Source organism: Zalophus californianus, chromosome 1 (genome assembly GCF_009762305.2).
Source record: "Zalophus californianus isolate mZalCal1 chromosome 1, mZalCal1.pri.v2, whole genome shotgun sequence".
Taxonomy (NCBI): domain Eukaryota; kingdom Metazoa; phylum Chordata; class Mammalia; order Carnivora; family Otariidae; genus Zalophus; species Zalophus californianus.
In genome coordinates this window covers 100,926,920-100,999,008 of record NC_045595.1, presented here as the reverse complement: position 1 = coordinate 100,999,008, position 72,089 = coordinate 100,926,920, and positions in this window count along the sequence as shown.

The window sequence follows — 72,089 nt, the reverse complement described above, 5'->3', positions numbered from 1 at the left end:
GGTCCTTCCTACCTTCCTGCCTCTCCTGCTTCTTCTTGCCCACCCACCTCTCTTCCCAGCCATCACATCTTCTTTGTCATCACATCAATTTCTCAGAGTCCGATCCTCCTGCTGCTGTCTTCCAAGGACTTTGGGATCACATTGAATTCACATGGATAATCTTCCTATTTCAAAATCCTTAATTTAGTCGCATCTGTAAAATTCTTTTTTTGCCTGAAAAGCAACATAGTCACAAGTTTTGGGAATTAGAATGTGGATCTTTTGGTGCTATTATTCTACCTACCACACATATATCAAAAGAAAGTTTATGTGAGGTAAATTAATTTTGGTCTCTCTAAATTTTCATATCCAGAGTCTACTTTTTAATTTTTATTTATAGTAATATAAAATACTTATAAAGAAGGTATAAAAATCAAATGTATAGAGTTCAATAAAATATTGCAGAATGAACACATGAAGCATCACAGATAAAAATAGAATATTGCTTATATTCAAGAAGCTCATGTCATCTCTGAATCTCTCCTGCCTCCCTCCATTCCAGAAGTAGCCACTCTTCCTGATTATAACACTGTTTTTAGTTTTGTCTACTCTGAACTTTCTACAAATTGAATGACAAAACAAGACTCTCTGTGTGTAGTTTGTTTTGCTTAATATGTACTCTAAAGTTAACACATTTTATTGTGTGAACTGTAGGTAATTCATTTTCATTGCTGTATAATATTCCATTGATAGACTAAAACCATAATTTTTTATCCATTCTGTAGTTTATCAACATCTTGGTTGTTTTCGGCTTGAGAATATTTTACATAATGCTTTTTTGGATAATCAGTTACCTGTCTCTTGGGAAATATGTGTATGTTTTTTCATTGGATATATGTACCTATGGTGAAATAGCACAGCCATGGGGTATGTGTATATTCAATTTTGGGTGATACCGCTATGCTAATTTCCAAAATGATTAAGCTATTTTTTACTCTCATGAGTAGTGTATGAAAGTTCCAGTTGCTTGCTCTACAACCTTGCCAGTTAGTTTAATTATTAGTCTTCACTTTAGGCATTCTGGTGTATGTGTCCTAGTATTTCACAGTGAACTAGTGTTGTATTTTAAATTGGCATTTTCTTGATTTCTAAGGAGATAGAGAACTTAAGCATATTTTCACATACACTGGGCTTTTGCATATCTTTTTTTTATAACATCTTACTTAAGCACTTTGCTCATTTTTCTATTCAATTATCTGTCTTATTCTTTATTATTTGTAGGAGTTCTGTATCCTAAGTCTTTATTAATTATGGGTTGCAAACATCATATCTTAGACTGTGCCTTGCCTTTGCATACTTTTAGGGGGAACTGTAGATTAATAAACATTTTTGACTTTTCTTGTCCAATTTATCGGTATTTTTCTTTTGCTAACTTTTCTGTAACAAGATTCTGTACTGGGCTTCTAGTATTTATGGAATTAATAAGCATTTAAAGAATGAATGAAAGAAGAAAAGGGTGATTGCTAGATGATGATCCTATCACCAATTCTTAATTATATATGTCGTTGAGTTACTTAAACCCATGTATAGGAACTTTTTCATGTAGCTTTTTTTCAAAACTTTTCTCTCATATATTTCTATGCTTCCCTCTAATAGAGAAAGGGAACTATGTTATCCATTTACTCAGGCTGCTACAAAATTAAGGATTATTTTTTCACCTTTCTCATCAGGGCTATACATATATACATACATACAATAAAGAATGTATATATTTTTTTCCTCTCTTTTTCCTCTCCTATAGCTTAACTGATTTGTCCTTCACACAATATTGATTACTACTAGATTTTTCCAGTCACACACTTGGTGTATGTCATCTCCTGGTCTACTTATCCCTCCAGGCAGTCTCCTCTGTGGCATGATGACAGCGAGTGGGAGAACTTCAGGCATCAAGCAGCCTGCTTTGCTGTAATCACGGTTCATTCACAGGTGACCCCAGGAGAGTGAGTCTCTACCTTTTCCCAGATGTGGTTTGTTGTAGGCAGGGATGTCAGCTTGTTAATAGCACATGTGAAGGACCACAGCTATTGCTAGGCGGTTATCAGACAATAGGACTGATTGCACCCACCGACCATGGTGGCATAGGCAGCGGCTGTGCTCTATTCCAAAGTTCTCAAATATGTATTTTTATATTTATGTATTTACACAGAATTTTTCCTCTGTTTTCATCCTAACAAGGTATCTTTCTGGAGTAATTTTACTCCCGGAGGAGCCCAATAATCCAGCTTACTGTTATTGTTATGTCCAAACTGGGCATGTCCATCCAGCTCCTTGCGTGACCAAATCATGTCGTGTGCGGTGTTGGCCTTTCCAGTCTACCTTGTTTGACATCGACATGGTCTTCCAGTGATAATCCTAGAGCTAGTTTGTTTTCTTCTGGGCATGTGCTATTCATATAATGTTTAGCGATCAAAACTAGACAAAGAAACATTCACTAATGGTTAAAATAGGCACCAGCTGGAGTTAATATCACATGTTTAAAAACTGCCTTTGTTCTTTGTTTCTGTGTTTTGGTACAAGTCATTTACTTCTTTTATGAAAGCACTCAGACTTATTTTTATAATTTATTTTATTTCTTGCATTGTAATTTCCCTCAAATCAGAGTTGCAAATGATTAGGTCGTGTAAAAACAAATAAACAAGAGGACTGAATTATCATCCTTCCCAAATAGCTACTGATTTTCATCTGCAATTAAATATGCCAAAATTTTTTGTTACCCAGATTTAAAAAAGCCATACCCACATTTAATTCTTTATCTGGCAAGCTGTCAAATCTTGTAGATTCCATTTCTGCTTTGTTTCCTCTTTTTCATTCCCTTTTCTGGGGCTCAAATTCAAGAACTTAGGGTTCTGACTGGAGCACTTTTCAAGTCAAACAACAGAGTGTTGTTAGATTATTCTTCCTAATGCATAAGTTTAATGATAACATTTTAGATATTAGAACCCTAATAACTCCCTATTGCTGACAATTTAATGACCGATGATTATGATTAAAAAAGCTTCCTACTGTATTATTTACTTTTTGAAGTATATCAGTCCCTATCTCCAATAGCTAACCTAGAACGCTTTATTTACCGTATCTCAGAATTACTCTGTATATTTTTAGCTCTACAGTTTTGTTCATCTTACTTTTATTCCTAGAATGTCCTATGACATATGGTCTTTTGAAAAAGCACATTCATCCTTCAAAGCCCTTTTCAAATGCTTCCTCTATAAAGTGACTTTTCTTGTCTTGTCTGTGCCTCATCTGGATATTGATGCTTCTTTGTTTGGCTTTTCCCTTTGTTTCCCTCTGACAGTTTGAGTCAATATACTCCTACGAATTGTAAACAAAGTAGTGTGATTATGCTGTACAACCATTCTTAAGGGATGGTCTCTGTAGGGAAAAATGTTGATGCTTGATTCAGATTTCCTTGGATCCCTTTTACCGTCTCTGCCCTCGCTTCCTCTACTACTCCCATCTCCTTGTGTTTTTTCTTCCAACAGCCAGAGCCTGAAACTCTTTACCAGAGGAGTGCTCTTGGGCTACTGGGGCCTGCTTGCCATAAGGTACAAGCTGTGAGAGCTCTAAGGGCCTGGGCTTTAGGGCCCCGGGGGGAAACTTTTAGCCAGTGACCGAACTGATGCTACAATGTGGAAGTCCTGCTCCCCTGCTCAGGACAACTCAGAAGTGGGCCACGTTGCCATTTCCCCTTGGGCTCAGGCTCATCTCTTGCCCGAGATGGCATCTTGCATGACTGTCACTTCTGTCCTTCCTCCCCTTCCTTCCAGTTTTTTCTGGTAGTATGTTTTTAATACCATTTACCCAAACACTTATTTCAGGTCTTCTTCTGGGTTAATCTGATCTAAGACTAACCCCATAAGTGCAGTCCAAATATATCCAGTTATTTCCCAGTTTATTCTAATTAGACATAACTAGATGAATAAGTCAAATTGCTTCAGTCCCCAAATATCAAGAGCAAGATACTACTTCCCTGGTATTCTGGACAGGTTTTAATAATTCTGGAAGCTTGCTTTTGGTTCAGCTTTGAAACCCCTGTGGGTGTTTAAAAGGAGCTGTTGAAGGAGAGAAGGTTGGCATTTATCATTTATGTTTGTAATAACTGGGGGCAGACATGCTTACCCGTATAAACATATTGTTATAATGACTCTGATGGAATTGGCTATAGTTTGTGTCCCTGGCCTGAAGAGTTTGAACTCCCTTGGGCTATTAGAGTCTAGAATTTGATTAGTGTTGGCTGCAGTCTAGTCCCTTATCAGCTATTTCTCTAACACATCAATTCTGTGTCATTCAGCAATGTCTTTGCTGGGAAATAATTCTGACAATCTGGTCTATTTTAAATTTATCAAATAATTGTATGCAGCCTAGTCTTAGTGGATTTTCCACTAAAATGCTCCATATTTTCGCCTTGACAAGCTTCATCTCACTTTCTGTTAAGTTGTGATAAGCAGCCAGTGTCTGGCTAAGAGGCCATGGATTGCTGTATTTTCAGTTCTGAGGGCTTTATCAAAACACCCAAAGTGAAGGATGGGATTTATAGAGGATGTTTAAACTCTATCATTCTCAGAGGTTGTGTAGATATTGCTAAGTCTGCCTCCATCATTTTTATGACCTTATTTCTTGAAATCAAGTATTTGTGCTACATTTTTCTTTATAATTCTTATTGTCTTTTATAAAATGTTTGGCTACAAGGTATTTGTACAACATAGGAGAGCCATAATTCCAGGCATATAATTTTATCAGTTCTTTGTGTTATATATACATTCACAGCACTGTATTTGTATGTCCCCAAATGTAATTTTATAGCATGCTTTGCAGAGAGAGAACTACTGTGGCTACTTTCTGTTTTGTTGGTTTTTACTTCCAAGTGACTTGAGTTCCTTTACAGTGTAGGAAATTATCTTTACTTCCAACAAAAATTCTACTTATGTTTAGAAACTGGCATTTTTAACTAGAAGAGTCAACTCTTTACTCTTTATACAAGTACAAAATATACTGAAATAGAAAATACCAATTTGTAAGATTTTTAACTTATAAAAATCATGTTTTCATGTACAAAAATACTCATCTTCCAGTTAAGAATGTTTTTGATTAAATATTTTGATATTCATTAAGAATAAATTTTGTAAATAGCAGTTAATCAAGTATAATAATAGTTCTTGCTGCTTTGTTTAGTCTTAGAAGGGTGTAACTCAAAGAGAAATACACTCTTGCTTCTGATATAATGGCCTTGGAAGAAGGGGAAAAGCTGGTATTGCTATAAAGGATTAAAGTTGGGACAACACTTTAAACACTTGAGCTCTGTCCATAGAGGTATGTAGATATACAGCCATGAGTAAACATTTCTGTTAGGCTGACACACTGAAATCCAATCACACTATTCTAGCTCCATCAATGGGAGAGTGATGAGAATGAGGAAGACTGATACAGTTCACCCATAAGCTACAAATTCTTCCAGGGCAGAAGGCACAGACTCCTCTAAGAGTCTTATGAATACCAAAGGTGCCGTTGTTATGGTTCTGTGCCTTACTCACCTCTTAGTCTTTTTACTCTGAGCTCTTGCAATATGTATTAACTCTGTTCACATCAAAACCTGAATGAAACTTAGCCCCTTTACTATTTTCTGTAAAAGACACAATCATACTCAGCAGTGCTTGGATACAGAAGCCTTACTCTTGACTCCCAGTGTATAGGTGTAGAATCATAGAGGCCCAGCACAGCTTTGGCCATACCAATACCATCAATCCTGATATCACCTGCCTTCTAATGCCTACCCACTCCCTTCTAGTTATTCACCAGTCACCCATATGGAACACCCTGGACAGTGTATCCCTGTTCTCAACTCTGCCTTCTTTTCTCATGAGGTCAGTCCTACTACACTACTTCCCCGTCTCCAATTCTCCAGACAGTTCTGCCTGTCTAAACCCCTCTGATATTTGGGTAAATGCCATTGTACCCACCTTATTTAATAACAATACACACCTTTTAATATATTATACCTGCTGGAAAACAACCATAAGCAGAGTGGTATGGTAACACAAAAGAAGCAACAATTCCTTCTCATGGACTGGGAAGACCCAAAGAGGTCTTCTAAGAGTATATTATTTTTGAACTGGTACTAAAATATTTAGTAGGATGCTTATATGTCTAGGAGATCTAACTGGTGAATAGAGGATAAAAGAGAGTGTTCTATAAATTTAAAAAAATAAAGCTTTCTAGATGTAAAGTGCTCTTGAAAAATAAGACATTATGGCTCATTGTCTTAGGTTGATTTCCATGATAAACAGATTCTGAGTTAGAGAGTCACTGCAGAAGTTTACTGGGGACAACTCTTGGAAACAACACATCACTAAAAGGGGGAAGCAGGTCTGGACAGAGGGAAAAGTTGAAATGTGATGTCTTTGGAGCAAACACCTCAGGAGATTTTCTGAAGCTCCAGAGTTGGAGAGTCCCAGATCTGGGTAGCACACCATAGCATGTACCACACTCATTGTGGAATTCATGTATTCTTTAGTTATCAAGTTTGAGAGTAGATACCAGCTGTTCTCTTTTCCGCACTGACTAGAGAAATTGTGACATTTAATGAAACTATGTACATCAGTAGAAGTGATGGTCAGTTTTACTAAGTACTAGAAAATTAATCATCCTCAAAAGAGTTTCTGCTAATTTTCCTGAGACATGTAGGCATAAACAATGTTTTAATATTTTCTTGAAAAATAGCAAGTAAGAGAAGATCTTTTCACTCTGAGGACCATCTTTATCATCATACCATCTTTGCCCTGGCTAACAGTTTTGGAAGCTTATTGTAGCTGGCTAAAAGATTTCAGACCCTCTGATTAGGCAGATTTGGGTTTATCCTTGCAAGGTAGAAAACACTGTTTAGATGGCTTATTTGGAACTAAGTCAATTTTAATTTAACATGTGGTTAAATCTTAAGATAATTGAGTTAGTCCTCCTGAGAAATAACAAATGCTAAATGTTTTTCCAATATGCATATTATATTTAACACAGTAAGGTCATAATTCTAAAATTATAAATAGACCTATAATGGATTTATTTATGATGTGACACTATTAAAAGTTAATATTTCTAAATATCTTGTAGCACTACTTATTTTTTTATATCACCAAGCAGTAGATTGCTTTACATTACGGATTTTATACTACAGTGATTGCAATAATTAAACCCATTGAAGTCTGACTAAGTATAAGGTGTAAAGATGTATGAATAAACATAGTCTTGTCATTTTTGCCAAATGAAGAATGCCATTCCCTTTATTTTTGAAGACTGGGACAGTTTATTAGGAATGTTTTCATTTTTAAATGTGTGTTTTTGATAAGCAGAAAAAGTAAAAGGGAGTCAACTGGTTGATTTGGAGTGGGAAAGTACTCATTATTCAAGAAAATTTGTACTACATATCTACATAAATTAAGTTGGCAAGAAAAACTAGATAACTAGATAATCTACATAATCATTTCATTAAATAGCGATTAAAAATTTTGACTAAATTCAGCACTCACATTCATGATTAGAAACTCTGTACAAACTAAGAACAGAACACAAGTTCCCCAATCTGATAAAAAATATCCAAAGAAATCCTACATCAAACATAATGCTCACCAGTTATATATTATATGTGTCATTTAAGATAAAAGACAAGACATGGATGATCATTCTCTGTACTTTTAGTTAACATTATACTGGAAGTCCTAGTCAGGGCAATAATGGAAGAAAACAAAATAAAGACATGGGTCCTAGAAAAGAAACTACTCAAATTAAAAAGCTGATTTAGTAAGGTAGGGTATATAGTCAATATATAAATATCAAGTGAATTGTTATATTCTAGCAGCAGATAATTAGAAAATAAAATTTTAAAAAATATTGTTCACAGTGTATCAACAAAGAAAAATGTAATGAAATGTGTAAAACCTCCCTACATTGAAAACGACAAAATGTTTCAGAGGGTAATTAAAGAAAACCTATGTAGGTAGAATGACAATTACAGGTTTATGAAGCAGAAGACTCAAAAATGGTAAGAGGTTCTTTCTCTTTGTGTTAGTTTTCTAGGGTTGCCATAACAAAGTACCACAAACTGGGTGGTTTAAACAGGATGATTAGCTGTAGGGAAAATATGTTCTATACCTCTCCCCTGGATTCTGCTGGCTTGCTGACAATTTTTTGTGTTCCTTGGCCGGTGCACATAGCACCCTCATCTCTATTTTCATATCCCATGGTATTCTCCTCATATGTGTATCTGTGTCTGAATTTCCCCTTTTTATAAGGACACCAATCATATTTGAATTGGAAGCCCACTCTACCCAATATGGCCTTATCTAAATTAATTACATCTGCAATGGCCCTATTTTCAAATAAAGCCACATATTGAGGGTTAGAATGTCAATACATGAATTTTGGAGGACATAATTAAAGACATCATGTTCTATAAGTTTATCTAGTTTTAATACAATCCCAACAAAAATTCCTGGCTGATTTTTTTTTTTTTGTAGAAATGAACAACTAATTTTAAAACTTTTATCAGTTTTCCAGTGTTTGGTATGTGACTAACTAGAATGCTCATACAACCTGCGTTGAAGACTTATTGTAAATATATAATACTCAAGAAATGTGGTATTGGCTTAATTTTGTAGGAATAGACCAATGGTACAAACTAGAAGATCCAGAACTAGCCCAAGTATATAAGGTCATTCTATTTTTTAAAATAAAGTTACTAGGGTAATTCACTGGCAGAAAGGATGATATTTTCAACACATGGTACTGAAACAACTAGCAATATACTTGTGAACAAAATTACTCTCAATCTTTTCCTTATACCATACATGAAAATTAATTTTTGGATAACAGGCTTAAAAAATTAGTTAAACTGGAAAATTTCCAGAAGAAAACAGAACACATCTCCACAACCATTGGGTAGGAAATATTTTGTTAGGACACATAATTCTAAGCATAAAGTAAACAAGTGCACACACACAAACACACATGCTACACAAAATGATGTAATTAGTATTATCAAAATTAAAAACTGCTTTTCAAGGGACACTGATAATACCATGGTTATGGGTGACCCTGGTGTGTGAAACTCCATTGCAGTTAGCAGCCCAACCTTGAAAAGCTTTGTCCTTGTGTACCTGAGAGTAAAATAAAGAGTGTGTGTGGAGGAAAGAGCAACAGATTTTCAAGGGCCCGTGAGAAAATAACAAAAGATTCAATATTCATATCATCAGAGCGCCAGGGATAGAGGAAAATGAGAGTAGGACAGAAACAGTATTTGAAGAAATAATGGCTAAAAACTTCACAAATGTGGTCAAAGCACAAGCCTATGGATTCAGGAAGCAGGACAAGCACCAAAAGAGGATAAGCTTGAGAAAATACACACCAATACAAAGGAAAACTAAAAGAACTTGTCATTAGCAGACCTACTACTAAAAACTGTCTAAAGGAAATTTTGGAGAGGAAATCACAGAAGAAATACTCGTGGAACATCAGGAAGGAAGAGAGAAGAACAAAGTAGAAATGTGGGTACGTACAATAGACTATACTTTTCCACATGCACTTTATAAATCATATTTGGTGATTTAAACAAAAATTATAACACCAGTATAATATTACAGAAAGTGTTCTCTGAATATAATGGAACCAAAGTAAAAATCAAAACAGAAAGACAAAAGGAAAATGTCTAAACATGTGGAAATTAAACAACACACTTCTTTTTTTTAAAGATTTATTTATTTATTAGAGAGAGGGAGAGAGCAAATAGAGGGGCAGAGGGGGAGGGAGAGAATCTCCTGCTAAGTGCGGAGCCCAACATAGGGCTTCATCTCAGGACTCTGAGATCATGACCCGGGCTGAAACCAAGAATCGGATGCTCAACCGATTGAGCCACGAAGGTATCCCTAAACAACACACTACTGGACAGTACATGTCAAAGAGTAAGTCTCAAAAGAAATGAAAATATACAGAAAACTTAAAAAAAATATCAAAATATGTTACATATTATGAAAGCAGTTCTGTGAGGGGAACTCATAGCATTAAGTGCTTACATTAGAAGATAGATAAGGTCTCAAATCAATTGATTTTCTGTATGTTGCAATTCATTCTATAAATCCACTATTATCCCGATAACCCCCAAAATACAATAAAAAAGAACTCAGATCAATTTGTCTCATGAACTTTGATGCAAAAATCCTCAACAAAATATTAGCATGCCAATCCAATAAGTATAAAAACAAATCATGAACGAGGTATGCAAGTCTGGTCCAACATTAAAAAATCAATCAATATAATCTACCAAAAAGCAAGAAAGGAAGAAAAATGATATGATCATATAACTTGATGCAGAAAAAGTATTCAACAAAATCTAGCACCCATTCATGATAAAACAAAACAAAAGCTATTAACAGTTTACGAATAGAGAGAAATTACCTAAGGTTGATAAGAAATATCAACAAATATGTACTTCCCACTCCCTACTGGAGCACGCTTTTTATCTCAATCCACTCTGTGTCTCCCAGATTACAATCCCTAAAACCCCAAATACACGCTTGTCTGCTTTACAGCATCTTCTTCTTGATCAGCAGTTTTCTTAGAAATCACAAAATATCAGGCATAAAAGCATAAAATTAAATAAAATAATATGTCACATTTAATTCAAATAATTACTTCAACATGATATAAAGTCCATTCCCTTTAATGACATTACTTGCAATAATTTAAAGCTTAGAAATCACTAGTGAATAACTATGACCACTTACCTTATTTGCTTAGCTGAATTTTGTTGTTTAAACAAGTCATCTGCCTTTTAAAAGACTATATTTAGAAAATGCTAATCTGAATTAACTGGACAAAGATTGTTTTTTCTAATATCTATTTTGTAAATTTAAATTTAAAACACAATAAAGAAGCTTGAGATATTTATTAAACACTAAAACTTCAGATGTTTCTATACCTACTCCTATCTTCACCATACAATAAGAATTTTCTGAGGTAAAATAAAGTAAGTTTAATTTGAAGATAGATGTTTTCAACCCTCACATTCATCAAAGTTCATAATATATTACTTCAAGAAATACTTAGTGAGTATGTGTTCTAAGAAAGAGTAACAGTGAAACTCTTAAGTAGCCTGGGGGATATAGGGAACAATCTCTGGATCCAGTCCGTATTAAATACACCACAAAAAAGAGTTGTAAAATCTTTTAAATTATAAATGCGCATTCTGGGTCACTATTGTCTGTTCTCAGTTTACACACTGGAAAAATTATCATTACATAAAGCATGCCAGGGTGAAGTGAAGGACAGAGTGAGGAACTAGAATGTCAAATCTTTATTGTGTCTTTATGGCTGTTATTATTTACCCTGTGAATTGTGTTCTCCTCTAGTAGCTTAAGCAAATGAATTGTGACACATCTGCAATTATCATAGCTAATTGGTTTGTTTAAATTTCTTCATTTCTGGGTACAAGCACAAATCTTGGCATATAATCACATTTGCCATATTATTTTTAGTAAAAAAAAGATAATAGTGAAAGCAGACCAATACTTGCTACTTTTTTGTTTTGACAAGATTGAGTTTGTTGTTCATATAGTTTAACAGGAGCATTTTTGGTATTTGTTATTTTGCACAGCAACCTGCTTGAGAGTACCAGTGTCTCCCTAGATAAAACATAAATAAAATATACTCTGAGATCATAATTTTTTTGGACCGGGGCTAACCCAGGTCTGCATCAGAGCACCAGACTACTTCCCAACACTTCACTATAAAGTCATTGTAGATTTGATTCCTTTTGCATGAATATTTTTATGCCTGCCATTTTGCCTTTTTGTCTCCTACACTTCTGAAACACACACACACACACACACACACACATTCAGTTGAATGAAATGAATGTCTTTGATACTGCCTGGGAAAGCATGTTCACAACCAGTTTTATATAGGTACTGATGGATGGGCTTTGGGAAAACACAGTCTCTATTTTGAATCATTTTTACCTGATTATTATGCATTTTTTAGGGGACACTCTCCAAATCCCAATAGCAAATGAGCAGAACTTTGCTCAGCAAAGTTTAACTCCCAAATTAAAAAAAAAAGTATATTTCCATATTTGGAAAAAGGAACTCTTAGTCTCAAAATGTTTCTGGAGGGCACTAATGGAAAATAAAATAGTTTAAATGCATAGTTAATCCCATTTTTGAGTCTGGACCTGCCTATTCTATTAAGTCACTAAATGGGATGCATTCCCTTTCACACTGAATTTACCAATCACACCCATCTCAGTATTTCAATGAAGATAAATTATAACTGTTGGTAATTAGTTAATTGGTGATTTGTTCATCTCCATAGTGTAAGCTTTTTTCTCCCATTTGTTTATTACATTATTCTTTCCTTTTTTTTATTTCTGAAGATGGAGAAACAAATTTAGAATAAATATCAGTCCCCAGATTCCCAGGTAACATAAAAGCCAAGCAGCTTTTACTGCTTCGGAAATTAGATTTAATTTAGAAGTGAGTGGGGAAAGGCAGGAGGACATGAAATAAGACCCATCTAAAGTAAAACATAAAACTGTAATCTTGAAATAGTGCAAGAGGAAGAGTGAAAGTCATCAGAGCAGAACACGTTTTGTAGTTAGAGGAATTATGCTCATTCTGACCCTTCCCTTTACAGTGGAGTGATCCTCCGCGAGTTAGTTTGCTTCTCCAGACTTCAGCTACATTATACTAGCCAGGATTCTTAAATTCACGCAATGAAATCCCTTTGATAAGTTACAGAAGAATAAAAACCCATTCATTAGAGGATATTACACAGTCAGTCTACACTCAGGAGGATTAGGGAATCAGATCTGGAGACTTTGGGGCAAGGACGAATGTCCGTATCACACTTCATCAGCTGCTGTAGGAAAGCCTACACTGCTGCTTCTGCAGGGCACAGACAACACGCTCACACCAGGGCTGCCCTGCATCACATACCAGAATCTCCACCGTGGAGGCAACTTAAAGTGTGGCACATCCTTTACCTCTTAATCAGGTAATAGTTCTTTCAGGACGCTACCTCCTCACACAACTTTTCCAAATCAAGGTCTTAAGCACTTGTCTCATTGTGCAGCCTCGGTTATGTACCTGTGCCCTGTGTTCAAGAAAGCTTAGGAAAGGAGTTCTAACTTCTTCCTTGACTTGTAGGACATAATATAAATAATATGGAATGGAGGAGGGTTCAAAAATTCTAGGTGGCCACAAAATTCTATACAGTATTGTCTCCTTGATGTCAATATATAATCTTTTTCATTCTTAAATTTTCAGACAGAAAGGTGATCCCAGGCATGATGTGACTCTCCTTAAAGCAAACAAACAAATAAAAACCATTAGGGGCACCAGGCTGGTTCAGTTGGTAGAGCCTTCGACTCTTGATCTCAGGGTTATAAGTTCGAGCCCACATTGGGTATAGAGATTACTTAAAAATAAAAAGTCTTTTAAACAACAACAACAACAACAACAAACCCAATACGCTCATCTCCTGAAAAGGTTGAAAACAGTAGTTCTAGTAGTCAGTGTGTACTGTACCTTGTCCAAGATATCCACCCCTACCTTCCCTCCGCAAAAGCCCATCTTGATACTCTGTAACCTATCATAAATTGCAAAGTAAATTTCCAGATTTTCACCTTAGGTAAATAGCACAGAAAATGTTAAAAGGATAAGAAGAATCAGTTAAAATATTATATATAGATATATACAGTTATATGTATAACTGTATGGATGATAGAATAAATGTATGTTTAGATGTTGGAGTCCTCATTATTGCAAATGGTCCTGAGATGATAGTCTCTATATGAACTTATTTCTCCACTGTTTACTCTCTGTTCCCTTTGCCTGCAGCCAGAACTTCAGCTTGTTCAGAACTTTTACCTGGCGCCATAGCCCAAACATTAATCCCATATTAAATTAATGCCTCAGTGATCTTGACTGTTGGAAGTTTGCTGTAGTCGTTTTTTAAAAGATTTTATTTATTTATTTGAGAGAGCAAGAGCGAGAGCAAGAGAGAGCATAAGCAAGGGGAGGGGCAGAGGGAGAAGCAGATGCCCCGCTGAGCAGGGAGCCTGATGCAGGACTCGATCCCAGGACCCTGAGATCATGACCTGAGCTAAAGGCAGCTGATTAACTGACTGAGCAACCCAGGCACCCCTGCTGTAGTCTTTTCTTAATATTTACATGGAAGTGCTCACAGATCCTGAAGAATACCCTAAATTCTGAACATACATCTCTCTGCAACCATTGGAAAACAATAACATTATTCCATAGGATTATCAGTTCAATCTGTCCTTTTAGAACAGTCAACATTATAACTTTTTTTTTTTTCTTTTTGGTCTATTCTTCTATACCACAGGAGTCCATGAATGGCAAGTTTTTAGCCATTTTGGCTTCCAACTTAATGGAATCAATGTTTTTTCACTATGTAGGGATATTCCTTTCTTGGGGTCTGTGACAGAAACCCTGCTATGTATTTACCTCATTGCTTTCTCTTTCAAGGCCCAGAGGAAAATTCTTCTCATCTTTTTTGTAGTTTGTTTGGGGCCATGTGACTGAAGTTCGGTTCATGTAACATTGTCATCGGGATTGGCATTAGCTGTTTCAGGTAGAGTCCTTAAAGGGATCCTATGGGACCTGTAGTCCTCTCTCCCCTTTTGCAAGGAGTTGGATGCCACATGTTCTAGTTTTAGTTAATAGATGGGAAACACTGCCTGATCTGCATCAGACTGTGATGAGTGTATATGAAAGAAATCATTTTTGTCATACTGAAGATTTATTATTATTATTATTATTTTTTTAACCACAGGATAACCTGTCTTATCCTTACTTTTGTGGTTCTAAGACTTCTCAAAAGCATAAGGATGAAACGGAGTTTCTGAACGGACCAAACAACTGACATTTCAGTTTCCACCCCTTTGTTCCGGGACCCACAAACTTCGCCTATAAGAAGAAAAAGAGTAATATGTTGTTCATTAGTTATTGTTCTCTCAGTAGGATGGGGAAGGGGGTATTCCTTTTGTTGTTTTCTTTTCATTGAGATAAAAAGTAATAATCTAACTCAACCTTGACAGCTCAATCACTGATACATTTTTAATGCTAAGAAAATTAAAGTTAATGCTGGAGCTAGAGAAGAAGAAAGTAACCTGAAAGGACTTATGTAAATGTTTAAACTTATATTCTAAGGTTGTAATAAATGTATTAGGGAAAGTGATGCCTTGATAGAGAACGAATTAAAGCATTTGAGTTCAGTCTAACACCATCCAATGCCAGTTGTATGATTGCCCCTGGATGTTATTTAAATTCTCCAGAATTCAACCATCTTATTTGTAAAATAGTCTTAATGCTAACAAATATTATAAACATTAAGTGGTTCACTTACTTAAAAATGATTATTTAATATACTAGATAAATGTTGAATCTTAACACAAATATTACCAATTTTGCTGCGTTTCTACATTAAATAATATATCTTGGACATATGATGAACTTTTCTTCTCTTCCTTGACCCTAATAGTCTTTGTGAGTAATATATTGACACATCCACGGATAGCCAAACATGCAACTCATGTTTCAGAAATTCAGAAATCCTGCTTCTTCATCTGTAATGCAAGGACAATAAATTGTGATATAAGTCAGAAAAAGAATCTGATTAAACAAATTATTATTTTCAACATGTTTTAGAGGCTAGTACTTAAATTAGCAGACACATGCAGTAAAGATGAACCAAAAGTATTTTGTAATTAAAGTTTAAAATACCTTTCTCCCAGTAGGTACAAAGGATAAGGAAGGAGGTGAAAGACTGTAAAGTGAACAGCCATCCTCCAGGTACATATACCTTGAAATCAGCATGCAGTCCTCTCTGTCCCAACTCTCTCCCTTTGAGCCACCTGAAGTTCCTGTCAGCTTCAACTTCATACTATATTTTTAATCTGACACTTCTCTTCATCTCAGACTGTTACCTGTGCAAAGTCCTCATAATTTCTTGCTTGGATCTGCAATTGATGATATTTCCCCCTCCCACTTGCATTAAGACATATTTGAAGTACAGTGAACTGCACATATTTAAAGTATATAATTTGATAAGCTTGGACATAAGTATATAACCATGGAACCATCACTTCAATCAAGATGATGAACATGTCCATCACCTTCCAAAATGTTTTCATGCACTTTATAATCATTCTTCCTTTTCACCATCCCCAAGCAAAGAGATCTGTTTTATGACACTGAAAGTTTGAGTTTTCTGTATATAAAATCATACCTTATCTATTCTTTTTTTTTCTGGCTTTCACTTGACATAATTATTTTGAAATTCATCATTTGTTGCCTACAAATATTCCATTATATGGATATACTTTAATTTGTTTCTCCATTCACTTGATGGATATTTGATTATTTCTTGTGTTTTGGCTATTACAATTAAAGCTGCCATGAATATTTGTATACGATGTTTACATGGATTTATGTTTTCTCTTCTCTTTGCTAAATGCCAACATTTGATAAAGTTAATTTTAGCCATTGTAAGGAGTTTAGACTGCGGACTAATGATGTTGAGCACCTTTTCATGAGATTGTCATTCACAGATCACCATTTGCTATATTTGGTCACACTTCTGCCCTTTTTTTAAAAAAAAAGATTATTTATTTATTATTTATTTATTTGAGAGAGAGAGGGGGAAAGGGCAAAGGGGAAGGGAGAGGGACAAGCAGACTTGGTGCTGAGCACGGAGCCTGATGCAGGGCTTGATCTCAAGACTCTTGAGATCATGACCTGAGCTGAAATCAAGAGTCAAATGCTTAACCAACTGAGCCACCCAGGTGCTCCCGTCTTCCCAGTTTTAAATGGGGTTTCATCTTGTGTTGAGTTGTGATATTTCTTGACTTCTTGACAGAGTCTTTCATCTGACATAACTGTGGCAAATATTTTCTACTAGTCTGTGGTACAGTAGACTCTTAACTGGTCTTCCTGGTTTTCTCTTTCATGTTCTCAAAATATTAATAATTTGAGATTCAGGTTGGTCTCTTGCTTAGTAGCCTCAAAAATTTTCACTTTGCCTTAGAATAACAGCCAGCCTCCTCACCATTATCTCAAGGCATTATGTAATCTTACTGCTGCCATTTTTCTGGTCTCTGATCCCCCGACTTTCTTCCTCACTCCTGCCTCCACCCACCCAATCTCCTTTCTGTACCTGGCACACCAGACTAGTTCCCACCACTGCTGTTCTCTCTGCTTGAAACCCTCGGCCCAAAACATTTTCTGACTATTCCTTTTTGTTGTTCAGGAATCTGTTTGAATGTGAGGTCTTCTCTAATTAGTTCTAAATTAAACCCAAACATCCAGTCACTCTGTTTTATTGGTTCATACAACTCATCAAACTCTGGTATTGCCTTATCCATTTTTAAACTTCTGTTTTCTGCCTGCCCCAAATAGAATGTAAACTTCATGTAAATCAGGACATTTCTGCAATGTTTACCACATATCTTTAACACCTTAAACAATACTCAGTGTAGAAGGAACTCAATAAACATCTTCTAAGTGAATGAAAATTAATGTCCCGCTGAGTACAAGTCAGCAGTGTGTTAGAGCTGGCTCAGCTTGACTCAGGGAGCCCATCGTGTGCATCTCTCCCACGCTGTCCTTCAGTGACTGACTTCACATTGTTAGCTTGAAGCGGTCATGGTAGAAATATTTACTCCATGGAAAATCAGTAAGTGCAACAAATCAGGATTTTCTTTCTTTCTTTTTCTTTCTTTCTTTCTTTCTTTCTTTCTTTTCTTTCTTTCTTTCTTTCTTTCTTTCTTTCTTTCTTTCTTTCTTTCTTTCTTTCTTTCTTTCTTTCTTTCTTTCTTTCTTTCTTCTTTCTTTCTTTCTTTCTTCTCTTTCTTTCTTTCTTTTTTCTTGTCAAGTTAGTTATTAAACATTTATCAGTATACCCCAGGTTATAGTTATTCTATTGCATAGTTGTTAACTGATCTTTGTTGAGTTCTATTTTGACTGGAAGGGGCTGCTGGTTTTGATACTCAGGGCTTAGAGTTTGCCACCAGTGATAGTAGGACGAGAGGGCTGCCTAGCTAGTGAATGTTCTTCATGTGTCAACCTTATTGTAGGCTTACTTTTAGTCCTCCAGAATTTCCTTGCTTTGTGGGGCAGAGCCTGTCTTTTCAGGTCTCAGTGCCCACACTCATTGCTTTAGCCTATGGGTAAATGCCACTGTTGACTGCTGCCTAACCGAGGCATGGTATGGGTTCCTTTGCTCAGGTTCCAGAATGCAATGTTCAGCTGATCACATGATGACTGCCCCCAGGGTCCCCCCTGCCTTTTGCTTTCCATTAATTCTTGGCTGAGAGAATAGCTTTCTTCTACCTCCCAAACAATTCTCTCCCTTGCATATTTTCACCTATGGCTTACTCTTATCTTTTCTTTCATCAGTCCTATTGTTTCTGAATCCTGTATCTTACAAATTCCTCATGATTTTTATTCAGTGCATCACATTGTTAATTTTATATACTTTTAAAATTAAAGTTGTTAATTTAAGGGATTGGGGCAGGATAGAAGGTACATATTTCTGTGTAGTGGGGATATGATCCCGTGGTATAACATGATAATTTAGATGTGAGAATGAATGGATTAGTCAATGACATGTAATACTTTATAGTATATAATACTGTTGTATTACTTAATGAGAAACTAATAATCTCTCAGTGGAAATAGCATAAGTTAGCTGAGCTGACTAGATTTTATGGTCTCTAATTTCTATGCTCTCTTTCCTACAACTAAAAAGTAGTTCATATAAGATATGAGAACAAAACAGTCAGCTTAAATTATTTAATATCTTTATTTCCTTAAAGTTGTTTTTTTAATAATAAAAGTGGTAGATATGTACTTAAATCTCTTGCTCTTTACCTGCCAATGACAAGGAGAAGCAAAGAAAAAATGCTAAATCCTAGCTTAGTGAACTCTGAGTGAAATGAAACCATTCAGTCGTTTAGCTTATATTACCAAGTGTAAACTATGGTCCCTTTATAATTATCAACCTATTTCATTTTAGTGTACATGATGAATGTGCCTAATCATTCACTTTGATAGCACTGTTGACAAGTGTTTTTTTATGAATAATGCATTAAGTTGAATGAGAAATGTATATATATATATTTAATTTAAGGTTTGTGGATCAAGATTATATACACAAGATTATATATGGACTGGTGGCTAGGGACATGAATAATAGCAGCTGAGATATTTTTGTGATTGGAAATATAGGAAAGTGTATATTATTTTAAATTGAAATAAAAGTAACTGTATATGTGCACGATCAATTATGAGGTAATAAACAAGAAATAGGGCAGGTTTGGTAAATATTTATGCCTATAATTAAGTACAATTTCAAATTATAAATTCTTTATAATTGTATAATATATTATGAATACATTCTTTTTATATATCCATTTTATATTTATCAACTAGTTTTATTAAAAAGTTATGCTCATTAAAGAGAATTTAGAAAAATAAATAAATATCCATAGTCCCTCAACAGAGTAAGAAAAAAGCAAAAATTCATGAATATTTTAACAAGTTCTCTTTTGTACTTCTTTCCTAAACACACATGGTGATTTTTATGTTTTTTTTTTTAATTTCTTTCAATAAAATTGGCATCAAATTAGAGCCCTAAATATCATGGTGAATTTTGTCCAGTGGAACAGCTTTTTCCAGAGGACTGCATGGGTTCTAATACACAGTTATTTCTCTAGTGAAAGATATCAAATTAAATGAAATAGTTTACTTTTATTATTCTTTAGGCAGTTGGATCTTCGGTCTCTCTTATGAGCGTACTGTGTGTCAAATTTCATCATGCATAATTTGGTTAAATGATGATTCTTCTCAAGACTCTTAATCAGTTAACTTTCCTGAATATCTATCTATCTGATAATATCTACCTCCTGTATATCTTCAAATAATTTTTCCCTTTTCTAAAATCATAAATTTATCACTGTGAATCTGAGATAAAATATCTAATGCTGTACTAATGAAAGACAAATTGTGCATAAAGAATTGTTGATCACAAACTAAAAGCAATGCAGTTTTAAAGGTTGTCATTGAAAACAGTGTTGATGATTGTTCATGTTCTTCTAAAATTCGGTTTTTGTATATAACTTTTTTGATTTGATTTTTGTCTTCATCCTTGACACTAAAAAAAAAAGATGAATTTCTTACATGTCAGAGTGTTTAAACAACTTCATAAAGATCATTCAGCCAGAAAGTAATAGAAACTTATATTCAAACTTGGATCAGCTGCTCTAACTTCCTTAAATAACTGAATTATTTAGTGAAAAAATATAAAAATATATCAGAATTGTTTTACTGCTCTTTTAAAAAGTTTGTATAAACTAAAGAATTCAAGGTCCTTTTGTTTGTTTGTTCGACCATGTGGACATTTAATTTTACCAAATTCTTCAAAATCTGTTAATTCTGTTACCAAAAAGAAGGTAGTGCTTGATTATAGATTCATATACAACTGATTCATCTTTCAGTGATTAATTTAGATTCAGTGTAGCAATGCTTTAATGATTTTTTTTATAAAATATAATTGGACTAAATAATAAAACATTAAATCTGGAGGCTCAGCTGTTGAATTTTTAACACTAGCATGCTCATTTAAAAATACTTTGAATAATAGTTTGAAGAAATATGAATATTTGAGTTGAGCCAGGTAATATTTTATTCTAATCCTATAAGCTTTACACCGGTTTCTAAAATTAAGAAGTTTTCCTTAGTGAAGATAGGTAGACTGATAGCATAAATGTGTCTGTTTGAGTCAGATACTCTCTAGGCTCATGTGAATTTCTGACTCAGTTGCCCCATCTTTGGTGATGCCATAAAATTTGGTCATTATATAAATAATGTTTCTTATATTTATTATTTGCCCTTCATTTGCCTACTTACGGTGATTAAAGTTATATATTAAATTCAAAAGGATATAACTGAAAAGGATGTAAGTCAGAGAAAATTTGAGTAACTAAACTTTTAAACTATTCTTTCATAAGCTTGTGCCACTATGCTTCTGAAGTTACTGAGACTCAAAACTGCAGGATGATTCTGGGACACCCTCTAGATATAATTGTGTTTTCTAATTAGGAGAACATTTTCTCCTATTTTGTCTTTTACTCCAGTTCATGATAACCAATGCCACCTGCTTATTCAATTCTCTTTCCTATCTTTTCTAGAACAAATTGTATTTATACCATGGAATCACTGAGTCATACAGCTGATCATAATACTTGCTTTGTGTGTGTAGCTATTAGGAAGCTCTGATCTTAATTTGCTCTTTATGAAATATATTATCTATAAGGTAATCTCTCTCCTCAACTTTTATGTTCCTCTCTGATTTTCTCACATTAGTGTTCACATTCTTATACTATGTGTGACTTTGTCAGGTGCCTGTAAGACTCCTTAGTCAGCAAATCTGTGTTTAGACTAGATAAATAAATTGCAGTGTCTTCTCAGACTTGCTCGCTGAATATGTCTATGATGAAAATTCTGAAAAGTTATGCTACCATTTAATGCACTAAAAAATGAGATGGTTAAAATTTGTCCTATAAGGAAAGGCATTATTTAGGAATATTGACTGTTTAGGAATAGATGACTTTTATTTCTGGCTGTGCAACCAAAAGAACCAAGCATCTTTTAGATAGGAATTAGGCTTCTACTGACCATAATTAGTTATATGCAGTTGTGAAAATCACTTGGGGTTCCACTGATATTAAATCTGAACCTATGGCAGGTTGCTATGTATTCCCAACAGATCTCCATGTGAAGGAGTGTATTATCTTCCACCCAAATGGTTTTTTATTTTGAAGTGAGATTTATAATCAGAATTTTAACAATCCTTATCCTTTAGCCTGGCTTTTGTGGTTCCATCTAATCTTCGCCAGAACACTGACTTAAGAAACCTAGGTTCTAGTCCCACTTTTGCCATTAATTAGTTTTTGACCATAAGCAAATATGTAGTTTTAGAGAACCTCAGTTTTCTTCTTCTATAAAGCTAGGGGCTTGGATTGGACAATTTCAAATGTCAGTTCCAGCTCTTAAAATCCCATGATTCTGCTTCTTTTTGTATTTTACAAATATTTCACATGTATTCAGGGAATATGATCAATATGTATTATTATAGTGAATAAATGTTTAGTTTCTCTTTTCCAAGTTAGTGATTCACTGTCAATATAGTTATAATAAGCCAAGTTAATTTTACCTTTCTCTTACTCAGTTCTAGTCTCACAGAAGAAAAACTGTATAGACATAAAATTTTAAGAATTAGGAATAGGGGTGCCCAGGTGGGTCAGTTGCTTGAGTCTGACTCTTGATTTTGGCTTGGGTCATGATCTCAGGGTGATGAGATGGAACTATGCACTGGATTTCATGCTGAGTGTGGAACCTGCTTAAGATTCTCCCTTTCCTTCTGCCCCTCCCCACCCCCACTCTCTCTCTGTTTCTTAAAAATAAAAACAAAAAAAAAAAAGAGAGAAGGAATAATTCACATCACTAGAGTATGTATTTTCAAGAAGACATAATAAATAAAGCATGAGCTCTTATTTTCTTTCAACAATGAGCTGTTATTCTATATAGAATCCCATATTCCAGTATATCTTACATAATATACATTTAAAACATACTCTATTAAGTTGTATTGTAAGGTCTCCATTGACTTTACAATTATAAATTTAAATGAACAGTCTATATAACTTGAAAACGTTGCTGAAATTCAGAAAAATTATTTAAACTTTATAATTTGATTTTAATTCCAAATAATGTTTCATATCACTTGCAGTTATTTCAATTTGTCATATTTCACAGACCTACTCAGGTAGTGATATAATGTGGTGACTCTATGCATTTAATTATTTGCAGTCATTGTCTCATCTAAATTTACTGCATAGACTTAGCAAAATTACTTTCCAGTACTTCAGCACTATTTATAATTCTATTTCATAATGTTGCATGATTTTTATATTTCAGTGAAATAATTGGTCAGGTAAAGTTTTGACATGGAAACTGAAAACAAGGGCATCCCACCACTATTATATCCTTGATGTTGAAATTTAGGGCTTAGGATAAAAGATCCAAAATGAGACAGAATTATGTGGAAAAGACAATTATAGAATTTCCCAGGAGCAGTGTGGCTTAATAGTTAAGAGCCTAGATTTTGGAATTGGATGAATATAGGTTTAAACCAGTTTTAACCACTTACCTAATTTAAGTAGCCTACCTTAAATATGAATGCTTTTATCTGCACAATAATAAAAATAATTACCATCTCGCCTAATAATAAATTGCATTATGTAAGATGATTAGCAGAATACCTCGTAAATGGTAAGTGGTCAATACATCAGAACTGTTATGGGATTATTACTATTTTTGGCGCTTGGAGTACTGAAGACAGAGAGAATTTGCTTTATTCTGGTTCCTGGTGAATTTTCTTAAAGCTTGAAGATAATGTTTTAATAGATACTTGCCAAAGTAAAAATTCTTCACTATAGAGTTTTTATTAGAAACTAGGAGGAACATGGGATATCATAATGAGATAGCTAAAATCCAGTCCAGCATAACGAGATAGCTAAACTCCAGTCCAGCATAGCCTAGGAACACGGGATATCATAATGAGATAGCTAAAATCCAGTCCAGCATAGCCTAGGCCAGCAGCCTGCACAAAGGAAAGAAAGAAAGGGTAATGTCTGGGTCTTTAATTATCTAACTGTAGTGTCTCTTCTTCTGTCAGACTCTGGATTGACAATTAACCCCAAAACATTCATTTCACTGTCTTAACAAGGTAAGCCCAACAAATTATTTGCCATTAAATTGTTGCTTAATTACAGGACTTCAAATTATCAGTCATTATCAGCAAAATGTTCCATTCACTGGACAGAGTATTTTGCTTCCTTTGGCATGGTAATTTATATGTATGTTTCATTGCTTTGGTAGATGTTTGCCCACAATAAATATTCTCGCTCCAAACTTTATTAAGAGGGATGAATATCATAACTTTTCCTGATGCCCATTTGCTCTTACAGATCTTCCTCAACTTATGACATGGTTACATTCTGATAAACCTATTGTAAATTGAATCTTTTAAGTTGAAAATGCATTTAATAGCTTAGCCCAACCTACCTTAAATGTGCTCAGAACACTTACATTAGCCTACAGTTGTGCAAAATCATCTAACATAAAGCCTAGATTATAATAAAGTGTTGGATAGCCCATGTGATTTATTGAAAACTGTACTGAAAGTGAAAAAAGGTATGATTGTGCAGGTACAGAATGATGTAAGTATAGTGATTGCTCACCCTCGTGATAGTGTGGTTACCTGGGAGCTGTGGCGGCTGCTACCCTTGCCCAGCATCACGAGGGACCATCTGCTGCATGTCACTAGGCCAAAACAAGATCAAAATGCCAAGGACGGTTTCTACTGAATGTTTATTTCTTTCACATCATCATAAAGTCAAAAGATTCTAAGTTCAATCATCGTAAGTCAGGGCCCATCTGTTATTTTCCTTCTGGTTTAACCTTCATCTCTGAACTTTTAAAAATGTTATTTCTACTTATTTTCTGAGACCTTTTAAATTTCTGTGTGTTTCCATGGTCTACCTATCTCATGTAGGAACTTTTATGATTCTAATTTTTGTTCTTCTATTCCAACTTCTAGCATTTTCCTCATATCTTTCAGCTTATTTATTATATAGTTTTCCTTTGTTTTGGTCATTGTTTTCTGATATGCCTTTATTTTCTGTAAATAGTTTTTTAGATACTCATTTTCCTCCATTATCCTCTTTTTCTTACAATATATCCTTATGAGGGCCAAAAAACTCCCGTAGAGGATGGAGTGAACTAGCAACATGGTTCTAGTTCTTCCTCTTCTTAACCAAGACAACTCCAGTACTTTCTGATTTATAGGGCTGTGTTTGTCGGTGTTCTCCAGAGGATGGTATGAGATGAGGCTGGAGGAATAGACAGAAGCCAGGCTGCTTGGCTCTATTGGTCCTAAGATAACTAGGTGTTTTCCCAAGTACAGTGAGGTGTATTGGGAGATTTTCAGGCAGGTCAGTGACATCATTCAGTTTAAAATTTACTCTTGATGTTACATATATTTAGGAATATATTTTTTACATGCATATATTAGGAATGTTTAACCTAATATAATAGTGCCCAAAAGAAGGGATGAAAAAATAGCAAGAGTAGAACACCAATTTTGAGGGATCTCGAAAAAATGGTGTTAGCCTGACCTCAGAAAACCTCAGTCCAAATTCAGCAGGAATGGCTTTTTGAAAATGTCCGAAATGGTTCTGCAGTGCTTCAGACTCAAAGACAAATGATGCAAAGAACTGGTGGGTGTCCTGGAGCAATGGGACTGGTTTGTGGAATTCTAATTAGCACTTCCACAAGGGACAACCTACTCCACCACTACACGTATGTCAACATCCCCTTTTCTCCCCACTTTCCTCATTTCCTTTCTTTTTGCTAAATTGAACTATGACAAGCTAGAGGTTCTTGCTGCAGAGAGAACTTTCAGCCAAATAGACATGGTGGAACGGGAGAGAGGATTTTAACTAGGAAGAACAGGGACTCTTGAATCTCAAAGATCAGTTGTTTCATACTTTGTCCTTGGCATTCTCTGTGACTTCCTCCTCATCATCAGATACATCTTAAAGTAGATAGGAAGAAGTATTAGAAATCTGAAAGGGAATCTCAATTACAAATGCAGCCATTTCATTGAATAGTTCTAAACTCAGTGGGTGGAAACATAAAACAAGCTTATTTCATCTGATCACAGCTGGGAAGATCCCTCTATTAAATTGCCCTGTGTGTCCCTTAACATTTTAAGGGGATCTTCTAATTTTTTGGTTGCACGTTCCATTATTACTAATGCTGTCCTATCTGAAACTTCCATCTCATATCTAACATATGCGCAAGCCCTCCCCATCCCTCATCGCAGATTAGGTTTCAGAGCAAGCTACTGGAAATTGAGGAATATATAATCTCTTTGCTTCTCTTCCACGTGCCAATCTTCTCTTATATTTTCTCTGTTATTTGGCAAGGAAGAGATACTTGGGAAATTAGGTACTGGTTGTTGTTGATTTTAATTTAATTACTTGGGTATATAATTTCATTCTTCTGTTGGTGATGTTTCTCTGGCTATGCTGGCTGACTATTAATGATCTCTGTGAGCAGGTGACCAAATGTTTGCTCTTCAGTGAAGTGTATCTATAAAAAATGGGAACCATGTGAGAGGCTACTCTAGTGAAGAGATCTGTCTCAATCTGACACAGTACACTGACTTTTGTTTCTGGAGTCTTTCATCTACTGGTCATCATTTTTGATGACAACAAATTACTTTGAGTTGGCTAGTGTCCTTGACATCCAGTTAACCCACAGGAAATCCTGGCCATCTCTAAACCTGAGTATATCAGCTCATCCACTGCATCTCCACTGCATCTCTACTTCCTCCATAGGCTTCCTATTGCATTTCTCTTCTTGCTGGTAGAGGAAGAACAGCCAGTTTGCTGCAGGGCGGAAATCCAACCAGGGAATTAAATGTCCATTTATTCTACTTGCAGGTAATTCTAGGCTCTGAGAGTGATTTCCTTGGAGTGGACCCTTCACTTAACTGGAAGTTGGAAGAAGTATTTCTCTGATATTTGGATCTAGTGATAGCAAGTATTGAAAGTGGGGTACTGGGATGATGATACTAATAGTAACAGCTAGTGTGGTCATCCCCTTGGTAAGCCAAAATGGTATATTGTACCTCAATTATTTTGGGCGTCTCTTTATAGAGTGGGGTACTTGATACCTTATGATGTGATACACCGAGAATGATATATTATTTAAGTATTATTCCAGACAAACCCACAGCGTTGGTGGTATAGTGGTTAGCATAGCTGCCTTTCCAGACAAACCCATAGCCTCTACTTAGGAGAAATAATCAGGGAAACCTAAACTAAGTGACATTCTATAGAACAACTATCCTGTACTCTTCCAAAATGTCAATGTCATTATTCTTTGGAAATACACTGAATTATTTAAAGGTGAAGTTTCATTACATCTGAAAACTACTCTCCAATGATTCAGGAAAAAAATAAATTAGAGAGAGAAATAAGATGTGTCAAAAAGGTGACAAGTGGTGAGTCTAGATACAGGGCATATGAAACTTATTATATTACCTTTACAAATTTTGTGTAGGTTTAAAATGTTTCAATATAAAAATATTGAAGGTGGACTGAACAGTAATATTTATACTATGTGCTTTCTTGATCTGATGATTTTAATTTCTTTGAAAATATATCCCTGTTACATATGAGTAATATATGTGAAAATTACTATTATATTATCTAATTTTCCTAAGCTGATGTATCAAACTGCCATAAACTTTATGGCCTAAAACAACAGAAATATTCTCTCACAGTTGTGGAGGCTTGAAGTTCGAAGCCAAGGTATCTTTAAGGCCCTATGCCCTCCAGAGGTCTAGAGGAGAATCCTTTCTTTCCTCTTGGGGCTTTTGGTGGCTCCAGACATTCCTTGGCTTGGAGCTGCATGCCTCCAATCTCTGCCTCAATCTTCACATAACCTTCTCCCCTGTGTCTCTCTCTACATTAAATATCCCTATTTTACCTCTTATAGGGATACCTGTCATTGGAATTAGGGCCCACTTTATATACTGATCTCAAGATCCTCAACTTGCAAGAATCTATTTATAAATAAGGTCACATTCACAATGGGGTTAGGACCTGGACATATCTTTTTTGCGGGGGCGGGGAGGTTGTCGCCAAACAACCCAATGCAGATACATAGAAGTCTTTGAAACTCATGACCCTGAGATCAAGAGTCACATGCTCCACCAACCAAGCCAGCTAGGTGCCCTGATAGCTCTAATTTTTAATATGCATGACTGATGTCATCAGTTGAGATAGAGTTTTAAAGGCAATGAAATTTTGAGCACAAAGAATATTATGAAATGGACACTTAGGAAATGAGAATTTGAATTTGTAAGTGAGAAATAATAGTGATACCAATTAAATTTTTTTCCTGCAATATTTAGCTACTAAGCCAACTAGCATAGAGAATACAGAAGGTAGGTTATGTATAAAGGTAAGACTTTGCCAGAAGAATAAGAATGAAGTGTTTAGGAATGAGAAAGTTAAGAAAAAATTCATTGTCAATGGAATTGAAGTGGTGTTTTCCTTGAATAAGTGGACTGGGAGGAGAATGGGACTTGAAATTAGGGTTTTGAAGTAATATGATAAATTCAAGATTTAACCATAGCAATATATCACTGAACTAAAGGAACAGAAAAAAGTTATTGCACATAAGTTCAGAACACTTTATTGTTGATTTTAATTTAATTACTTGCGTATATGATTTCATTCTTCTGTTGGTTAAGTTGGGTATATATGGCTAATCTATTTATAGGTTGGATTTACTCAAGATATTGATTAAAAATACTTAATGTATGACCACTAAAAATAAATTTATGATAAAAGTGGCAGGAACTACATTGGTGTATTTAATGATATGCATTCATTCATTCACTTATCCATCCATGCAAGAACTATTTATTGAGCACCTACTATATGCCAGGAAGAGTAGTCTCTAAGGATTTGACTTAAAACTTATTTTCTGATGGCAGTTGTTATTATTGCCTCTAACTTTATGGTGGGTTTGCAAACTTAGAAAAAAATCTTGAGGTCCAGAATATTTGAACTTGTTTTTGAAATTTTTATTTTCTGTGATTATATTAAGAGATGTCCAGAATAAGTAGTATAAAAAATAATTTGGGATATTTCTTTGCAAATTTAAATTCATTGTAGAAAAATTAGAAAATACAGACAAGCATAAAATAGACATTTAAAACTCAAAATTCTTTCTATTAAACTTATAGATGTTAGGTAGTCAGACTAAAGTGAAAGTACATTATTAGATATTGGATTTTAGTAGATATTGGTAAATTACCTTCAAGGAAGTTTTATCACAGATTAATATTATGAGTGATTTAAAAGCTAAAAAAATCTAATTGAATTAAGTTGTTATCTCTGTGAAGATTTAACTCTACCTCTCCTTAATATAGTTTCTCCCTAAAGTTCTTTCTCTCTTTCTCTTTCTTGGCAGGGGTGATATGATAGCATTAAAATTTATAAGACCCATAAACACATATAGTAAATAGTTTTTTTATATACTCTTGTGTATTGATTACGTTTTAGGAAATCAATTATATTAAAAAGGTCTTTGCAACATAAGAAGGGTCCATCTTTGTGTAGAACTAAGGAGTATAAACTACCCCTTCAGAATAAATTGACAACCACTTGAGCAAATACAATTTGCACTGCCAATGTAGTGGGAAGAGGATATTGGAAAATTGGCAGTTTATTTACTGAATAACTCTAGAATCATAATGCAGAAAAAGATTATTTCATCATTCATTTTCACTACCTTTAAGAGTTTTACAGTCTTTATCCATACACACTAACTCAATATGTTATACCAGTTCTCTCTTTATTATATTAATAAAAGTCAATGTTATGGGCTGAATTGTGTCTGCTTTGTCCCAATTTATGTTGAAGCCCTAATACCCTCTACCTCAGAATGTCACTGACTTGGAGATAGATGTGATAGATGTTATTAATTTCAATTGAGGCCATAAGAGTGGGCCCTAGTCCAATCTGACTTGTGCTCTCATGAGATCAGGAAATTGAGACACATAAAGGGACAGCAGGGATGCACATACACAGAGAAAAGACTATTTGAGGACACGGCAAGAAGATGGCCATCTACAAGCTAAAGAGAGGCCTCAGAAGAGATCAAACCTGCTAAAACCTTGATCTTAGTCTTCTGACCTCAGAACTATGAGAAAATAATTTTTGTTGTCTAAGTCTGTATATTTTATAGCAACCTGTCTGTATATTTTATGGCAACCTTAGAAAGTTCATACAGTTTTTAAGAAAAATGTAATTTAAATGGGAATTGTTTTTATATTGTGATTAATATTATTAAAATTAGTGATCACAGTTTTAGGGTTAAATTAATTCAAATAAAACTTCTATATAATTATGTTTTTATTGCATAATAATATGATATAAATTACCATTGCAGGTTTCTAATTACCGGAGATTATTTCTCCTTAAATCATAGTATTTGCTAATGATGCTAATAAATTTGTCCTAGATCTTAGAGCTTCAAAAGATATTAGAGATTATTTAATCAAAATTAATCTATTTAGCTTTTACAAGTCATACATTTTATATTTGTCATTAAAAATGAAAAGTAATACAATGATTAAATTATTGTTTCTTTAATTGCAAGCACCAAACTGCACGTTAAAAAGAAATATTTTTACCTTGTGACAAACAAACGTTTTGAATTTAAAAAATTATCTGGAGGAGAAGGAAAGATGGCGGAGGAGTAGGGAACCCTATTTCAACTGGTCCCCGGAATTGAGCTGCATATCTACCAGACTACTCTGAGCACCCACGAACCAGCCTGAGATGTAAGAAGATCTGGATCTCTACAAACACAATATCGCAGGCGGTTGGTTTTGAGGTACAAAGCGGGGAGCCCTGATTCTGCGGGCAGATATCAGAGGATAAATGGCAGCGGGAGGGTGCCTGGCCGTGGGGATCCTACACCGCCGGTGAGTGACAGCCTCCTGTGCTGGGGACGGGGCACAGACTTGCAGACCGCAGACCGGTAGCAGCAGGGAAAGGACTTTAGGGCAGCCCCTGGGGCGGAAAACCAGAGTGGCAGGGTCGCACCTGTGAACTGGGGGCGGCTGGCGGTTTTAGAAGCACAAAGGGCAGAGACGTGCTCCGACCTGGAGGCAGGACTGGGGTGCTGTGGCGGGGCACACAACCCAGGCTGCGGCAGTTTATAGCAGCACGGACAGAAACCGAGACAGTGTGGCCTGGAGAGCTCACTGAAGAACAGATTGCGGTCTCTCTGCTCTGAGGCAGAGGGTTGGAAATGGTCTCTTCTGCTCTGACTCTTGGAAGAGACTTGGAAAGCTGCCAGGGAAAGCCCCCCAGAGAACAAAAGCCCCAAAAACTGATTCCTGCTGAGCCCATCCCCCACCACAGGGGGGCAGGGCAATCCGCCCAAACAGGGTTGCCTGAGTAACAGCGCGGCAGGCCCCTCCCCCAGAAGACAGGCTGGGAAAACAAGAGGCCAGCAACCCCAAGGTCCCAAGAAAACAGGTGCATAGTGCTTGGGTTCTGGTCAATAATTTGGACTCTATACATTCCCTCAAACACCCATCAACAGAATGACTAGAAGGAGGAGCCCTCAAAATAGAAAAGACTCAGAGATTATGACTTATGCTGCAGATTTACAAATGGATGCAGATATAACCAAGATGTCGGAGATGGAATTCAGGCTAGCAATTGTGAAGACAATGGCTAGAATGGAGAAATCAATTAATGGCAACATAGAGTCTCTAAGGGCAGAAATGAAAGCTGAATTGGCAGAACTTGAAAATGCTATCAATGAGATCCAATCCAATCTAGATAAAATAACAGCTAGGGTAAGTGAGGCAGAAGAACGAATAAGCGCCCTGGAAGACAATATAATAGATAAAAAGGGAAAAGAAGAGGCCAGGGAAAAACAACTCAGAATCCATGAAAATAGAATCAGAGAAATAAGTGACACCATGAAGCGTTCCAATGTCAGAATAATTGCAATCCCGGAAGGAGTGGAGAGAGAGAGGACTAGAAGATGTGTTTGAGCAAATAGTAGCTGAGAACTTCCCTAATCTGGGGAATGAAACAAACATTCGCATCCTAGAGGCAGAGAAGACTCCTCCCAAGATCAAGGAAAATAGGCCAACACCCTGGCATGTAATAGTAAAACTTGCAAATCTTAGAACAAAGGAAACCATCTTAAGGGCAGCTAAGGGGAAGAGATTCCTTACGTACAAAGGGAGGAACATCAGAATAACATCAGACCTATCCACAGAGACCTGGCAAGCCAGAAAGGCCTGGCAAGACATATTCAGTGTAATAAATGAGAAGAACATGCAGCCAAGAATACTTTATCTGGCAAGGCTGTCATTTAGAATGGATGGAGAGATGCAGAGCTTCCATGACTGGCAGAAACTGAAAGAATATGTGACGACTAAGCCGGCCCTGGAAGAAATATTAAGGGGGGTTCTATAAAAGGAGAAAGACCCCAAGAGTGTTATACAACAGAAGTTTACAGGGACAATCTATAAAAACAATGTCTTCACAGGCAACATGATGACAATGAATTCTTATCTTTCAATAATCACTCTCAACGTGAATGGCCTAAATGCTCCCATAAAACGGCAGAGGGTTGCAGATTGGATAAAAAGATAGGACCCATCCATATGCTGCCTACAAGAGACTCATTTTGAACCTAAAGATACATCCAAACTGAAAGTGAAGGGTTGGAGATCCATCTTCCATGCCAGCAGACCTCAAAAGAAAGCTGGGGTAGCAATTCTTATATTAGACAAATTAGATTTTAAACTAAAGTCTGTAATTAGAGACACAGAAGGACACTATATCATTCTTAAAGTGTCTATCCAACAAGAAGATCTAACAATTGTAAATATCTATGCCCCAAACATGGGAGCAGCCATCTACATAAGCCAACTGTTAACCAAAATAAAGAGTCATATTGATAACAATATGTTAATTGTAGGAGACCTCAATACTCCACTCTCAGCAATGGACAGATCATCTAAGCAGAAAATCAACAAGGAAACAAGAGCTTTGAATGATACACTGGACCAGATGGACCTCATAGATATTTACAGAACATTCCACCCTAAAACAACAGAATACTCATCCTTCTCGAGCGCACATGCAACTTTCTCCAGAATAGACCACATACTGGGTCACAAATCAGGTCTCAACAGATACCAAAAGATTGAGATTATTCCCTGCATATTCTCAGACCACAATGCTTTAAAACTGGAACTCAATCACAAGAAAAAATTTGGCAGAAATTCAAACACTTGGAAGCTAAAGACCACTCTGCTCAAGAATGTTTGGGTCAACCAGGAAATCAAAGAAGAACCTAAACAATTCATGGAAATCAATGAGAACGAAAACACATTGGTCCAAAACCTATGGGATACTGCAAAGGCAGTCCTAAGGGGGAAATACATAGCCACCCAAGCCTCACTCAAAAAAATAGAAAAATCCCGAATTCACCAACTAACTCTACACCTTAAAGAACTAGAGAAAAAGCAACAAACGATGCCTAAGCCACGCATTAGAAGAGAAATAATTAAAATTAAAGCAGAAATCAATGAATTAGAAACCAGAAACACAGTAGATCAGATCAACGAAACTAGAAGTTGATTCTTTGAAAGAATCAATAAGATTGATAAACCACTGGCCAGACTTCTCCAAAAGAAAAGAGAAAGGACCGAAATTAATAAAATTATGAATGAAAGGGGAGAGATCACGACTAACACCAAGGAAATAGAAACAATTATTAGAAATTATTATCAACAACTATATGCCAATAAACTGAGCAATCTGGATGAAATGGAGGCCTTCCTGGAAACCTATAAGCTGCCAAGACTGAAACAGGAAGAAATTGACAAACTGAAGAGGCCAATAACCAGTGACGAGATTGAAGCACTGATCAAAAACCTCCCAAAAAACAAGAGTCCAGGGCCTGATGGATTCCCTGGGGAATTCTACCAAACGTTCAAAGAAGAAATAATACCTATTCTACTGAAGCTGTTTCAAAAAATAGAAACAGAAGGAAAACTTCCAAACTCATTCTATGAGGCCAGCATTACCTTACTCCCCAAACCAGGCAAAGACCCCATCAAAAAGGAGAATTTCAGACCGATATCCCTGATGAATATGGATTCCAAAATCCTCAACAAGATCCTAGCTAATAGGATCCAATAATACATTAAAAGTTTCACCCACTATGGCCAAGTGGGATTTATTCCTGGGATACAAGGGTGGTTCAACATTTGCAAATCAATCAATGTGATAGAACACATTAATAAGAGGAGAGAGAAGAACCATATGGTCCTCTTAATTGATGCAGAAAAAGCATTTGACAAAATACAGCATCCTTTCCTGATTAAAACTCTTCAGAGTATAGGGATAGAGGGAACATTCCTCAAGTTCATAAAATCCATCTATGAAAAACCCACGGTGAATATCATCCTCAATGGGGAAAAGCTGAGAGCCTTTCCCTTAAGATCAGGAACACATCAAGGATGCCACTCTCGCCACTATTGTTCAACATAGTACTAGAAGTCCTAGCAACAGCAATCAGACAACAAAAAGAAATAAAATGTATTCAAATTGACAAAGAAGAAGTCAAACTCTCTCTTTTCGCAGACGACATGATACTTTATGTGGAAAACCCAAAAGTCTCCACCCCCAAATTACTAGAACTCATACAGCAATTCAGTAATGTGGCAGGATACAAAATCAATGCACAGAAATCAGTTGCTTTCTTATACACTAACAACGCAACTGTAGAAAGAGAAATTAGAGAAACGATTCCATTTACAATAGCACCAAAAACCATAAGATACCTCGGAATAAACCTAACCAAAGATCTACACTCTAGGAACTACAAAAACACTCATGAAAGAAATTGAAGAAGACACAAAAAGATGGAAAAATATTCCATGCTCATGGATCAGAAGAATAAACATTGTTAAAATGTCTATGCTACCCAGAGAAATCTATACCTTCAATGCCATACCGATCAAAATTCCAATGACATTTTTCAAAGTGCTGGAACAAACAATCCTAAAATTTGTATGGAATCAGAAAAGACCCCGAATCACCAAGGAAATGTTGAAAAAGAAAAACAAAGCTGGGGGCATCACGTTGCCCAATTTCAAGCTATATTACAAACCTGTGATCACCAAGACAGCATGGTACTGGCACAAAAACAGACATATAGACCAATGGAACAGAATAGAGAACCCAGATATGGACCTTCAACTCTATGGTCAAATAATCCTTGACAAAGCAGGAAAAAACATGCAATGGAAAAAAGACAGTCTCTTCAATAAATGGTGCTGGGAAAATTGGACAGCCACATGCAGAAGAATGAAACTCGACCATTCTCTAACACCATTCACAAAGATAAACTCAAAGTGGATGAAAGACCTCAATGTGAGACAGAAATCCATCAAAATCCTAGAGGAGAACATAGGCAGTAGCCTCTTGGACATTGCCCACAGCAACTTCTTTCAAGATACATCTCCAAAAGCTAGTGAAACAAAAGCAAAAATGAACTTTTGGGACTTCATCAAGATAAAAAGCTTCTGCACAGCAAAGGAAACAGTCAACAAAACAAAGAGGCAACCCACAGAATGGGAGAAGATATTTGCAAATGACACTACAGTTAAAGGGCTGGTATCCAAGATCTATAAAAAAACTTCTCAAACTCAACACCCAAAAAACAAATAACCAAGTCAAAAAGTGGGCAGGAGATATGAAAAGACACTTCTCTGAAGAAGACATACAAATGGCTAACAGACGCATGAAAAAATATTCATCATCATTAGCCATCAGGGAAATTCAAATAAAACCACATTGAGATGCCACCTTATACCAGTTAGAATGGCAAAAATGGACAGGGAAAGAAACAACAAATGTTGGAGAGGTTGTGGAGAAAGGGGAACCCTCTTACACTGCTGGTGAGAATGCAAGTTGGTACAGCCACTTTGGAAAACAGGGTGGAGGTTCCTCAAAATTTAAAAATAGAGCTACCCTATGACCCAGCAATTGCACTACTGGGTATTTACCTCAAAGACACAGATGTAGTGAAAAGAAGGGCCATATGCACGCCAGTGTTCATAGCAGCAATGTCCACAATAACCAAACTGTGCAAAGCCAAGATGCCCCTCAACAGACAAATGGATAAAGAAGATGTGGTCCATATATACAATGGAATATTACTCAGCCATCAGAAAGAATGAATACCCAACTTTTAGATCAACATGGATGGGACTGGGGAGATTATGCTAAGTGACATAAGGCAAGCCGAGAAAGTCAGTTATCATATGGTTTCACTTATTTGTGGAACATAAGAAATAGCAGGGAGGACATTAAGAGAAGGAAGGGAAAATGAAGGGGGGGAATCAGAGGGGGAGACGAACCATGAGAGACTATGGACTCTGAGAAACAAACTGAGGGTTCCAGAGGGGAGGGGGGAGGGGGGATGGGTTAGCCTGGTGATGGGTATTAAAGAGGGCACGTTCTGCGTGGAGCACTGGGTGTTATACGAAAACAATGAATCATGGAACACTACATCAAAAACTAATGATGTATTGTATGGTGACTAACATAACATAATAAAATTAAAAAAAAAAGAATTCCTCATATCAGTGAAGTCATATGATAAAAAAATTATCTAATTAAATTAATTGATTCTAAGATCATGTACCACTTAATAACTTTGAAGTTTTAAATTGTGAGATGATAATATTATAATTTTTCAGTAGAACTTTCCTGACTTTTTAAAACATGTAGACATAACAAGATAGGAATATCCACTATTAAACTGCAAGCTAATGAACTTGAAGATTTATCATACTGAAGGGAAAGGGAAGTTCATCGGCTTAAGAGTGTGGGTTCTGAAGTTAGGCTGCCCAAGTTTTAATTTTTAAATGTTAAAGTAAATTCCTGAGGGTTCTATAAACCTGAGGAATTTACTTTAGTATCTTCATTGACTCAGTTGCTTCAACAGTAATCTGGGTAATTAAAATAACTATTTTATAGGATTAAATGTAATAATACCTGTAAGGAGCTAAAAACAGGCCATGTTCCTATTATCATTATTTATGTTCATATGAAATGTGTGGCAGAGTTTAATGTAGACATAGTGCTTATTTAAAAATATTGAATGGATAACTTCCTCAGAGATAATATGGCATTGTAATATGATGTTGAACACCAGAAGGAGAAAATTGCTTTGCATTCATTAATTTTCAAATAGCATCCAGTGTTTACTTATCATTACTGCAGGTCCTTCCTGACACGTAGTGAGTACACTACTCTGTTTAAGTTGGCTGGAACAAATTTGTGCCATTTACTTTGAGATGGAGTTTTCTTTCACTGAAGTTAGTGAAAGTTACAACGAAGAATTATTTTCCATAAGTAAAAAATAACACAGATTTGATTAGAATTTCTTTTAAACTAGCTGGATGTAATCAAGGGGGAAAGTAGAAGAGTTAATGTTAATTCAAAATTTGCATTTACAACTCTTTTATCCCCATGAGAACATTCTTCTTTAGTATTTATTAAAGAGCTTAAATCTCTTTTGCTTGTTTTTTATCTCTGCTGGAGAAAAATGCACATGCTAAGGCATTACATGAAATAAAAGTTTTATTTGACAGAACTAATTAATCTAGATAAAACTTAATGTAATTTTAGAATAAATACCCCTCTCCCCCTTCCCAAGTACATTATGTGATGACATTGTAGATTTTGCAGTTCTAAGAGGATATCAAAATACTGTAACTGAATTCAAGGAAAGATGAAAGGATTGCTAAAAATAGCCCTAGTTTGCAAAGTAAGCATGGTAAAGAGTAGATAATTAAATCTGTGGCTTAGGGCATGAGATAACTACCTTTGGGGAATAAGAAAAAATAAGCTACATCTTCCTTACTGCACAGTTTCCTACTTCATCATAAAAAAATCAACAGATATCTAATGTGCCTTAGGAGGTGATTTACAGTAGCAAAATGAAAAATAGTTTTATCTGAAGGCATATATGTAGATAGCATGCCTATGTATATGTAAATAGTGTGTGTGTATATATATATATATATATACACATATATATAGTGTGTATGTACATATAATAGTGTTTATGTAGGCAAGTGTGTGTGTGTATTAACATTGAACTTTCAAAACATGTATTCCTAAAAGTAGATTTTGAAAAGATGCATTGTCAAAAAAAAAAAAAAGAAGAAAAAAAGAGGCATTGTCTAATATTGAGACCCAATCTATCTGTCATTTTAGTATAGAAAATTTCTATGAAAAATGTTTAGGTAACTGTGATATATTGATTATATATCACCACTCTGAAGATAGGTTGAGCTCAAAAGTAACTGCATGGGAGGGGCACCTGGGTGGCTCAGTCGGTTAAGCATCTGCCTTCGGTTCAGGTCATGATCCCAGAGTCCTGAGATCGAGCTCTGCATCGGGCTCCCCGCTCAGCAGGGAGCCTGCTTCTCACTCTCTTTCTGCTCTCTCGCTCGCTCACTCTCTATCTCAAATAAATAAATCTTTAAAAAATAAGTAAGTGTATGGGAAACCTATTCATGAGTCAAATTTCTTTTTTGCAAGCTAGGTAAAATGTGGTAAATACTGTGTAAAACATCAGTAATGGAGAGCTACAGTTCTCACCTAATTTTTCTGGTAACAATAGAAAGATAAAATGATGCTGCTCCAGGATTTGATTATGTCTACTTAGAGAAAAAGCTTTTTCCCTCTAGAGGAGAAATGTTTAGTGTGGAGTACAGGATCTCCTGAAAATAGAGTAAAGAATTTGATGTAATTATTTTGTGCTCTATGTTCTTACTACTTAGACCATATTATCAACCTATGCTGGGAAGTAAATTATATGAAAGTATAGTTTAAAATTGATATAAATAACATTCTAATTTTGCTAAATCACTTTATATCTCAAATTAATTCATTTGGCATAAGGAAAGCAATAAAAACCAAAAAATAGATTTTCTACCAACCACCAATGTTCCTGATTTCCTAATGAAGAAGCTAATGAAATGGGAGGGGTGGAAATGAAATAATATTAATATAATTTTTATTGTAAGAACATATCCAAAATATTTGCTTCAGTCTACTTTTCCCGATTATCTATCTATATACCTCTCTCTCTAATGAAAGAGATTGATAGTCATTAAAATGTTTTTAATTTTCAATTTATACTGGGCAAAACTCAGTCATATCTTCTCTTTAAAACTACTTTTAGAAAAGTCAACTTGAGGTAAGAAAATATTTTCAGATCAAATCATAAATATTTTCAGTGTTATAATGTAATAACCTAGCTTAGGACTTGTGGCAATTGATTGTTTGAACCAGTGAGCATTTTCTACAAAAATCATGCTCTGCTATACATGTGATTTGACCAAATACATGTCTGAAAATATATATTAGTTTTATGTTGAGTAATTTAAACCACTTATGTTGAGTAATTTAAACCACCTCTGGCATCTGGCCTAGATGTCTTCATACCGTTTAATAACTGTGGAGAAATTGGGCTGGAATGTGTTGAAAATTATAGCAGCCAATTTTTTTTTTCTTCTGTTTTCTAGTAAGGGTTAATGTTTTTGGCTGAGCTTCCTCCCCTCACCCAGTGCCTACCATTCCAAGAGGGTTTGTCCCAACCTCATTCAGGGGTTACTTAAGTATAAGTTCTGATAAATCGTTAGCTTGAGTGATTGGTCCCATACTCTTTGTTTCCACAGCTGCTGCGTAGTAGTTTTGAGAATTTTCCTTTCAAATACTACATATTTTTCCAGAAAATAAAGAAGGAAGGGATACTTTAAAATTCATTCTATAAAACCAATACTACCTTGACACCAAAACCAGATGAATCTCTCATAAGAAAAGCAAAAACAGATCAAAATCCCTTATTAATATTGATGACAAAATCATTAACAAAATATTAGCATACTAAATCCAGCAACATATAACTAGGATTATATATCATGACCAAGTGGGATTTATCCTAGGAATTTAAAATTTGCTTAACATTTGAAATTTAATTAATGAAATATACCAAATTAATGGAATAAAGGACAAATATCACATGATCTTTTAAATATAGAGAAAACATTTGATAAAATCCAACATACATTTATGATAAAAACCTCACAATAAACTTAGGACAGAAGGAAAATTTCTAAGCCTGACAAAGGAGTATGAAAAACCTACATCAAATTTACTTAATGATGAAAGTCTGAATGCTTTCCTTTTAGATGGGAAAGAAGTCAAGGATGTCTACTTTTTTTTTAAAAAGATTTTATTTATTTATTTGACAGAGAGAGACACAGTGACAGAGGGAACACAAGCAGGGGGAGCAGGAGGGGGAAGCAGGCTTCCCGCGAAGCAGGAAGCCTGATGCGGGGCCGATCCCAGGACCCTAGGATCATGACCTGAGCCGAAGGCAGACGCTTAACGACTGAGCCACCCAGGCGCCCAAGGATGTCTACTTTTGCCACTTCTATTCAACGCTGTACTGGAGATTCTAACCATTGCAATCAGCTTTTGAAAGGAAGAAGAAATGCATTCAGATTGGAAACAAAGAAATAAAAGGTAAAATAACATTGTCAGATGAATTACATTTGTATGTTTTTGTTCATTATTTCAGATTATGAGAATAAAATATACCTAGTGCATAAAATATGGAAGAGCGAAAAACTTGATAAAGAAAAACAGTCCATATTTACACTGCCCAGAATATGCCTAAGAAAAGATTTTGGCATTGTCTTAGTCTGTTTGGGATGCTAAAAAAAAAAAAAATACCTTAGATTGGGTAGCTCATAAACAACACAAACTTATTTCTCACAGTTCTGGAGGTTGAAGTCTATATAGACATGAGTGCCCACATAATTGGGTGAAGGCCTTCTTCTGGGTCATAGACTTCTCCCTGTAACCTCACATATGGGAAGGGCTGAGAAACCTCTGTAAGATCTCTTATAAGAACACTAATCCCATTAATAAAAGCTCCACCTCATGATCTAATGAAATCCCAAAGGCCTCACCTCCTAACATCATCACATTGGGCTTTAGGATTCCAACATGTGAATTTTGGAAGGACCAAACACTGAGACCATAGAAGGCATATTTCATGTTTCTAAGAAAATTATTTTCTGCGTATTCAATGTTGTGTGATATATGGCAGTTTTCTATATATAATAGTCAAAAATATAGTTAAAAATCTAATTGTCAATTTAATGAATTCAAATATTCTCCATTGTTGACCCTTTAGTTTCTAATGTTACTTCTATAAATCATACAATGATTAATCTATTTTATATACATTTTTTCTTATTTTAGATTAATTCCTTGAGATTTCTAGAATGTGATTGGGACTAATATATAAAAGCACTTACTACAGATTGTCAAATCATTTTCCAGACTTTTTTTGATCAGCATATTTGTTAACAGTATTTGGTAATACTGATAGCATCACACAATTTCCAGTATTATGATTAATTTAACTTTTAATAAATTAAATACAAAGTTGATGCTTTACCAATTTAGTATTGTTATGATGACTAATGAAGTTGAAGTCTTAACATATATGCATTAGACATTCGTCTGTTTTAATCTTTTTGTTGTGAAATAACACATAAACAGAGAAGTCCATGAAACAGTTGTAAAGTTTAACAAATCATAAAGTGGAAGACTCAGATAACCAACAATCAGGTCAAGAAAGAGAAATCACCGGTCCTCCAAAAATTATCTGCCACAACTCCCTCCCTACTCCCCAAGAATAACAACTAATCTGACTGCTATGGCAATTCATTTTTTTCTACTTTTCTTCATATTTTTACTATTCCATTGTTGGGATATGCATCACAAAACCTAATGTTTAACTTGTTATGTTTTGGATGGAACAAAACAAACTGGGGTTATATAGTATGTAATCTTTTGTATTTGCGCTTCTTTCATGATCATTGTGCTTGTAGGATTCATCCATGTTATGTAATGCTATAGTTTATTGTTATGCATAATTTTACTGTATGTATACATTACTTTTTTCCATTTCTACTGTTTTTTTCTTAGGATTTTATTTATTTATTTGAGAGAGACTGAGAGCAAGCATGAGCAGGGGTGGGGGAAGGACAGAGGCAGAGGGAAAAGCAGACTTTCCACTGAGCAGGGAGCCTGATGTGGGGCTTGATCCCAGGACCCTGGGATCATGACCTGAGCTGAAGGCAGACACTTAATCGACTGAGCCACCCAGGCGCCCCTCCATTTCTACTATTGATGGATATCTTAATAGGTCTCAATTTTGACTATTAAAAATAAAAGAACTATGATTATTCTTGTAAATGTCTCTTTGTGCATTCACACACACATTTTTGTTGACTATATACCTAGGTGGGGGGTTGCTGAGTGGGAGCCGTTATGCCTGTTCATCTTTAGTAGATGATGCCAGACTTTTTACAAAGTGAATGTATCAATTTCCTCTGCTTCCAAAAATATATAAAACCTTCCCTTGTTCTATATCCTTGCCATACCTCATCTTGTCAGTCTTTTTCCTTTTAGCCATTCCTTGGGTCATAAGGGTACAATATTGCTGCTGTAATATATACTGTATGGCCTTATACTTATTGGCCATTTGGCTATCTTTTCTATCTGGTTTTATGGAAATTGATACATCATTTTCCTATTTTTCTTGTCAGTTGGCATATACACTAAATATAAAGGCTGTCTCTTGTATGTGAAGCTAATATCTAATATCTTCTCCCACTCTGTGGCTTATATTTTCTATGTCCGAATGACATCTTTTGATGTTATAAACATAGTCAAATATACAAAATTTTTCCCATAGGGTCATTTTATATCTTCTCTTAAAAAAATATTCCTACCAAAGATCATAAAAGTGTTTCTATATAAAATTGTGAAAGTCTTCTTGTTTTGCCATTCTCACTTATTTAAGAAAGTCTTTAAATATTATACAGGAGATTTAGGGCCTGAATACACCAGTATATCTTTGGATTTCCTAATTTTGCACAGATAGGGTTTACCTTCTTCCAGTGCATTGCTTGACAGAAATATATCATTCCCTTAACTTTCGATTTCCACAGTTAATTAATAAAAGTCCCTGTTAGTGACCTTTGTTTGTGTTGTTGGTGTATGTGGTTAAATCATGGACAGGAAAGTTGATTGGATTTCATTTGTGAAAATTTTTCTCAAGCAATAAGGACACACTGAGGTAAGCTCGACTCCCTTGTTTGTGCTACAATCCTGTGGAAGAATAAAGCACTCTGTTACGTTGACACTCCTGCTGTATAATCAATGCAATCCATAATGAGCACAGACAGCAGTGTAAATATCACACTGCAACACATGTCAGGGAAAACAATTCTTTAAAAAACACCCATATTCTCTGATGTGTTTCTATAGGAACTGAAAATTGGATGTCAGCCTGATGCCTATAAATAGATTATTTTTGAATCTGAAGGTCTATGCTGGAAGAAGCCATTAGTTCTCAAACCTGAACAAATCACGCTGGATCATGAAGAGTGGTCTGGTGATAAATTGATCTGGTTATTGTATTTTGAGTCTAAAAACTATGGAAGTAAGAGTTGTAATTAAACATCTTTTTATTCAGGCACGTGGTGAAAAGGTCACTTTAGTTTTCAGTCGAGAACATGGATCTGAATTCATTAATATCCATTCATCATCAAACCTTCATTGAATGCTAAGTCTACATTTACGGCAGTCACTCACTGTTGTCCACCAGAGCTCCAGAAACACCTATTATTGCCCTTAAGGTCCTCTTAGTTCTCTATAAACATGTCTTCTGTACCAGAAAGATTGTATTCTCAATAATCTGCTTGCAGCTGTGTGTGTGTGTGTGTGTGTGTGTGTGTGTGTGTGTGTGTGTGTGTGCGCGTGCGCGCGCGTGGGCATTCACCCGTTTCCTAATGAGGGTTTGTCTGTGTGTGTCTCAAGATAACAATAAAGATTGAATTAATAATTGATTTTAAGGCTCTGATGAACTTATAAATTAGAAGTCAATGTAGGACTTTATTTATTTTGGAAAGTAATTTTACAATATTTTCATTATGCAAGATAAAACACCAGCTACTTTCCAATTCTGAAAATCTATATGGAAGGACCATATTAAATATTTTAAAGCAATTAGACTAATTAAGTATTTAAAACTCATCAAGGCTTGTGTTTCTAAGCAGGCAAATTTATTGTTTCATATTTTCATAACATAGTTATACTCTATTAAATGACCTCTATATAATGAAATATAAAATTTTTGTGAATTTGTGTGTGTGTAGTAGGAATCAATAGCAAAAAATACAGAATGTTAGATGTAGATGTTCATTCTGATGACTGGATTTTTCCTTTCAACTATGTATTTTTTTTCTCTAAAAATATTAACACATTTTGTTCTTTCTGATCTTGTTCTTACACTTCTCTTCATCTTGCATAATATGTATTGCACTTATTTATTTGATTTATTGTCAGCCTCCATGTACCCCCATTGGAATGTAAGCTTCACTGGAGCAGAAAATATTGTCTCTTAGTACACAGTTTTGTTCCTACCGCTTATAAAAATGCCTGGTACATCGTGAGAGCTCAGTAAGTATTTTTGAAAGAATACTTCTCAGTGAACATATTTGAATGACTGAGTAAAACAATTCTAGGAATAATTTTCAGGATAACAAAAATTTTTTGATAGATGTTAAATGTTTGCATAGCAGTCTCAATTTATTATTTTTTAAAAAATATGATCAAAAAATTAACACCATGTGAAGAAGACTAACATCATTCTTATTCTTTCATGTGTTTTCCACTCCCCCCACTACCAACTGTCCAAGTTGCCCTCTTGTTTAACTCCTGTGGAGCATCAGCAAACCCTATTTTTTTTATCCTTTCTGGATTGGATATAGATACCCTGTAGTCAAAGGGCTGTTTTACCACACATTATTACCTTAGCTCTCTTGTGTAGTAAGAAATATGGTATGGTATCAGATTTTGGAAAATTTCCCCAGTGTTCTAGAGGAGCATATACACTGTTACCATATTATCCACAAGGTCCACAAAACACGTGTGGACCAGATAGAGAAGGGTGGGGACTCTGGCCAAAGCTTCACTGAAGAAGCTAGCCAAAGACCTATTTTATTGGGTACCATTGTTTCTAACATATACCAGAAATATTTGGTACAAATGAAAGGCTCATTCCAAACATGACCTGTCATTCTATGGATAAATCAAGTGACAATTTTTGAAAAGAGAGAAATAAGCCATCTGTTGCTCATGTCAGTGAGAGTCTGTCTAGATTGATGTGTCTTTCCAAATAATTACCACTTTAGGGTAACTAAGGCAGTATAAAACTGGCTCAGTCCTTTGTTACCGCCGTTACCTGGCTCTTCTTTTTAAATAAGACTGAGCAATTTCCTGCCTGATTTCTTCAGTAGTCCTATTAATAATTACCTTTTCCTTGTTGCCCTAGAAGTCACCTCCACTTTAATCATTAAGCCTGTGATTAACTGACAACATTTTATCACCAAGGAGTGTAATGTTTGGAACCAAAGAACTTAAATTTGTGAAGAGCATGAAGTAAACGTGTCACAGCATTCATGTTCCTAAATGACTACGGATGGGATTTAAGAAGTGTGGCAAATTGAATACTTTTAGGAAATATGTTTTATTGACTTTGTGTCTTACAGAGAATATGAATCTTTGGGATTTTTCTTACATTATTTTGTGAGCATTATTTTGCTCAAGTAATTAAAGTCACAGTTAACAAATGTTTTATCTAAACCACACAAATCAATTCCAAAAGATGATTGGAACTCTACGGCTCCATTTTATATAATATTTACTAGAGTTTCTTATTCTGGTAAGAGGGGTAATTGGATCATGTAGTCCTCTGTAGAATTTATTTTGTTTCATTTTATTTTGATAGATATTGTCTGCACATAATTTTAAAAAGGTAAAATAGTCAAAGGCCCAGACAAAAAACACAATTCCCTTGCACTGCCCATAAAACACTCACTTTCCAAGCTCCAGAGGAAAACACTTTTAAAGCTTTATCTGTTCTGATATAAACATAGCAATTACCAAATAATAGGCTTATAGTGCTATTTTTTTTTCTTACAAACATTACCTATCGTCTGCTACTACTGAAGAAATAAATTCTCTTAAATTTATTGCTGAGAAAAGATGCACTGGAGTTTGGCTTTTGAGATCTTGCAAATCTGAAAACATGCTCATTTTACCTTCACATTTGATTGGTAGATTGTCTGGATTTAGATTTCCAGTTGCAAGTTGCCTTAGAATTTTTAAGGCACTACTCATTGCTCTTCTAGCTTCTGGTGCTGCTATTGAGAAGTCCAATGTCATTTTCATTCCCGTCCTTCACAGGAGGGCCTGGACTTTCTTCCCTCACTGTGGAAGCTTTTAGCATATTCTTTTTATCTTTATTGGTTTGCAGCTTCACAAATGATGTGCTTTCTGTGTGTCTTTTATTGTGCTAAGCATTTTGCACGCATTTCAATGTGAAAACTCATATTCTTTAGTTATGCAATTATATTTTTATGTAATTTTAAAATAATTTGTTCAGCTCCATTTTTCTTTTTTTTTCCCCTTTCTGTAACTCATGTTGGTTAGACTAACTGTATTAAGTAACTTTTCTATCATCTCTCTGTATTCTGTCTGATTTTTATTCTTCTATATGTAATATTTTCTGAACTTTCTCATCTGTCTAATGGTTTCTGAGCCTGTAATTTGTTTTTTAATTTCCAAAAGCTGTTTGTTATTATCTAAATGTTCCTTTTTACATTTTTAATAATAAACTGGTCAAGTGTAAAGGACAAAATATCTTCTTACTTCTTTGAGTATATTAACTGTAGATTTTTCTTATTGTTTATTCTTTTTTCATTTGTTTTAGTTTCTTCTCAGGTTAAGAAGTTTTGTTTCCTGAGGTGTCTTGGTTTTTAGAACAGCAGTTGGTCAACAAATATTTGTTGAATAAATAAATGAATGGATGGATGAATATCTGGCAGTCTTTCTTACTTAAAAAGGAGATACTAGAAGTCTAATAAGAATTCCTATGAGGGATGCCTGGATGGCTCAGTCAGTTGAACAGACGCTCAGGTCATGTCAGCTCAGGTCATGATCCCAGGGTCCTGTGATCAAGTCCCATATTGGGCTCCCTGCTCAGCGGGGAGTCTGCTTCTTCCTCTGCCTACTGCCCCCCCCTGCTTGTGCTTGCAAACTCTTTGACAAGTAAAAAAAAAAAATTCCTATGAGCATGGGGTGATCTAGCTGACATCTCAGTTTTACAGTGGAGAGGTCACAGGTGGAGAGCTGGACCATTTGGTTTGATGACCTTTGAACATTAATATCTATGGAACTTTTCTCTTGGTCCTGTTCCTAGAAGCATTCTCTAATCTCTGGCTTGATGGAGGTGAGGATTCTGCCTTCTAGAATCTGTAACCTGAGTGGGGAAAAGATACTAGAGGATCTCACCCTCTTCCTTATGTAAACTTTTACTTAATCCCGGTGTTTTCAGAATGGCGACTCACCTGATTTGCCCTAGAGAGTAACTGTCACTAAATCCAGCCTCTGGTTCAGTTTCTCTAGGGAGAAAAACTCCAGTACCTGCTGGACTGTAAGAAGGGTGTTCTCTTCTATGGGTGGGGTGAGAGATGAGATCTAGAGATTACAGTTCTTCCTGTACCCACCTTCAACTCTTCATATACAGATTTAAGCACCACTTCTCACCCCATTCTCAAAGCAGGTGAAAGTTTTAGTGGATAAAATTAGAGGATACTTAGTTACATTTGAATTTCAGAGAAACAGTGAATTTTTTTTTTACAATAAGTATGTCCCATGAAATGTTTCAGACATATCTGTGCCAAAAAAATGTTCTTTAATTTTCAAATCTAACTGAGTGTCTTCTATTTTATGTGGCAACTCTATCAGAGTCTCCCATTACCTTCAGTTCCTAATCTCTTCTGGAGTATTTTGCTATAGTTGATTTGGATTTTATGAGCTTTCCCCTCCCCTAGCATCTAGGTTTCAACTTTCTGTGCTCTGAAAGTCAGCATGCAACCACATGCTTTGTATCTGCCTAAATTATTGTTGATATATTTCACCTGTGTTCTTCTTCTCCTTCTGTTCCCTATGTGTTCTAGACTATATACCTTTTGTTCATTTGTTGTCTTTTTATTCATTTACTGTTGGAGTTTTTGGACAGAGTGGTGATTGACAAATATATTTCATATGACAGATTTACCTGGAAAGTCTTTGTGATTATTTTAAAACTGAGGTTTAGTTTCCAAAATATTCCTTGACATAATATTTTGCATTTTTCTGGAATAATTTGTCAAGAAGTGAATGAATACACAGAACTAATATTTTTAAAATGTTGTGATATTTCTCTTGGTTTTATATGCAGGTTGTAAAATAAAACCTATAGAAAACTTTTATTTTCACATCCAATGAAACTATTTAAGCCACCTGGGTGGCTCAGTTGGTTAAGCGTCTGCCTTTGGCTCAGGTCATGATCTCAGGGTCCTGGGATCGAGTCCTGCATCTGGCTCCCTGCTCAGCAGGCAGCCTGCTTCTCCCTCTGTCTGCTCTGCCTGCCACCTCCCCGATTGTGCTCTCTCTTTCTGACATAAATAAATAAAATCTTTAAAAAGAAAGAAACTATTTAAGCTCAATAAGTAAAGACTTTGGATGAAATTGTTTAAATTTTTTAAAGATTTATTTATTTTAGAGAGAGAGCGAGTGAGTGGGGGGAGGGACAGAGGGAAAAGGAGAGACAGAATCTCAAGCAGACTCCTTGCTAAGCATGGAGCCTGATGCATGGCTCTGTCTCATGACCCATGAGATCATGACCTGAGACCCTTAACCAACTGAGCCACCCAGGTGCCCCTGTTTAACTAAATTTTATATGAGCCACTAAATTATATGATATACATGTGTGGAAAATAGAAATAGTTTTGATATGCATACCTCTTGTCACACAAACAATGATGCAAACCTAAACGATAAAGTTAGGATTGATTTCACACTGTCAAAGAGATCTTTAACAACAGAAATAGATTTCCATATATTTGCATCTAGTAAACTCAAATATACATGAGCATGTTTAGTAAATTAAATGGAAAGATTGTTTTATTTGCCTTAAGGAGACATTATAGTACATGTTCTAAAAGATAAATGAAGAGAGTTAAAATACAGCATAGGATTGAGCATTTGTCAAATCAGAATTGAAGGTAGCAGGCAGTAAATTGGATTTTCTTTTACAATAACATGGAGTTCACCTTCTATCATTGTAACAAATATTATAATATATACTTTATGACATCATATCTTTCATCTACTTTTGTTGAAATTTTAAGAATAAGATGGGTCTTCATTGGGGCTTTACCATAATTCACTGTTAAGCATACAAAGTGTGTTTCCTTAAGGATGTGTTTTTCCACAGAGAAAATATTAGCTATCAACTGTCAACTCAGATACAGATTAAATAGCACTATCAGTACCCAGTTCAGGTTCAAAGGAGTCTCTGAATTGTGGTGTGGAGCCTGCTAGAGGTACTAATCATCTCTCAGGGCCCAGATGGTCTCAACTGCAGGGAAAGACACGACTTGGGTATTTCATTGTATCTTTTTTTTCCCTCCCCAGATGCTAAAGAATAAATGAAAGAATGGGAAAAGAATAACACTTCTTAGTTCATCAGATCACAGAAAGTGTCTGCCAACTCAGGTGGTGTGTAAGAATACATTACAATTGAGTAAAAAACAAAACAAAACAAAACATTTTCCCCAGGAATTTTATAACATTTATATTGTGATTTTGGGTGTTTGATAAAGAGATGCTGATTTGTGATCAGCAATGGAAAATATCTCCTGATTCTCATCTCCTCTTCAAGAGATAGAAAATGCAGTTTCCCTGGGACTGTATTTCTTAGGCTTATGTGAAATATTTGATACAAAGAATTCTAAAAATGGCAATAGCACCCAGCACTGAAAGGTAAAAAGCGCATATTTTTATGGAGTTATTTTTCTTTTCAGAGAGGAAGCCTAGTGTAATTGTTGAGTTTCTGCTATGCACTAAAGTGCTATCCGCTGGTGTTGGACTAGTTCACTTTATGTACTTCTCACAGTCCTCCACACGTGGTGAGTATTTGTACTGTCATTTTAGAGACCAGAACAATGCGTTTTAGAGAGGTTATAAGCAGCCTTTCAATGTTTGGCAGCTAATAAGTGCTGCAGAAGGGGTTTGAGCCAAGATGGCCTGATGTGACAGCCATGCTTGCCCATTGCAATAAGAGTCACGTGTAGAACGTGGTTCAATCATCCATTCATCCATCTTTGAGAAGGACAAACACTTATAAGTATTTAAACATCCACCTGCCTGGTGACTGATAAAGATTTTTAAATTTTTATTTATCTGAAAGCTTTGAGGGGGATTATTTATGGTAATTGGAATAGTGAAATGTTTTAAATGATCCTGAAAAGACTAAATTTATCCCTTCATTGAGGAGCTAAGTCATAACATGAAGAGAGAAGGTAGATCAATGATAAATAGATTAGACAGATAGGTAGCTGGTAGATAAATGATCGATGATAGACAGATAATAGAGAAACAGAGAGATGACATTTAGAGGGACTGTTGTGATGACTCAGGAGACAGATGTGTTCATGAAAGGAAATTGCCCATATGGTGCCTCTTTCAGAGACTTCAGTAAAGATTTAAATTACTTTATAGCATTAATTACTTTTAACATTGCTTTTGAATATGACACCATTTTGTGACTAACCATAAGGAGGCACAGATTTTATCAGGGTAATATTGAGTACTTAATAGATGCCAAGCGTGATCCTAGATGTTAGGAATATAAAGATGAAAAAACAAAATGAAACAAACAAACCCATGATCCCTGCCTTCCTGAAGATTTCAGTTTAGTAAGGGAAGCATATGGGTAATAAATACTCATGCAAATGACAGTAGTGTCACATTTTCATTAGGGTTCTGGGGGAAAGAGAACAGTACATTTTAAGTAAAGATGATAGGTTGAGGAAATTATATTTAAACACAAAACTTCAAGAGTATGAAGAGTTAAATTGTCAGGAAGAGCATTCTGTGTAGAAGTTGCCAGTGAGAAAGCTCCCCGAGACCGGGAGCTGGAAGGCAAGTGTGGGGGGAAGGAAGTGAGGCTGCTTCGGTGGGCAGGAGTCAAATCGAGGAAAGCCTAGGATTTAAATATCTACAGCCTTTTCTCCACTTCTGACTACTGTTTGCCAAGCACTGCTCTAGATGCTAGAAATAGAATACTAAGTCTATCTGAGTCCCTGCCCTCATGGGGCTTCTAGTCCAGTGGAAAAGAAATAGCCAATGAAATGATATATGTATAGGTGACATGGGATGTGAAGAAAAATTACAGCCAGGAAATGGACTGAACTGGAGCCAAGGTGGCCAAATTACAGCTAGAGGGTCAGATGTTACCCGGGCCTGATTTTGCACTGCTACAGGCTAAGAATGCTCTTTATAATTTAAAAGTGATATACAAATTTAAAAAAAACAAATATGCAACCAAGACTGTATGTGGCCTGTGACACCTAAAATATTTACTGCCTTGCCCGTTACAGAAAATGTTTACCAACATGACCGCTGGGTTAGAGAGAGGCAGGGCATACACTTTTTGATTGTGTGGTGAGGGGCGTCTTCCCTGGTGTTTCAGTAAAGACCTCTCTGAAGCAAGAGAGTGTCCTTTCTCCTATCAGGTGATCTGCTTTAGGGACAGAGGGAACAACAAGAGCAAAGATGCTGAGAGGGAAACATGGTTATGTGCACAGAGAAACTAACAAACCAATGATACTGGAACAGTGAAAGATGGATGATTTCAGAGACCAAGGCAGGAATAGTATTGGGTTCGGCTTTACCAAGATTTTCTCTATTATTCCAAGCGTGATAGAAAGCCTTTGAATGGTTGACAACAGAGAAGTTACCTGATCCAGTGAAATTTTTAGGTGAGTGGCCTTGTAGGAAAGAGCCTCCAGGGGCCAGGGTAGAAGCAAAGAGCTTGGCCATGGGTTAATATGACTGTGGAGAGAAGAGTGATGGTGCTCCATCCAGGGTGCTAATATAGCAACAAGTTAGGAGGTGAGAAGTAGTTGAATTCATGAAATATATTTTAATTAGAGCCGATAGACTTTTGTTATGAATTAAATGTGAGATGAGAGAAAATATAAGTATTAAAGGAGTTTTGCTGTAAAGGGGAGTAGAAAAATATGGCAGTGGCTGTTAGGGATTTTATTATTTTATTACTCTAGTCTATTTATTTTGTTCTATTTTATTCTATTTTATTTTGAGGAAAGCTATTTGGCATGTTTGGCAGCTGGTGAGAATGATTCTGTACAGAGGAGAAAAAAATTAATTTGAAGGAAAGAGGGGAGATAATTCTGAGTTGAATTCTTCAGTAGGTAGGAAGAGATAGAACCTATTAAAAATCGGTTATTTATCTTAAATAGTGGCACAGACAGTTCATCTGTTTTAACTGAAGAGAAGGCAGAATGCATATATGCATGTGCTTATTGATAGTGGAAGATGGAAAAGGTAACATATTGATTATTTTATTTCTGTGAATTTCGAAGAAAGGTCATTAACTGAATGAGGGGGTGAAGACAGGGTTAGCGGTAAAAGGCAAAAAAAAAAATGTGAAATGCATGGAAAGAGGGAGTGTGAATTTGCTAGCAGCATAGGATAGTATTACTGTAAGGACATCAGGAAAACAGGATGTAAGACTATTTTTCTGAGCTAACATAACAAAGCACTTGCTTCCCAGCTAAATTTAAATTTGTGTCCCTAACACTGGAAAGCTACCTTTCCAACGAAGTACCTGCTGGCTACATGTAGCTACTGAGCACGTGAAATGTGACTAGGCTGTGTTATTTGTGTGCATGTGTATGTGTACACATGTTTGCACACATGTGTGCACACATCATGTGTTACAAGCAGGGAGGATTTCGGGCATACTGCATGCATGTTGGGTTGTATTTTCAATTGCATATATGAGACTATTTTGCACCAGAGTAAAACTGTAGAGACTAAGTGGGAAGGAGTACATGTATACACAGCTTTATAGAAAAGGAGATAAATTGACATTAATGTATTTATTGAGTGCTTATAATCAGGTGCTTTATGAGCGGCATGTTTCATTTAATCCTGGCAAAATGCCTACAGTAGGCATTGTCATTCCCTCTTTAAAAAGCACAGAAAACTTTAGTTAAGGAGGATGGAACCAGAAAAGTAGCAGATGCAAGGTTCAAAACCCGGTCTATTTTCCTCCAAAGACTGTATGCTTTTCAGTGTTTTATTCTGCATTATTATTTTCCATAACGATGAAAGTTAAATGTTTCTAGAAGCAGAGTTTCTTCTATATCCCGGGGTTTCCCATAAATCAGGTACACCAGTCCCACTTGGGGCCCCAAAGTCTTGCCTGCATTACTCAATCTCACTTTTTTCCTATTACCTCTCTAAAAAATTTACAGAAAGGCAAGACCTGATTTCAGAACTATCTTTGGATACACGTGCAAAACAAATGAATAGGATTGAGGGCAGAGGGGAAAAGTCTTGTCAGAACCACTCTGATCCTCTGGGCTTAGGCTTCCTTGGGTAGTGACTGGGTCATGAACTAGGCCAAGCCTCCACACCGAGTTCAAAACAATCATTCTTTGAAGTTGTGTATTTTCAGGAACATTTCTTTCTTCCTTTATAGGCTTATAGGGATGAAAATCTGTTAGATGACACACAACCTGCCCTTTCAAAGCTCCTCAAGGACCCTGGGGATTTTGCAGCCATCTGGAATTTGCTGTCGTGCTGTGATTTCTGCAGGTTTGTTTAACTTTTAATCTCTCCAGTCACATCTTTTATTATTCACTCTATGCATAATTTTTGCATTATATAGTCTTTTTTTAAAAAACAGTGGGCTGAAATTGCTCAATTTAATCACAAATGTGACTCTGAAAGGACTCAATGTCTTAAAAGTTATTTCCCTCCTTCCTCACATTAAAAAAAAAAAAAAGTGTTTTGGCTGCAACAGATTTGTTGCTCAGAAATTAAATCCCATCCTTGGAAGGAATGCAGTATAGATTAGGTTTGAGTGAAGGCTACGTGCTTTCAGGACTCATTATTAGCAACCAAGATAACTTCAATTTATCTATTTATTTGCTATCTGTATTCTCCTAGGTGTTAGTGTCCTTGGATTTTAGCTGTTTATCATGTTTCTAAGCCATAGCATGTTAAGACCAGAGAGAGAATTGCTGATTATATAATTATGGACAGAATAGCTACCCTAAAAATCAGTTTGCTAAAGATTAATTGCCAGGTAACTGCCTAAAACTCATCCTCTTTTGAAAGTGGCACCTTTTTACCTCTTTTCTTCATAACAATTTTCATTTTAATAATTTTCATGTTAAGGGCAGTTTCCATTTTCTTCACAAAAGTTCCAGGGGTCCCTTGACACCCCACCAACTTTGAGGGGTTCATACTTCATGCTGCAGCTCTGTATCTCTCATGTATGGCTTTACTGAACTGCATGTGCCTTATATATACTAAGTCATCATCTTTTCTACAACCACTGCTGTGTTTGCTCAAGTTCTATATCCAAGTATCTCCCAATTTTATTTTTTACTCTCTGGTTCTCTCAGAATTCTGCTAGAGTCATCATGGTAACATTTCCAGGGACGGATTCTGACCTCTAACCCAAGCCATGAGTAGAATCCTACTCTCAGGTGACTAGAATATCCTGTCATCACTCCACTGTCCATTTGACGTACAGCATTTCTCTCGTCTAGGAATGGTGTTCTTTCCTCATCCACAGGACACTGCCAGCTTTAATTCAACTGAATGTCCCTCTCTTTCCCAGTTACTTTAATTTATATTTCTATCACCCAGGCCAGAGAACACCCTGATCTTGGCAGATGGTAGGGTTTTCAGCTTTGCTACTGTAACCGAACTAAAGGAGGATTGTCCACCCAATACACAGCAAGCCACTAAAGAAATGGACACTGAGCTTTTACAGTGAAGAAAGATAGCCTTATTTATTGGTGTGGTGACACCTAGGAGAAGGGGGATCTAATGCTCACAAGTCCTGAACTCCCCAGTGGCTTGCAACTGAGTGTTTTTTAAGGGCAACAATCAAGAATAAGGGGTAAGGGGCTTAGGGTATGGGTTCTTCCAATTGATCAGGGATTGGGTAAGCTTCAAGATTGACTAACTGATGCAGGTCCATCTGGTTTCCTCAAGACTGTGGTCAGGTGGTCATTCCCTTCCCTGGCCTGGGTCTGCTGAACATCTCAGTGATGTATGTTAGTGATGCTATCTTTGTTAGCAAAAGCAGAAGCCATACACCCTGTCACCATGATGACGGTGCAGGTTATTTCATTTTTTGTTCCCTTGGGCTAGACTTTCATTATCCTCAGGAAAGCATATTCTAAGTCCCTTCCTGAGGTTTTCTCTGATAATCTTTAACTACAGGCTGTGTGCCCTCCAGATTTAATTCTGTTGGTGGTTTCACTACTATCCTGTCTCTATATAATCATTCAGTTATTCATACATTAGGTATCCTTAAATGCATACCATGCACTGATGCAGAGATGCAGACCACACGATTTATACAAATATCAAAAAATAAAATGGAGAAGGTATTTAATTTTGAGGTAAAGATTCAAAAAAAGTCAAAGCCATAAATGACTTATCAATAAAACTTGGTAAGTTTTATTATATCAACTTCAAGATATTCTGTGAAAAATAACATGATTGGAGTCATTCTAAAATGGAGTCGGAACAATTGGCCATTGGAGAAAAATTGCTTTACTCGTCTTTGTTTGAACCGGACCAAAACCTTTAGAGTGGGCAAAAACAGCAACTGTTTCAAGCAATTGTTTCAGAAGTCAGCAAGAGAATGGACATCTTGATCACAAGACTGATGATTATGGGCTTTCAGCAGATAAAATCAGCAGTTAATGTATAACACAGAGTAGTTTAGCTTGTTAAAACATCCACAAAAAACTTCCTTTTCTCTCCTTCAATTCACGTGTAACTAGCCTCTTCATTTTTCCTCATGAAAACCTCCTGCTTTTGGGACACCTGGGTGGCACAATCGGTTAAATATTGGACTCTTGATTTTGACTCAGGTCACGATCCTAGTTGATCTTAGTTAGGGTCATGAGATCGAGCCTGGAGCCAGGCTCCATGCTGTGTGTAGAGTCTGCTTAAGATTCTCTCCCTTTCCCTCTCCTTCCCGCTTTACCCCTCTCCCCTGCTCTCATTCTCTCTCTCTCAAAAAAAAAAAAAAAAAAAAAAGTCCTGCTTTCACCCTCTAAGCAGGAACACTATTTGGGTTTCTATGTGAATCTGTACTCCTCAGATTGCAATTCTTTAATGCCAAATAAAGACTTTTTTGACTCTCTTTGTGGATCTTTATGTTCAGTTTGACAATTTTATATGACAAAAATCCCCTAAACTCACTAGCAAACCAGTTAAAGGACAGGGAAAGAGTAGAGGAAGTATTTACATTGAATTATGTGATTAGTTTTAAAAAACAAAAAGGGAAATCTACAAGTAAATAAGAAAAAGATCATCAATTTAGTAAATACGAATAAGGACTATAAACAGGTGATCTAAAGAGGACAGTGTACAAAAGCTTGAAAAGATACTTTTGTAACGGGAAGAAATTTAGCACGTCTGACACCATATTGCTTCTGTTTCCCTTGCTGCTGTGACCTACAGCTTAGAAACTTCTGCTTAGCCCTGCAGGTAGGCATGTTAATCATCAAAGGAATTTTGCTTACAGCTGAGACTTGCAAAAACTGCTTCTTACAGGAAACTTACCTCACCCAAGCACACAAGGAAGTATGTACAGAAATGACCATGTTATGTTTAAGATTTACAGAATTGACATGACCAGATTCCTATATGCCAAGATCAACTGACCAAGGACAAAGAAGTTCCATGACCTTCCTCGGATGTTTATAGACCTCTGTCACCTTTTGGCTTTAATCTCCTCCCACTATCCCCATTTGCTAACATAAGGGGGGAGTCGAGGGGGTTCTTTAGGACAGTAAAAGAAGCTCTAGTATCATGTGTGTGTGGGAAGGTCGAGGGGGTTCTTTAGGACAGTAGTCCACCATCTCCTCAGTTTGCTGGCTTTCCGAATAAAGTTGGTTTTCTTACCCCAACATCTTGCCTCTTGACTTACTGGCCTGTTATGAGGTAAGCAGAACAACCTTGGACTCCATTACACCTTTGCTTATTCATTCATCACATATTTATTAGTTGTCTATTATGTGTTAGGGATTGTGAAAACACCTGAGATATACTAGTGAAAAAACAAAACTCATGCTCTTGTAGGGAGATAAAAAAGAAATTATCAAAAATTAGAAAAAAAAATGAATTGGGAGAGAACACAGTGAGTAAGTTTTCTTTAACAAAGAGCTAATGCAAACAAGCCAAGCTCAATCCTGTTATTTTGAGAAATACAAATTAAAGCAATGGGATTCATTCTTCTCCTGTCACATTGGAGTAGAGGAATGATATCAAAATTTGGGGAATGTTATGGGTTAAATTGTGTATCCCAGAATATATGTATAAATTTTAATCCTTAGTACTTTAGAATATGACCTTTTTGGATATAGGATCTTCACAGAGGTAATCAAGCTAAAATGAGATCATTAGGTCTAATCCAATATAACTTGAGTCCTCATAAAAAGGAGAAAATTTGACATAGAAACAGACTTGCACAGAGGGAAGACATGTGAAAACACACTGAGAAGACATCCACACAACTGGAATGATACATTTCTAAGCCAAGAAATGCCAAAGATTGCTGGCAAACACCAGCAACTAGATGAGGCAAAGGATTCTCTTCTAAAACTTTCACAGAGACCATAGCACTACTGATACCTTGATTCAGGATATGTAGCCAAAATAAATTTGTTGTTTTGAGACAATAAATCTGAGACAATAAATTTCTGTTGTTTTAAGCCACCTAGTTTTTGGTACTTTGTTGAAATAGCTGTAGGAAACTAATACAATGAGTTTGGAGTTATTAGCAGAATCCTAAAATTAAAAGACTATTGAAAGAAAAGAAAGAGTTATAATATAATTTGAAGAATGGTAGAATAAAGGGAAATAACTTCCCACGGCAGTTATGCACAGAGCCCCTGATCCATATAAATTGAACAGAGAAAGCTTCTCTCTGAATATGTCCCCTTGGCAGATACCCAAAGGCTGACCTGGAACTAGGTAATATAAGAAGAGGTTGGGGGCCTCTGGGTGGCCCAGTCAGTTGAGTGTCTGCCTTTGGCCCAGGTCATGATCCCAGGGTTCTGGGATCAAGCTCCACATCAGGCTCCCTGCTCAGTGGGGAGTCTGCTTCTCCTGCTGCCCCTGGTTCTGCTTGTGCTCGCTCTCTCTCTCTAAAATTAAAAAAAACAAAAAACAAAAAACAAAGAGGTTGGACATTTCTACAGGCAGAAGGGCAGCAGTGGGAAAGGCATGGAGACAAAGAGGATTGGGGGTTTCTGGGAATATAATCATGCCAGCCTTAGTGGAACTGTCACAAGGTCAGGGTGAGGTAAGTGGAGGCTTGTCTATGCAAGGGATGTGAATGGGAAGCTGAAATCCATCCTAAGTCCAACTCTCAAGCCACACACCTGATATATGGAACAAGTGACAACTCTTTGTCATTATCTCTCCAAAAGGACATCTTTCTCTAGGATGCCCTGCCATTATTCCAAGCATCCACCTATGTCATTTACCAGGCTTTCCTAGAATACCTGAATAAGGGTTTTTTAGCCAACCACGATGTGCTTTCTTCTGCAGCACTTATAAACTCTACCGCTGACAGTGCCTTTCCCTTTCCGCTCTCAGGAATCAAATTATCAGAACAACCACTTCCTCTATGATCTGGCCTCAATTATTAGAAAAACAACTTTATCCTTGGGGAAAATGTCCTTTGCTTTAGAGGATATCGTTTTATTTCAATCTTTAATTCATTAAATATAGTTATTTAATTCTGTGTGCTAGAATCTGTGGGATTCAAAACATTTATCTCTCTAGTCTAGAAGTTCAAGGTCAACGTAAGAGAGCTAGTAAAATGTAAAAATGAACCAGATGTAGTCTGTAGGGCTGATGTAATTTTTGGAGTTGGGGTCTGGAGCCAACAGCCAAGAAAGAATTCTTGAGACATCTTCAGTGCAAAAAGGTGATTTTATTAAAGGATAGGGACAGGACCTGTGGGTAGAAAGAGCTGCTGCCCTGGGATTATGAGGAAAAACTGATTATTTACTTTGGGGTTGGGGAAAGTAAAGATAAGGGAAGTTCCCAAAGAATTTTCATATGTTAAAATACGCACAGGATATGTGAGACCTTGCTATGGTCAAGCTAAGGTTGTTTTTTCCTCTAGCAAAGCATTAACATTAAGACAATTGGGAGCTTCCTGGGATGCCTGGGTGGCTCAGTCGTTAAGCGTCTGCCTTCGGCTCAGGTCATGGTCTCACGGTCCTGGGATCGAGTCCCACATCGGGCTCCTTGCTCAATGAGGAGCCTGCTTCTCCCTCTCCCTCTACTGCTCCCCCTGCTTGTGCTCTCTCTCTCTCTCTGACATATAAATAAATAAAAATCTTTAAAAAAATAAAATAAAAAAAGACAGTTGGGAGCTTCCTGGAGCAATGTTATACTCTCCCTGCCTCAAGTATATGTCAATGGGCTGCAGGTTATAAGGACATTTAATTTGATCTACATTTCCATTTGCCTTTGTTTCCCATATCATGGAGCACAGAAGGAGGTGTGGAAAAGCCTACCACTACTATAGGTGGAAGAAGACTTTATAATAAAGCCCTAAAAAATATTCAGTCCTTGATCTGAATGTTAATGATATGAGTAGGGTTTTTCTGCTAGCCTACAAAGAAAGAAAAATATTTCTGGCAAAAGAATCAAGCTGAGATAAGGAAATGAAACATGGACCTATGTGGTTTATCCAGAGAAGTTGAAGTCATTTCCAAGACTAGCACTCGCCCCTCCTCCCCGCAAAAGGCAGGGATGTGGAAGGTAAGAAAACCAGGAAATAAGTCTGGAGAGTTAAGGAGACGCAGGTAAAAGAATTGTATATTCTTTTATCTTTTCTTTTAAAAAAAATATTTTATTTATTTTGAGAGACAGAGAGAGAGCATGAGAGAGAGAGCATGAGCAGGGGGAGGGGCAAAGGGAGAAACAGACTACCCACTGAGCAGGGAGCCCTACTTGGGACTCATTCCCAGGACCCCCTGATCATGACCTGAGCCAAAGGCAGACACTTAACAGACTGAGCCACCCAGGAGCCCAAAAACATCATAAAGCCTTAAAGTTTTATAATGAAAATGAATTTAAAATCTGTGAGACAAGTCCCCGTGCTTTATCTTCCTAAGGAATATCTTGCCTATTCTTTGCCCTTTGCTTTTCTATATTATTTTAAGAATCACCTTTTTGAATTCCATGAGAAACTCTAGTGTGACTTTGATTAAAATTATGTTGAATCTGTAGGCTAATTTGGGGAGGAACTAACATATTCACAAGTCTTTCTCTCCATAAATATAGTATATTTCTTTTGTTTTTTTATTCTTCTTTAAATTTTTTATTGTTATGTTAATCACCATACATTACATCATTAGTTTTTGTTGTAGTGTTCCATGATTCATTGTTTGTGCATAACACCCAGTGCTCCACGCAGAACATGCCCTCTTTTATACCCACCACCAGGCTAACCCATGCCCCCACCCCGCTCCCCTCTAGAACCCTCAGTTTGTTTTTCAGAGTCCATCGTCTCCCATGGGTTCATCTCCCCCTCCGATTTACTCCCCTTCATTTTTCACCTCCTGCTATCTTCTTCTTCTTCTTCTTTTTTTTTCTTAACATATATGCATTCTTTGTTTCAGAGGTACAGATCTGTGATTCAACAGTCTTGCACAATTCACAGCTCTCATCATAGCACATACCCTCCACACTGTCTATCACCCAGCCACCCCATCCCTCCCACACCCTCACCACTCCAGGAACCCTCAGTTTGTTTCCTGAGATTAAGAATTCCTCATATCAGTGAGGTCATATGATACATGTCTTTCTCTGATTGACTTATTGCACTCAGCATAACACCATCCAGTTCCATTCATGTCGTTGCAAATGGTAAGATCTCATTCCTTTTGATGGCTGCATAATATTCCATTGTGTATATATACCACATCTTCTTTATCTGTCAATGGACATATTCATTTGTCGATGGACATCTTGGCTCTTTCCACAATTTGGCTATTGTGGACATTGCTGCTATAAAATTGGGGTGCACATACCCCTTCGGATCCCTACATTTGTATCTTTGGGGTAAATACCCAGTAGTGCAATTGCTGGATCGTATGGTAGCTCTATTTTCAACTTTTTGAGGAACCTCCATACTGTTTTCCAGAGTGGTTGCACCAGCTTGCATTCCCACCAACAGTGTAGGAGGGTTCTCTGCATCCCCGCCAACATCTGTCATTTCCTGACTTGTTAATTTGAGCCATTCTGACTGGTGTGAGGTGGTATCTCACTAAGGTTTTGATTTGGATTTCCCTGATGCTGAGCGATGTTGAGCACTTTTTCATGTGTCTGTTGGCCATTTGGATGTCTTCTTTGGAAAAATGTCTGTTTATGTCTTCTGCCCATTTCTTGATTGGATTATTTCTTCTTTGGGTGTTGAGTTTGATAAGCTCTTTATAGATTTTGGATACTAGCCCTTTATCTGATAAGTCATTTGCAAATATTTTCTCCCATTCTGTTTGTTGTCTTTTGATTTTTGTGGATTGTTTCTTTTGCTGTGAAAAAGCTTTTTATCTTGATGAAATCCCAATAGTTCATTTTTGCCCTTGCTTCCGTTGCCTTTGGCGATGTTTCTAGGAAGAAGTTGCTGTGACTGAGGTCGAAGAGGTTGCTACCTGTGTTCTCCTTTAGGATTTTGATGGACTCCTGTCTCACGTTTAGGTCTTTCAACCATTTGGAATCTATTTTTGTGTGTGGAGTAAGGAAATGGTCCAGTTTCATTCTTCTGCATGTGGCTGTCCAATTTCCCAACACCATTTGTTGAAGAGACTGTCTTTTTTCCATTGGACATTCTTTCCTGCTTTTTCAAAGATGAGTTGACCATAGAGTTGAGGGTCCATTTCTGGGGTCTCTATTCTGTTCCATTGATCTATGTGTCTGCTTTTGTGCCAGTACCATACTGTCTTGATGATGACAGCTTTGTAATAGAGCTTGAAGTCCGGAATTGTGATGCCGCCAGCTTTGCTTTTCTTTTTCAACATTCCTCTGGCTATTCGGGGTCTCTTCTGGTTCCATACAAATTTTAGGACTATTTGTTCCATTTCTTTGAAAAAAGTGGATGGTATTTTGATAGGGATCGCATTGAATGTGTAGATTGCTCTCGGTAGCACTGACATCTTCACAATGTTTGTTCTTCCACCATGAGCATGGATTGTTTTTCCATTTCTTTGTGTTTTCCTCAATTTCTTCATGAGTCTTTTACAGTTTTCTGAGTACAGATCCTTTGCCTCTTTGGTTAGATTTATTCCTAGGTATCTTATGGTTTTGGGTGCAACTGTAAATGGGATCGACTCCTTAATTTCTCTCTCTTCTGTCTTGTTGGTGTATAGGAATGCCACTGATTTCTGGGCATTGATTTTATATCCTGCCACTTTACTGAATCCCTGTATGAGTTCTAGAAGTTTTGGGATGGAGTCTTTTGGCTTTTCCACATACAGTATCTTTTCATCTGCAAAGAGTGAGAGTTTGACTTCCTCTTTGCCGATTTGGATGCCTTTGATTTCTTTATGTTGTCTGATTGCTGTGGCTAGGACTTCTAATACTATGTTGAATAGCAGTGGTGATAATGGACATCCCTGCCGCGTTCCTGACCTTAGGGGGAAAGCTCTCAGCTTTTCCCCATTGAGAATGATATTGGCTGTAGGTTTTTCATAGATGGCTTTTATGAAATTGAGGTATGTACCCTCTATCCCTATACTCTGAAGAGTTTTGATCAAGAAAGGATGCTGTACTTTGTCAAATGCTTTTTCTGAATCTATTGAGAGGATCATATGATTCTTGTTCTTTCTTTTCTTAATATAACGTATCATGTTGATTGATATGCGGATGTTGAACCAACCTTGCAGCACAGGGATAAATCCCACTTGGTCATGGTGAATAATCCTTTTAATGTACTGTTTGATCCTATTGGCTAAATTTTGGTGAGCATTTTGCATCCATGTTCATCAAGGATATTGGTCTGTAATTCTCCTTTTTGATGGGGTCTTGGTCTGGTTTTGAGATCTAGGTAATGGTGGCCTCATAAAATGAGTTTGGAAGCTTTCCTTCCATTTCTATGTTTTGGAACAGTTTCAGGAGAATAGGTATTAATTCTCCTTTAAATGTTTGGTAGAATTCCCCTAGGAAGCCATCTGACTCTGGACTTTTGTTTCTTGGGAGATTTTTGATGACTGCTTCAGTTTCCTTAGTGGTTATAGGTCTGTTCAGGTTTTCTATTTCTTCCTGGTTCAATTTTGGTAGTTGATACATCTCTAGGAATGCATCCATTTCTTCCAGGTTATCTAATTTGCTGGCATAGAGTTGCTCGTAATATGTTCTTATAATTATTTGTATTTCTTTGGTGTTGCTTGTGATCTCTCCTCTTTCATTCATGATTTTGTTGATTTGGGTCATTTCTTTTTTCTTTTTGATAAGTTTGTTCAGGGGTTTATCAATCTTGTTAATTCTTTCAAAGAACCAGCTCCTAGTTTTGTTGATCTGTTCTACTGTTCTTTTGGTTTCTATTTCATTGATTTCTGCTCTGATCTTTATTATTTCTCTTCTCCTGCTGGGTTTAGGCTTTATTTGCTGGTTTTTCTCTAGCTCCTTTAGGTGTAGGGTTAGGTTGTGTATTTGAGACCTTTCTTGTTTCTTGAGAAAGGCTAGTATTGCTATATACTTTCCTCTTAGGACTGCCTTTGCTGCATCCCAAAGATTTTGAACAGTTGTGTTTTCATTTTCATTGGTTTCCATGAATTTTTTTAATTCTTCTTTAATTTCCTGGTTGACCCATTCATTCTTTAGTAGGATGCTCTTTAGCCTCCATGTATTTGAGTTCTTTCCGACTTTCCTCTTGTGATTGAGTTTTAGTTTCAAAGCATTGTGATCTGAAAATATGCAGGGAATAATCCCAATCTTTTGGTACCAGTTGAGACCTGATTTGTGACCTAGGATGTGATCTATTCTGGAGAATGTTCCATGGGCACTAGAGAAGAATGTGTCTTCCGTTGCTTTGGGGTGGAATGTTCTGAATATGTCTGTGAAGTCCATTTGGTCCAGTGTGTCATTTAAAGTCTTTATTTCCTTATTGATCTTCTGCTTAGATGGTCTGTCCATTTCAGTCAGGGGGTGTTACAGTCCCCCACTATTATTGTATTGTTGTCAATGTGTTTCTTTGCTTTTGTTATTAATTGCCTTATATAATTGGCTGCTTCCATGTTAGGGGCATAGTTATTTACAATTGTTAGATCTTCTTGTTGGATAGCCCTTTAAGTAGGATATAGTGTCCTTCTTCATCTCTTATTACAGTCTTTGTTTTAAAATCTAATTTGTCTGATATAAGGATTGCCACCCCAGCTTTTTTGGTGTCCATTAGCATGGTAAATGGTTTTCCACCCCCTCACTTTCAATGTGGGGCTGTCTTTGGGTCTAAAATGAGTCTCTTGCAGACAGCATATCGATGGGTCTTTTTTTTTAATCCAATCTGATAGCCTGTGTCTTTTGATTGGGGCATTTAGCCCATTTACATTTAGGGTAATTATTGAAAGATATGACTTTAGTGCCATTGTATTGCTTGTAAGGTGACTGTTACTGTATATTGTCTGTGTTCCTTTCTGGTCTAGGCTGCTTTTAGGCTCTCTCTTTGCTTAGAGGACCCCTTTCAATATTTTTTGTAAGGCTGGTTTCGTGTTTGCAAATTTCTTTAGTTTTTGTTTGTCCTGGAAGCTTTTTATCTCTCCTTCTGTTTTCAGTGACAGCCTAGCTGGATATAGTATTCTTGGCTGCATATTTGTCTCCTTTAGTGCTCTGAAGATATCATGCCAGCCCTTTCTGGCCTGCCAGGTCTCTGTGGATAGGTCTGTTGCCAATCTAATGTTTCTACCATTATAGGTTACATATCTCTTCTCCCAAGCTGCTTTCAAGATTTTCTCTTTGTCTCTGAGACTCGTAAGTTTTACTATTAGATGTCGGGGTGTCGACCTATTTTTATTGATTTTGAGAGGGGTCTCTGTGCCTCCTGGATTTTGATGCCTGTTTCCTTTCCCACATTAGAGAAGTTCTCTGCTATAATTTGCTCCAATATACCTTCTGCCCCTCTTTCTCTTTCTTCTTCTTCTGGGATCCCAATTATTCTAATGTTGTTTCATCTTATCGTATCGCTTATCTCTCGAAATCTGCCCTCGTGATCCAGTAGTTGTTTATCTCTCTTTTTCTCAGCTTCTCTGTTTTCCATCATTTGGTCTTCTATATCACTAATTCTCTCTTCTGCCTCATTTATCCTAGCAGTTAGTGCCCCCATTTTTGATTGCACCTCATTAATAGCCTTTTTGATTTCGAATTGGTTAGATTTTAGTTCTTTTATTTCTCCAGGAAGGGTTCCTCTAATAACTTCCATGCTTTTTCCAAGCCCAGCTAGTATCTTTAAAATCATGATTCTGAACTCTAGGTCCGACGTTGTACTAATGTCTGTATTGAGTAGGACCCTGTTAGACAGTACTACCCTTGTTCTTTTTGTTGAGGTGATTTTTTTCATCTTGTATTTTGTCCAGAGAAGAATAGATGAGTTAGAGAACAAAATGCTAACAGGTCAACAACGTCCCCCAAAAATATACTCTAAATCAATCAGAAAAGACCTGAAAGCAGGGGAAAAGAAAGGGAAAGAAAGAAAAAAGAAAGAAAGAAAAAGATAAAGATAAAGATAAAAACAAACAAAAACAGAACAAAACAAAAAAAAACAGATTATGATCATATGTGATCAGGCTAATACATAGATCAGTGCCACACACTAGATTTTGGGTGTATTTTGGTCTGTTAGAAGAAAGTGCCTCCTAAAATTTTAAAGAAAGAACGACTTATATATGTACAAAATATGGGTTGATACCATGAAGGGATGGAATATGATTGTGAAGATGAAAATTATAAAATGTTTTAAAAAAGGAATTGTTAAGGTGCTTGAAAAAAGAAATAAGATGATTAAAAAAAAAGAAAGAAAGAAAAAAAAGGGGAGAGAATGTGATCAGGCAGGTGACTAGAACAAAGCCATACACTAGAGATTTAGGGTATATTTTTATATGTTAGAAGAGACTGTATCTCAAAATTTTAAAGAGAGAACAACTTATATATATATGCCAAAAATAAGGGTAACTACTATGAAGGGATAGACTATGACTCTAAAAATGAAAAATAAAATATTTTTTTTAAAAAGGGATTTATAAAATGTTGGTTGAAAAAGGGAAAAAGAAATATTAAAAAAAAAAACAGTTAAAAAATTAACTTTGAAAGACTAGTGAATCATGGTAAAAAAGCCATGAATTCTATGGGCAATATTCCCCTAGCGCTGGAGTTCTGCCGTTCTCATTGATGGATAAACTTGGTCTTGGCTGGCTCTTCTTGCTGATCTTCTGGGGGAGGGGCCTGTTGCCATGGTTCCCAAATGTCTTTGTTAGAGCCCGAATTGCCCCGCCCTTGCTGGTCTGGGCTAAGCAATCTGCTCGGGTTTGCTCTTGGGAGGTTTTGTTCCCTGCAAGCTTTCCGTACAGCTTTGGAGGACGAGAGTGAAAATGGCGGCCTCCCAATCTCCTCCCCGGAGGAGCTGAGAACTCAGGGCCCCGCTCCCCAGTGCGCCCCCACAGAAAAGCAGTCAATCACTCCCGTCTCCCCAGTCTCCAGCTGCACTCCGTGCTCACCCGGCCTGTGACGAAGCGTTTTTTATCTCTGGCACCCAACCCCGGGTGGAGTCTCCAAACCCAGCAGATCCCTGCTGTGCGCTCCCGCGCTGCTCCTCCCAAGAGAGGAAGGGGAGTCTCCCTGGCTCTGCCGCTTGTTGGGTCCCTGCTGGAGGAGCAGTGGCCCGACTGTCACTGATCACAGTTTATGGCAACCCCGAGCTGACAGCCCGCACCTCAGCTCCGTCTCTGCAGCCAGCTTCCCTGTTCCAACACCCGGGAGCTCTGCCACACTCAGGCACCCCCGGTCCCTCTCTGACCCCGAGGGTCCCAAGACCACACTGTCCCGTGAGGGTTCCACCCCTAGTTTAGCCACTAGAGCGATGTCCCTCAGTGGAGCCAACTTCTAAAAGTTCTGACCTTGTGCTCTGTGGCTGTATCACTTGCCAGAAGCAGCCGACGGAGTCCCCCTCCCCCACCGTCTATCCTCCCGAATACCACCACGGATTCACTTCTGCACACTCCTACCTTCCAGAAAGTAGTCGCTTTTCTGTTCAGAGAGTCGTTGCTATTCTTTACTTCGATCTCCTGTTGAGTTTGCAGGTGTCCAGAATGGCTTGATCCCTAGTCAGCTGAATTCCTGAGACCAGACGAAATCCAGGTCTTCTACTCCTCTGCCATCTCGCTCCGCCCCCCCCCCAAAGAATTGTATATTCTACCTTTATTGGTTTTGAGGGGGTGGAAATAAAACTATTTTTTCCCTTTTCTTAGTTCAGATCCAGTTGATAAATAATGTACCATAATCAGACAGGTGTAGATAAATTCCAGCTTTAATACTGATAAACCTGATGTAGAGAATGTGGGACTTGGATCGTCATCATCATCATTCCCCTTTCATGTGTAGGTCTGGGGACTGTGATAAAACACTGAGACTGTAGAGAAAGTTTAATACTTAGCATTGTTCTCTGCTGTGATAGGGTGAAAGAGAGTGATACCCTCTGTTTTAGCAGCTTCCCTACATTACAAATTATGTTTTCTTGAACATTCTTGCGTGTTCTAGAAGTGGAGTAAATTAAACGTAGGATAGACCCATATTCAACCTTATCAAATATTGACAATTTCTTTCTAAAATTGTTGCACTGTGGAAGTAATGTGTTTTATGTCTTAAACAAAATTATATTTTGTGGCCCCACTTTTTAGTGGGAGATATACATACAGAATAGTGTAATTATACATGTACAGTTTAAAGATATTTATGAATGCTGTGTCACTGCAACCCTCAGCAAGCAGAAGAAAGTCACTAACACCTCAGAAGCCTATCCCCGTGCTCCCACAACATCACAGACCCTTCCCTCCCCCCACCTCAGCTAGCTACTATATGTTTTTTATGGTCATAACATCTTTGTTTTAACTTATATTTTACTACCTATGAGTAGATCCCCAAATAGTATTACTTAGTTTCATCTGTTTTGGAAATCTGTACACATGAGATCATAATGAAAGTATTCTTTAGTGTCTGTCTTCTTTGTCTCAACAATCTGTTTTGAGACACAACCATGTTGTTGCAGGTAGCTGTCACTAAATTTTGTTGTTGTATTTTGTTTTTGTTGTATCCTATTATATGAATACATCATAAAATATATACCCCTCTGCTTTGGATGAACATTGGGGCTATTTTCTAGTTTACACTGTTATGAAAGGGTTGTCATGAACTATTGTATATATCCTGGTACATATATGAAAAGTTTCTCTAGGGTGTATTCCTTCTAGTGGACTTGGGGTATGTATATCTTCCATATATCAAATAAAGCCTGTTTTTCCAGGTGAGGGTACCAATTACACGCTGGTACATGTGCATCAGGCTTAGTGCTCCCATCATCAGTGTCAAAATTTCTCCTGTGTCTCATCATCACTGGTACTCAGAACTGTCAAACCTTAAACATTTTAGCCAATCAATGTGTCTCTAGAAGTGTTTCATTGTCATTTCAGTTTGCATTTCTATGATTACTAATGAGGTTGAGTACCATTTCCTATGTTTATTAGCTGTTTGGATAGTTCTGTTTGGGACCTGCTTTTCTGAGATTTTGCCAGTGTTTTAAGGTTATTCTATCTTTTTTTTTTAATCAAGGTGCATCAAAAATTAAATGTGGAACGTAACACTATTATATTTTTAGAAGAAAATATAGAAGCACATCTTCTAGATCTAAGGGCACAGAAGGACTTCCTAAACAATACACAGATTATTCAATGTAAAGGAACAGACTGATAGATTCAATTTAATATTTGAAACTTCACCAAAGGCACTTTAAGGATTGTAAAAAAGATAAGACAATGTGAGAGATGATATTTATAACCAACATAACTGAAATAAATTAAGAATTCCCACTTTTACTAGTTTAATGGATTAACTCCAACCAGTTAAAAAAATGTCCAGTTCTAGGAAATGTTAGATTTCTCAGGATGGGAGACAGGGAGAGAGGGGAAGCTGGGTTAAAGCTATGACTCTACCTGATGACTCTCATGGACATAAGACCAGCAGAATAGAAGTTGTTTTCTAAGGCTCCCTGGGTTCTCTTTGTTTGTTCCTTTTCCTATTAGCCAGTTGAGTTTGGCCCTTACTTCTCCAGTTACCCAGGAAAGTCACTGCCCCTTTTGGGGGAAGGAGATTAGCAATCTACTTTCCTACTTTCATAGAGCTGGCCCACAAAAGTCTCTTTTTTCCTTTTTTTAAAAATCAAGTTTACCAGTCTTTTCCTTCAGTTTGTCTGCGTTTTGAGTCATAGAATGATTTGCCCATCATCTGTATTTTTCTGTAATACTTGTATGATTTATATTTTACATAGAGATTTTAGAAATTTATCCTGGTATCTGATAAAGAGTGAATCTAATTTTATCTTATTCCTGTACAAGTATCCAGGTGTCCTAACACCACTCATTAGATTGTTTTAATTATAGATCTTGTCTAATAAGTCTAATAAAACCATTTGGCACCTGATATCCCTCAAAGGCCAAAGTCCCTGGTCCACCATTGTCTTCAGGCCCATAGACTGAGCCCTGCTCATTTTTGTTCCATTGCTGTTTCATACAGATGGTGTGGTAGGTGCTATGGACTGAATGTTTTTGTACTCCCCTAATTCGTATGTTGAAGCTCTGATCCCAAGTGTTATGGTATTTGTATTGCAGGATTCTTGTTTGCAGAGTTGAAGAATAAATCTCACGGACACAAAAGGGTAAAGTGATAGTTTATTAGAGTGAAGGTGAGAACAGAAAGAAAGCTCTCTAGAGTGAGAGGGGTCCCGAACAGGTTGCCAAATGATGTAGTTTTAGAATGTTGGTGAGGTCTGGAGCCGATGGCCAAGGAAGAATTCTTGAGACCTCTTTGGTGCAAAAAGGTGGCTTTATTAAAGGACAGGGACAGGACCTGTGGGCAGAAGGAGCTGCACTGGGGTCATGAGGAGTGGCCCATTATATACTTTCAAGCTGGGAGGGGGTTAGGGATAGCGTAAGTCTCTAAGGAATTTTGGAAGCAAGGTTTCCAGGACCTTGAGAGGGCTAGCCATTGTTAGGAAAAGCTCATTTATTACTGTCTCATAAAACCTGAGTCATGAGACCCTTCAGGTGTCTATCGGTGGTTCATATGCTTGGGGGATGACTGCCAACATGTGTCTTGGGAGTAGAGATAAAGGAAGTTTCCAGAGAAAATTTTATATGTTAAAGTAGACTTACAGGATCCTGGGCGTTAGGCTCAGATTGCCTTTTGCCCTCAGCAAAGTGTCAACATCCAGACAGTTGAGCCCCTAGAGGAATGTCACTTTGGCCTGTTTCAAGGACTTGTCAATGGACTGAAAGTCGTAAGGAAATTTAATCATTTTTCTTCTGTCTTTGTTTTCCATGTCATTTGGAGGTGGGGCCTTTGGGAAGTAATTGGGTCATGACGGTGGAACCCTCTTGATAGTATTAATGTCTTTAGAAGTAGGGACACAAGAGAAATGATCTCTTTATGTCATGGAAGGATACAACAAGAAGAAAGCTTTCTATAAACCAGGAAGAGGGCCCTCACTAAGAAACCAACCATGCTGACACCCTGGCTTGATGTCCAGCCTCCAGAAATGTGAGAAGTGTTTGTTGTTTAACCAGTCTAGGGTATTTTGTTATAGCAGCCAGAACTGACTAAGAGAGCAGGCAAAATAATGGCCCACCAAAGATGTCTATGTCCTAATCCCCAGAATTTGTTAATATGTTATAATATATGGCAAAGGGGAATTAAAGTTATAGATACTATTAAGGTTGCTAACCAGCTGACCTAACAATAGGGGAATTATCCTAAACTTTCTGAATGTGCCCAGCGTAATCACAATGGTCCTTGAAGATGGACAAGAGAAGCAGAAGAGCAGGTCAGAGTTGTGTGATGTGGGAAGGACTCAACTCACTGTTGATGGATTTGATGCTGTGTGAAGGGGTTGTGAGCCAAGAAATTCAGGCAGTTTCAAGAAATTTGGAAAAGGCAAGGAAATGGATTTTCCTCTAGAATGTTCAGAAAGAAAGATAACATTCCTGATGCCTTGATCTTAGGCTACTGAAACTTGTGTTAGACTTTTAACGTACAGAAAATAAGGAAACTAATTTATGTTGTTGTGGTAGTTTGTTGCAACAGCAATAGAAAACTAATATAGATAGTCCTTATTTTTGAACTGAAAATCTTTTCCCGTTTTCTCCTTTTATAGCCCACATATTGTTGCCATGTTTTAGGTAAAGGGGGATTCTTAAAATGAGAATTTACTCAACCATCTTAAGCGTGCTAATCATTGTTCCACTACGTCTTCTGCAGTTGTGAGATACACAATGAGGTATAATTTTCCTTTGATGCACTCCTTTCAAGAAGGCATACTTGCATATTTTTAATGTGTAACCTGATTGTTAAGTTGGTCTTTTGGCTTCTGTGTGTCTAGTGTTGGGTGACAGTACTCCCCTCCCTCCTTTAACTTTTCTTTTGCTTTTAGGCTCAAACATTTCAGGTTTAAGTATTTTCTGACATAGCCTCTAGACTTTTTTCTTTGAGTTCTCTCTGAGTAAGAAATAAGAAAGTCACTTCTAAGTGAGCAAAATGTATCTGTTATTTAAAAAAAAAAAGTCTTGTCTACTTTTACTTCTCTGAATGGACAATAGCACCCAGGAGGTGTTTTCTAATTAGGCTAACAATTAATCCAAGAAACTATTCAATCCATCATGGTCCTGCCAAGAGCCATTTCAGGATA